Consider the following 72089-nt stretch of genomic DNA (forward strand, 5'->3'; position numbering starts at 1 on the left):
TAGCACATTTGATTGATAGGTTGGTACCAAGATCAGGTAAAGACACCGATGAATATACTGTAGCTCAAATGACAAATATAATAAAAATAGGCCAGAAAAATGTTTATTTAAAAAAAATCCCCATGTTAAACATCAAATATACAATCCTTCAGTAACCAGTTGTTCATTTACTCAACTCAACCATCCACCATGATGCTAAATAAAAAAACAAAAAACAAAAAACAAATATACAAACGAAAATCAATACCCCCTTTAATAGCTGTAATTATCCCAAATATTGCTGTTACGTTTAAGTCGAGCGATGTCAGTCATGTTTGTTTCCAGCGGTATAACAGTGTCATTGATCCCTGATGGTATTAAGAGATTAAAAGGTTCCCTGTCCTCTCCGTGTTGTTGACAAGCGTTGTGACTCATTACGGCCATTAGCATTAAGCTGGCTCATCAATAAGCATTTGGCCGATCCATCAGTCTTTCTCTGATGCAGCCCAGGGGACCCCCCGCCACAGGTTCCTGCCAGCTCCGAGAGAGAGAGGCTGCACAGGCACCCTTGATCTGTCGGTCACTACACACACACATACATATTCAGACACACACACACACACACACACACTCACCTGCCCTGACAGGAAAGATTCCCGTGTCACTGTGAGCCTCTGTTTGTTAAAGTTCTTTGTTGATGCTGCTGTTTGTATGTTGTGTCAGCATGTTAGTTTGTACTCTTGTTTGTCATTTTGGTTTGTATTGACTTGTCCATTGAGGTTTTTAATGTGTGTGTATGTGTATGTATGTGTGTGTGTGTGTGTGTGTGTGTGTGTGTGTGTGTGTGTGTGTGTGTGTGTGTGTGTGTGTGTGTGTGTGTGGGAGTTTAAATGTGTGGGAGAGACAAGGAGCAGAGATATAAACTCTCCAAGTTGTTTTTTTTTCAGTATCCGTCAACTTTAGTAATGTCTTGTACAGTATTTTCATTTATGCTTGCCATGTAGGTGTCAATGTGTGTGTGTGTGTGAGACTGTGTCAAGTATGACGGTGTCGGTGTCAGTCAGTGTGAGATGCAGTGTCAATGTACGACAGCCAGCAGTAGTCTGATGTGATAGCGTGCCACAATGAATGACAATGTCTCGCCTTAGAAACCAGTGTGTCGTCTTTGAGTGGGAGTGTATAAGCGAAAGAGACAAAAAGGACAAAGAAAAAGAAAAAAAGAGAAGAAGACAGATGTTGGTAATTTCTGGTGGTGCTACAGTTCGTCGTGCAAGGCTTCTCCCTCAGCGTGGTCCAGAGCTCCCATCAGCAGCAGGGCTCCGCTAGTGTTGTCTCTAACAAAGATAATGAAGGGGTGATCAGCGTAAAACAGCTTGGGCTTTTCTATGTGCTCCTCCTCCAGATCTGCGCTTCCTTTCCCAGCCTCGGCAGCCAGCTCTAGGGAAGCCCAGTGCAAGACGCCACCCAGGTGGAGCTTCCCTTTGCTCTTGTCCGACACCCCTGAGAAATCAGCCACCTTCTGGTCCCACGCGTCAGTCAAGCCCAGCGCAGACAACTGTTTCTGGGAAGCAGAAAACACAGAGTGATGGGGATTTATGAACTGCTTTGAATCAATTCTCCCAAAGGCTTCCTGTATAGAAACATCCTGCAAGTGTATGAGAATGAGCAGCCTGCCAGGACACTGATCAATTATGTACGCAGAAGAGACCAAAACAATGTGTGGGAGGGGAAAGCACATTTTAAAATTTCATGATGCTGTGACATTCAGAAGTGGGAGACATGCGCCGACCTTTCTGGAGCTTGCCACATGATTAACGTAAACATAAACACACCCTCCGCCTCAGTCAATCGACAACTTTTCTTTTAAAAAAAAAGGGAGTTTTTCATCGTAAGGGCTTTATTTACTTTATATTACCGAAAAATCGTGCAACGGGGGAAAGAGGCTGACAGTTGCCCTTGTTGTGAGCCGGCAGAACAAAGTGGGCGACAGGCAGAGAGGAGACGGAAGCAGGAAGCAGAGGATGAATAATTTAAGAGTGATGCCCCGTGACCTCAGCACCTCCTTTGTTTTGCCTCTGATATGAATTCCGAAGAAAGTCGTCGTCATGACAGGTAGTTTATCCTCCCATGGCAGAGGGCCACTCACAGTGACAGGCTTCTCTAGGGGCCAGATGAGAGCATGTGTGTGTGTGTGTGTGTGTGTGTGTGGATTTGTGTGTAGATGTGCATGAGTAAGGCCACGAGCTGCAGAGGAAAGACGAGTGGGTGAAGAGCGTGCTTACTAGCATTATTTAAACTTCTGCTGATTAAACTCTTTATTGGAAATATCTTTCACTGGCAGACAACAGCAGTAAATCATTTGGATGAGTTTTCTGGCAAAAAGTAGATGTTTTGTGGGTGCTGCCTCGCTGACTTTGGCTTGCTTTTCAAAACCACATTGTTACAGCGCACTCTAATACTTCTTAGCTCTCATAACGGCACACTAATAGACAATTGTAATAATCCATGTAGAATGCCCACTTTTCGACTTAAAAAGACATGTGCATGCAAGAGGAAGTTAAAAGTGGATCATGTCAGCTTATCCCTAAACATGAAATAAGTAGATGTTATATACAGTTGTAGGCATCTGTCACTCCATTTTTAGTGTTTTCATGCCAAGCCTGCCTCCACCACACACACACAGGCACACACACACACAATCTCCTGCTCTAATGCACTTCTATTGTCCTCATCCATTATTCCTCTGCTCTTCCTCTCTTCTTCCACCCGCTACCACTACATCACTGTCTTCCGCCACACGCCCGGCATCCCCATCCCTCATCTGCCCGCGTGCCTCTATTTTATCCCACTCTGTCTCTCTCCCTCCGCTCCTAACTCAGTCTTTTTCCTCTCCGCCTCATCCTTCTCTTTTCTCTGACAAGCCGGCTCGCCCCGTATATATACACGTATGGTACGTCGCTCTCTCAACTTCTCGATCTCGGCTCGGGATCGTTTGCGAGGCGTTTCGCTGCTTATCCTGCGAGTAAACAGCAACAGACTTAAGCTGCGGGGGTTCCTCAAATCATACATCTGTGAAGAAAAGCAGTCGGTTTCTGTCTTTTTCTTTCGTCTTTTATGTCCATTCTCCCTCGTTCTCGTCACCGGCATTCCTTGCAGATCCAGCTCACTGGGTCTACAGTGTTCAAGGTGATACTATGTAGCTTATAAATAGTACCGACCAACCCCTCATGACCCAGCCTTCGTCTCTGACTCTTGCTCTGCTTGTCAAGGCAAAAGCACTTAGTTAATTCTTTTTAAGCCACAGTGTTTAAAAATTAAGGGAACCTGTGGCAGCATGCTGGGAAACAGGCCAAGGGTGTCAGAGCAGCCTATGGAGGCCTCGTGCACAACAGAGGTGTGGCACTGCATTATATGGGGAGAGAAACCTCTGGGAGATGCTCTTTGGCTGCCCTTTCTCTCTCAAGCACTACATGAATCTTAGATGGAAGAGGACTGGTCAGACTGCTGATGCCTCGCGCACCGCGTCAGCGAGCCGGTTGCTTCCTCTGTGTGTGTTTGTGTAGCTCACTTGGCCTACAGCGGTGCAGTCTAGCCAGGCCTGAGGTAGCATGGCATCAACCCCGAGGCATGCGGCACTCCACATCACATTATTTCTGCTCGATGGTTGAGCCCACTAAGTAGCTTGTTGGGTGTACCTGTGGGGGTTTTAAGGGGATGGGTTGTGGCAGCCAGGACATGTTACAGCTCTATCTGCGAGGAGTGGCTGCGGTTGATGTTAAATGGCAGTGCAGCCTTAATAATTATAATGGGAAAGAAAGAAAAATCAGAGTTTAAACAGGGAGGCTATGGCTAAACAGTGCTCTTTTCATCTCAGCTGCTTGCAAACTGTGGAGCTTAAGCTGGGAAAAACCTTTAAGACACATTGTAATGAAAAATGCATTTCCCAAGTTCTAACCTTATGTCCCCGTGTCAGCTGTATCTTGTTAGATGCCAAAATCGTCCGAAAACCCCCCTGCTTTTAAGTATTTTATATCAAAATCTCTTGTGTTCACTTCTTGTTAAACATTACAATATTTCTGATGAGTCATCTTGAACTCAAGGTCACATGCATAAATGTATCCAATCAAATATGATTTGGGGCGACTAACTAAACCCTCCGTCATAAACAATGTTCTTGACAGTTGGGTTTGAGGGTTGTGGTAGGCAGCAGAGCAATGTCACAGGCCAGAAGTTAGTCGAAAAACTTTGTCCACATTTTCAAAAGACTGTGGTTGAGTTCTGATTTATTCATTTTTCCCTCGTCCTCCTCCTGATCTAACAACCAGGGTGAGAGAGATGTGGGTGGAAGATGGCACAGCTGCATGTCACACAGCCATATTTGCTAAGCCACACCTCATTTCTAAATCTAAATCAATCTAATCAAATCTGAATGACGGGATTTAAATCCCTCCGGTAACTGTGCCTGCTCACATATTTCATTTCACTCAGAAATATGATACGTCACACATCATGGAAAAAACCCTAACTTCCTTTTCACTGTGTCTGTGAGGCTACTGAACCCTACTAAAGACAAGTCATTATTTCCACTAACAAACTGATTTTTTCAAAACATCAAAACTGATTGCCTTACAGAGTAAAAAAGACTCAAATTGGATAAGAGAGATGAGGGCAGCAAGGACTATCTGCAGAAGTCTGTAGAAAGCTCCAGGTGAGTAAACTTTATGCGTGAGGTGACCTCCAGCTGACACCTGAATGTAAAAGAATCATCACAATAAACCACAAAATGGTTTGATGTTTTTCGACCATTTTTTTAAAAGACTACTTATCTGGCCATGAGATGTTAGAGGAAAATGTAGCCACTTTTAATGTGGATATCCAATCAATGTTGATGGTAAATGTGGTCAGTCGAAGCAATAAATTATTCAGTGGGTTCTATATTGACTGAGAAAGCAGTCAAGTGAAGATTTCCATGCAGAGCCATGCCGACGATGCCTACATGTACCAGGATGCATTGTGCGTGTCCTATCCAATCAGCTGCTAATGTTGTGTTTACGGACGCAGCCAGCAAGTACGCATGTTGTGTATACGGACACTTCCTACTGTATATTGTAAAGCTGGTTCATTCTTTGAGTTAGATTCAGATCTTCTGGATGTATCATGGAGAAACTCGAAGAAAAACTTAGCTTAGCTTAGCTTAGCTAATGAACCACCACTACAGAAAATAAGGACACTAGTTTGTAGTCTAAGGCAGATCTCCAGTGTCTGGTGGATGATGCGTTGTGCCAGTAAATAAGCAGGGAGCTCTGGATGCAACATGTGGGGAAGTTTAATATTATTCATTAGCATATACTACCCATATTGTATTGATACAATGCTGTTTGAAAATCAGTAAAAAAAAGTTTCACCTTCACAATTTAAATTCGGAACATGGATGTATAAAATCTTCATGAGAGCAACAAGCATGGACAATTAGGATATTTCTCTGTGCGATTTTATCACCCTGTTGTCATTGCCAGTTGGCCCAGAGAGTCACAAGCTTGGTCCAACCTGGTTCAATCAATCGTGACACCCGAATCATGACTATAATCAGCCCGACAATCGTATAAATCTCTTTGCCTGCGCTGCTCCCGTTCCCTCTGGCTTACCAATCACAAACCGCCAAATTATTCTTTTAAGCCATCGCCACCTTAAACAACTACAGACGTGTTCTGCCTTTTTCAATACTGCCCTTAATATCCTGCGTGGGTGGTTTCAAGTATGCATTATGTGGCACTGGCATCATCACAGCTCCATTTCACGGACACATTTGATACCGGCTTTTAAAGAAACCTTTCTTTCTCTCTCACACCATGAGCTCTCTTGAAGCTTCAAAGCCTCTTCATCTCTTTATTGAGTCTCATCAGCAACACTCCTTTTGCTATCTTATTTACATGGGCTTTTACCTCTTTTGAACGGACAATGCACTCTCTGTCTCTCATTCACTAGCTCACGTATACACCTGAGCGGCTTTTTATTCCACAAGGCCGTTTTTTACCACAAATGAAAAAGGAAAATGACGTCTTAGATTTCAGTGAGATATTTAACTAATGGCCGTGAAATACATCTGATTAATTCATATGACACGGGGCTGTGGTAGCTGTGTTAAAACAGCTGCCCCTCGACACTGTATACTGCGGCGTGTGCTCTTGTAAATATTTGATGGCCTTTTGACCTCATTAGCCATGACTGAGTGAGCTCTCCGGTGCACACTCATATGTCTTAGTCACCGACTGGAGATACAGCCAGAAAGGAGCTCAAGCTTGCCCATTAATGTGTATGTGCGTGTGGCCTGGTCAGCGATGGATCAGAGACAGAGGGAGAGAGCGATGAGGGTGGTTTATTCAGTGACCTCTGGGCCAGGCTTGTTAAGAGGGTTCTCCGTCTCTGGCTACAGACTCCAACACAGTCTGCCCTTCACCAGAGGAGAACACCACAAATAGGGAGACAGAAAGAAAGGAAAAGGCAGAACTCTGTAACTATTTATAGTTCTCTGTGACGCTTTCCACCTTGTCCCCAAGCAATCATTGACCCCCCTCTTCATCCTGCTCACTTGCCTGCCGAATGTCACTCCTATTTAGGTCAGAAGAGCCAAGGTGGGGAGTGAGTGATGGCGTATTAGGGGCACATGAGAGATCTACAAAAAGGAAGCAGATCCGTGGGACTGATATGACAGAGAGGACGGAGGTGAAGAAGGGAAAGGGCGCGTCTAGATGTGGCAAATCTGTACAACATGACTCGGACGTGCGTGACTTTGTTTGTTCTCACTCGCTTCACACGCAGTACACAAGTGTTAGGTTTGACATACACACACACACGCACACACTACTCTGATCCTCTGTTTGTCCAGATGCTGTCGTCCACTCTCAGGAGTCCATGACCGCCCTAAGCATTGGCAGACAGAGTGGTAAACAGCATTAACGTACAGTGATGAGCAATTATTTGCCCGACCCAATTGGAAAAAATGATCGTCAGAGAAGACATGGCAGGCTGTCACTGGCCAAAGGGGTTGGACAGACAGACGAAATGGGACTGGAGTGGGTTGAAGGTTGGTTCAGAGCTTTAGCCCTTTCATAATGATTCCTCAAATGCACTTCTTTATCTTCAGAGAGCAAATGGCAGGAGAAAACTCGTGACTAGTCAGAGAAACGGAGGCCAAAACATTCAAATGCTTATCCATAATTATGTTACAAAATGAGAACGCTGTACTTTTTTGGTTATTTACAAGGGTAAAAGTTTTTTTTTTCTCTTCTGTATAGTAAACTATCTTGCAGAGACAAAAGAAAATGTCTGCAACAGTATGTATTCTGCTCTTTCCCCGGCAAAGTCACGGCCGTGTCAAAAGGAGTTGTTTAGAGCTTTAGTTCTAGATTACAGCCTCCTCCCCAGAGAGTCCTGACAATGTTAATGTCAAAAGCTTGTTCTTTAGGGCATGGCTAGCAGACTAACATGGCAGCACAACTCTACAGAGATGTTTGTTAAACTAGAAAGAGGGCAGAGTGAATTTCATCAGTCCATGATGAGGTTACAATGTACATCTGAAGGGGACATGGTAATAGTTTCCAGTCAGTGTACCCTGGCCTGGGGAAATGGGTTTTACTGACATGCCCTCTGTATCTGTCAGGTCCAACTAACCTCTTTCTTTTACTCACCCACAACTATTGTACCACTACCTTTTGTCTCTTATTCTGAACTGACTCTCTCTGACTCAGATGGCGACCACAGAGATTCCACATGCAGACAGCATTAGCTGAGATTGTTCAGGTTGGTCTGTTTGTGTTTTTCTTTTAACAGATTTTTGATGCTGGTAGAGATTATCGCTAGTAAGGACAACGTTAGCTTCAATATAAGCTTCAAAAGGGAACTTTTCTATTGCAATAACTCACATCAGCAGGATATTGTTGAAGTTGTGGAGGCCTGTGTGATTCCAGTAACTTGTGTGCCCTTGCCCCTGCTATGTACCCTGTAGCCTGGTCAAATACGTGCTCTTCCACTATGCCGACAACTCTCTAACCTCCCAGTCAGTAGCCCGACGCAGCATCAGGTTTGGCCTTATGAACCTCAACAACCCCTTTGCACTCACATTAGCATCGGCAGCCACTAAACTGCTGCCTGTCTGCCTGGTGCTCCTTCTAGCTTTCTCTCATCTGACGCAGACCAGCCACATGCCGACTCTGGGGGTTGAAAGAGCAGAGATCCAGGCAGACTACCAGCTGGGCTGTGGCATAGCCTTTTGTGCAGCTCCAAAAGGAGGTCTGTAGGATGCTTTAGAAGCCCATAGTAGAGATACAGGTCATGGTCATCCTCAGTAGCAGCTAGGGTTTGGTTCAAAGCTGAAGGCTGTTACAGCCCAATGCTGCATGTACTGCTGGATACCCAATACCTCAAGGGAGAGAGGAGACCACATTTGAAATTACCTGTGTCTAAGTCTGCATTGAGTTTGAAGGGCCCAGTCAAGCCACTGCTTCAGTTTCAAAAATCACTGAAGAGGCAAAGGAAGAGGAAGACAGAAATGTAGGCATGAAACTGAGGTTGCAGGTGAAGAATGCATGGAGGAAGGAAAGCAAAGAAAAAATGACAAGCTTGAAAAACATGGTGCAGCATGGAGGCAGAGCAGCAAGGCACAAGGACTGAGAGAGAGGAGGCGACAGATCCAAGTAAGGAGGAAGAGGAGAGACATATGAATAGAGGAAAAATGACTCCTGAAGGCGAAGAGAAAGAGAACCAAGATAAGCAGAGTGCAAGTCATGAGGTGTAGGTGGCCAAGACAGAAGCAGAAAACAAGAAAAGAAAAGACATGGAAAACCCAAGAGGATGATGAAGAAGGCAAAGAAACAATGAGTGAGGATTTAATTGCGTGGAGTCATGAGAAACCGTATCAGCTTTAGTGAAAAATGATGCAGGAAATTAATGAAAGATAGAAACTATGAGAAGAAACTAAAACTGTGTCTGCAAGCAGGAATCCACTCTATCAAATTCCACTGCAGTGTTCAAAAGCTGAGCATTTGCCTCTCCACTGAGCATTTAAAGTGATGTATATGTGCAGTATGCTGTGCTGAGTACAAATGCAGGCGGCACAAATCAGGCCTAAAAGTAAGCAACAAAGCAGCAGTCCTTTGGGAACACCTGTAGATGCCCTAGAAAGAAAACACAACAAACCCCACTGCTAGTGAAGCCAAGGTGACTTGGGAAATGAGGCTAATTGACAATAGGCTTGGTCCAGTGGGGATAGAGCACCTGGTTGTTCACATACACAGACACACAGACACACACACACACACACAGGGTTTGCCAGAACCAGCTTATGTGGCTGCGCTCCAGCAGTATACATCCTCCTGGAGAGCAAAAAGATTAGACAACCAAGACCAGAACTAAAAAAGAAAGTTTTTTTCTTCCAAACGTGACCCTGAAATAGAACAGTGTATCACATCCTCAATGAGCTTCTTAACCAATCAGGTAAGGAATAAAACATTGGCCAAATCCTCTATCATCTATCAAAACTTCTACCCGAGCATTTCAGAGCAGTCAGCCTCAGAGATAGCTCTCTGTCTGCTGTCTCACATGCATAATGCATTAGTCTGAAATATATTAGACTCAACACTTCATAAAAACAAAAATCTAAAGCTTTGTGTGGATTTAAAAACTATATTGCAAGCGATTTCAGAACTGTCATAGTGACTTAACTACAGTATGATCACATAAAAATTTATAGCATCATTTGAGTATGCACTTTTTTTAAGCATACATACATATATTTTTATTTTAGGGTTATAGCATTTAGACGCTATAAAAAAAAGTACTAACCTTCAGACTGAGGGTGCTGGTGATATTGGCCTTGGGCAGAGAGATGGATACACTGGTGACATTGGTCTTGTCCAGCCACTTGGACAGCCTCTCAACTGTCAGCAGCTTCTCCAGCCTGGACAGATTCTCGACATGGAAGGGCATCAGGAGCACCATGCTGGCCTTGCCTCCCGACAGAGTGACCTCCAGCACCTGCACCATGTTTTCTATGTCTTCGTGAAAACGGAACAGACCTGAAGGAGGGAGCAGGAGGAGACGGATACAGAGCTGAGGAAAGATCAGGGTGTCAAAAAGAGGATGAGCTTTGCTATACTGTAACGCTTTTGCTTTTCAACAGCAGTTCTTAACAATATTGCTCCATAGCAGTTCTCTTGAGAGTGGGTTCAGCCTTGCATTTTCAGCTGTGTCACTGCAGTTATGTGGTGCCAAATGAGTTCTCACCTGCCTAAAAGAACTGAACTAAACAAGTTAACACTACTGAGCTGGAGAAAATCAATTCAAACATGATGTGAATGCAACTTCAGGATGACAAAGGATCAGTGAAACAATCTATTTCATGAATTGGAAATGACATTATAATATAACGATAAATAGAATACAATGTATTCCTCCAACATCTATTACTGCTGTCATAGCAGAAATTCACTCCGCCTTGTTGTTTTAAGACAATACATAAAATATGAAAAGAATGATAAATAAATGATAAGGTACACAGTGATAAATAAGAGGGCGGCATATTGGACTTTACAGATGTTTAAGCTATTTTAGAGCTTGATTCCTTTTCGCTGCATTTATTTGCTGGCAGCATTGAAGCGGCAACAGACTGTGTGTTGTTGTTGGGGTTTGTTTTTGTTACCTGCTCGGTGCATCATCACCACTTTGGTGTATTTTTTCCCCAAGAAGGTGCGACGGTCTGCGCCTTCCTGGTTGAACTCTCTCTCCCACAGGCCTGAACAAACAGCAAAACAAACACATGGGAAAGAAGCTTTTTGAATACAGAGAGCTTGACATGGACAGGCTGTAAGAAAACACTGAATGATTGATTCAAAGAGGTGAAAAGGCGTTAAACAATGCCATGTTCGTAAAATACATATAGACCTCATACACAGTGACACCAGCTGACACTGCCCATGAATCATAGATGTACACTGCCCATTAAAAAATGTCTAGTCTTCTCAAAGCTGCTGAGTTGGAGCTCTATACAGAGGCAGTTATGAGGCAGCATCCCATTCACCACTCACCACATCCCACTTGGCCCTGCTAACCCCCTGACAGCTGTCAGTTTAGAGAAGTGGAATTACTGTTGTAATAACCTCACAATACATTCCCAAAGCCGCTGGCCCATTCAATAAAGCAAGGGAGAGGGGATGGAGTGTGGAGGTCAGCAGATTATGACTTATACTTATGTCAGTCTTTGTGAATGACACCTGGGGACGGCTCAGGCCGCAACTAACGGTGATTTTCATTATCGATTATACCACTTGAAAAGATCACCCCACTCATGGTACAATGCTGAGGTGCAAGAAGGCCAAAAACAATTAAATGCCTCATTTGCTGTGATGAAAGTCCCCCCTCCGAAAAGTTCCCAGAGGCCAAGGTGACATCTTCAAATTGCTTGTTTTGTGTAATTAACAGCTGTAAAGCAGCAAATCCTCCCATTTGAAAGTGAATGTTTGACATTTTGTACCATGAACGATATAATATTGCCTTCCCACTTCCATTAAAACTATAAAAACGTACAAACAAAGAAAGAGATATCCAAACTTTTAGACTCTGGTATGAATTCCCATCTTGCTTAGCTTATTTCTTGATAAATACTTCTGTCTTTCAAACTCCACTCCTCATGTTTGAAATGCAGACTTTCTGTTATAAATGTGTATGAGTCATAGTTGGGGGAAAAAAACCTGATGACGTCATCAGTTATTTATCTCAGACTTTTGAAGGCTCCCTCCAGAGACACAGACAACATTATACAACTGTTTCCACAGGCTGAGCAGTCCTCCTCATGACAAGCAAACTGAGCTTGATGCGTAAATTTGCTGCTCCTTTAAACTTATTCAAATTGATTCATTTACTATTGATCAATCCACTTATTATAAAGTTACTGTTTCAGCTATAGGGGTGGCTTTTCCAAAAAAAAACACCCAGCCTCTCACAAATCACAGCACACTGGACCCCAGCCAATCACAAATCGCGGCAAAACGCCATGCGATTTCCCCTCCGAGGCATGCTAGCACAAGTCACAGACATTCGCTCCGCTTCCTGTCGCATCAGACAGAGAAATAAGATCGCACAGGAATTTGAAAACAAGCGGCTGAGCGTTACCTGAAGTGGCAGCCGTGTTGCTGCAATGATGTCATAATGATGAACAATTTCTCCACAGCTTGTATACATGTGTGTATGAAGTTGCATATGTGGAGCAGGGATTTTAATGACCTCACCAGCCTGCACAGCAGACTTTGTTGATCTCTGTGTGCGGCTGTGTGGACTTGTGTCTGGAGAAGTGGGCCTGCTTTGGATTTGTGCTGCATTATCTTCTTTTATAGGACAGCGCGGTGGCAGAGGGAACCGGAGTGGCTTGAAACCTGAATCCATTAATATCCATCAGCAATAAACAATGAGACAATTGCGCGGCTTAGAAATCCAATCGCTCGCAGACTAACCAATTCATACTGTAAACTTCAGGCGAAAAAACCCCAGAAGAATCAATGCGACCGAGTGGCTCCCTCTCCTCCCTTATTCTACTTCTGATTACAAGTAGTTGTGGTATTTCAGAAGCTATTATTAGAGGTTAAATATGTGGGGACTTGCTGTTCTCTCTCGCCTTTTCTTCCATCTCCTAGCTCCCCATGTTGTTGTGTTATCTTGTGTATAAATTTCTCTCTGTGTGTGTTTTTTTTTCTACAGTTCTTATTTTCCTTCTTCTTCCGTCTCCAGTGTTTGTTTGTCTAAAACAGGAACAAAGCCTGAATTAATTAACTAGTGTGGACTGGAACTCCCAAGGTAGGCCTTTTACATCCCTCAACTATGTCTGTCAATCTCCTTCGCTCTCTCAGCAGGCCACCCTCTCTTTCTTTACTTCCCTCAGTTTTTCCCTCTTTACTTTTTCTCCCGTCTCTTTTTGCTCTGCATCTCTCTTTGTCCCCTTTCCCGCCCAGAAATTTTCTCCTCACACTGTTCTTTCTCTGCGAGTCCTCGTGCCATTCTCTTTGCTTTTAACATCTCTTCACTATAAACATGTTCCACTACTAATTGCCCCCAACCTTCTCTTTGTGTTGAATGCTGTGTACAGCCCAGGGAAGGAAGGACAGCAAAGAGTTTTTTTCTAAATTCTCCTCTTCAATAATTAACTAAAGGGAACGAATGTGAAACAAACAAAAAAAACGGGCGAGGAAGCAGATGTCTTTTCAGCGCCGAAAGAAATTCCATCAACCAATACATTATCACACACACTATGAATTGCCTCAGGACCCTGAAATCAAAGACAAACACCAAAAAAAAAAAGTTACAACAAACCAGAAACAGCTAGTAAGAGCAAAAAGCATAACTATCGACCACTTTCAAATTATGAATCAAAACTAAAGAAATCCAATTTTCCATAATCTAATTTCTATGCCACAATCTGCTGTATAATCTAATTTGTATATTTCTTCCACAAAATTAATGAACCGACCAACGCGGGTCGGTTCACAGGAAAACTAATTTGGTAATGAAGTCAAAACATCAAACAAAGGGAAAATTAATTAAATTGCTTATCAATGTATAGTCTGTCAGGGGATGTTACTTTGTGAGGGCTGTCTATCTGTCGGCAACCTGTTTTCACTTCAGCAGCCTTGCCTTCTTTGCGCCTAATAAAAAAAAAGTTTAAAAAAAAAAGAATACCTGCAGGAGGGAACAGAAGGAATAGAGACAGATAGACACAGATAAGGATGTGAACAGGAGACATGTGGGGAAAAAGAGGAAGAGGATGCAGGGGTAGATTAGACACGCGATAAACAATGACAAAAGCACACAACACACACACACACAAAACTGAGACAAAAACGCTGCAAAAAGAACAAGCGAAATGGAAGGATATATTTAACACATCATCATCTTTTGTGAGGACGGCAAACAAAAATGAGATTGGACGTCAGCAGGCATACAAATGTTGGCCGGGCTCTGAGAAAGAGAGAGATGGTAGATTACATTCCTAAAAAGTTATCAGAAAAAATGGAAAATAAGCTATTTCTTTGGCTTGTGATGAGAAATGTGGTCGCACAAATGCTGACTCCCTTTAAAACAGCCTTGTAACATTAATTTAACTCACTCACCTTTAATGGTACGTTTTTAAAAGGGGCCCAACGGTGAACGATTAGCTTCAGATGAGGATTATATGGATATGTTTTTGGGATGCAACTGTAAAAATTGCAGATGGGCTTTTCTAAATGACTGCATTTGTTCTGAAAACACTGACTAGTCTCCACCACTGCGGCCCATCACAAAGAGCAGATCTGAGCCAAGCTGTGCTGGCGCAGACTTGGAGCGCTCCAAGCACAGATGTTAGGCATGACACCGAGGGAGAGAGTCTGGACACTTGTTACTCAATTATTTAAGATGACACATCACCCCCCAATGGAAGATGAATAAGCTCTCAGTGATAGACCCCAGAATCATCCTTTATCTGCTGTGTCCACCAGCTGGAATCCACAGCACGCGTGCACGGGAACACACACACACACACACAAACAAACACGCACAGCGCACAGGTGGGCATGCTGGCACACACACACACATGATGTAGTGGACAAACTGTGGTAAAGGCTCTCAGTGCTGTCTGAATGTGGAAAATTGTACACGTGCACGCAATATTAATATTCCAACGCTTTACATGCAATGCAGAAAATAACTCCAATAATGTGTTCTGCCCAATACAGAGACGTTGCATAATCACAAATGACTCCACAATTACAAAGCGCACAAATCAGCAGCTGTGCCTCGCTTTTTCTGTTGCAGGTCTAAAGCCAGCCAGTTGCTGGCCACTATTAAACATTTAGGCAGCTGGGCTACAGAGTTTTTAGATATAGGATCGCTGTCAACACTGTATTTGATAAAGGATGTGACATAATTAGTATGTTTAGATTGTTTTTTCTATAATCAGCTCTACATTTTGCAAGCTTTTGTGACTCCAAACCAAAGTTAGCATGTGTTAATTAGTACAGACAGGCCCACTTGTGTACTGTATAACTGACCTTTAAAGTGTAGGGCATTTGCCACAATCAGAGCTCCAGCTTTAGCCTGGATTTCAGACACTAAAGGAGCGCTCTCCAGCCCACCGAGGCCAGCCTTAGCCCAGCTATGGAGCTGCTTCAGGTCAGCCTTGGAGTCTCCTTTCCCCAGTGGCTTGTGCTGAAGACTGAATCTGGCCTTACTATCTTTCACAAAGGCCTGATTGACCGCTGGAGCTTGCTTGGAAAACACAGCTGAGGAGCTACGTAGGCGGAAGCTGGTCCCGTTAGCTTTAGTGAAGCTCTTTAGTGCTCTGGACAGAGCCTCACCAGCCTGGGCTCCAGGCTTGGTTAGTGACGGGGTCTTGAGGAGATCCTGGAGCTGGCTAGCGGTGGTGCCAGCTGAACCTCCGCTCAAAGCTCCAAGGGAGGATGCCACAAGCAGAGGGGAGAGGAGAGTGTTTACCGAGCTGGAATCAGAGCGGAGGGCCTGGTACAGACGCAGACCCAGAGCCCAGCTGGGGTCATTGGGCGGGGGTGGGCGGGGTGGAGCGGCGGCGGCAGCGGCGGGGGCAGCAGGGCTCTTCTTGGATGACTTGGCGGTGCTGCCCAGTGCCAAGAGGACTGGCAAAGAAATGAGGAAACAGACAAAAACCCTGGGCAGCATGGCAGACCTGCAGGAGACCACAGGGAGGGAGTCAGTATAAAGATTTGCTTCCACTGGATACACTATTTATGTGTGTGTGACAATGAGAACGCATTCCTCTCATTTATAATACAGCACCATTCATTAAACATCTTCTGACACATTTTTAACAGTGTAATACTCATGCTGTTAGTGCACTGTTCATATTTGAGATAAAGCAATATAAACAGCCTAAGGGTTCCCCCCTTTGCTGTAAAACTACTACATGTGCAAATAGCAGCCCCCCTGTTCCCACAGTGCCACAGCAGTAAACTTGATTTTGTAAATACCTCCCCTCTTAGCAACACGGTTATTATCTCACCCGCTGTGCAAAAACCAGAGTGTGACAATTAGATGAAGTTTCAAAGGAGTCTAGGTCTGAAAAAGTGGATAAGAAAGGAGGGAACAAAAACAACACGATTCCTATGTTGCTTCACAAAAAAAAAAAACACCCCTCGACTCATTGATTTTTGCCTGTAACCGGTGACAGCAGTGACGGGAAACATCTGTTGTCTCATATTCAGCCACGGCTGTTACGATACCCGAGTCGGAGAAAAAGGAAAGAAAAAGAAAAAAGGAAGGAGTGTTTGCTCAAATTTACCGTTAATTCATTCACGTTTATTCCTCTCCTCCGCCGCTGTCCTTTAAGCTTTTGTGGGCTCCAGAGGAAGTGATGCTGGGACCGGGCTCAGACGTGGCAGCGTGCGGAGGAAGTTTACCGTCTGTTTCCCCTCAACTTTAGCTTTTCCAGAAACTTCCAGTGTAGCTACTGTGCGCTGTAGAGGTGACGAGAAGTCGGATAAAACAATATTACGATGATTTATCATGCAAAAGCCTTACAAAATACTTCTATAACCACAATGAGGTGTAGTTCTTACCAAGTAACCCCGTTTTTACTGCGGTTACACCTTAACTACGTCATTTTTACGGCTAAATATGCTACAAAAAGTAGCTATCGGTTAAAGCAGCCTAACCACTGCTGGAAAATGTTCGGTTAGCACGCTTTATAGTCATCTGTGGTATCTGTATCCAACTGCTTTATGTAGGAATAATACATTTATGCTTTACAAAACCATCATTAAATATCACACAGTCCCTGCAGGGATATATTATAGTTGAATTTGGCTGTGCGTGTAATGTTGGTCCTGGTCTAGCTTTGAAAACGAATAAAAAAATCCAGGAGTTGAAGTAAATGAGGCGTTTCCCCATACATTCAAGAGAAACAGCTCTGTGGGTTATAGCCTGAGTCATAATAAAAAGCCCTCTTGTTCTTGGCTCAGTGGGGGTTGCAGTTCCCTAAACCATTCAAGCGGGGTCGCTAATGGTCTTCTCATCGCCTCAGCTCAGTGACCCTGTGAGCTGCTGCTGCATGTGGGCCAGGCCCTCCTAAACCCTGACAGCCAGCCCTCCCAGTAGATAGCATGATGGAGACCACAGAGCCTGCAGGCGGATGAGGTTTGGTCCAAGCGAATCCATCTGAGGAAACTTTTGTTTTAAGTTTCCTCGGATTGGATTAGGCGATTTTGGTTTTAATCTGTCAGCGCTGTGGGATGTTAATCAGGGAGGGGACAATAAAACCTATGTTCAAAAATAGTCCCTCCTCTATTTCCTTCATGTTTTACGTTTTTTGGGGGAAATTAACCCCCCCCCCCCACACTCGCTCACACAGTCCTCCCACTATTAGTAGGTGTGCTAATGTCTACTGCCGAGGAAAAGTAGGGCAGCCCATACAAGCCTGTTTTAAGTCTGACCCTTCTAAATGTCCTCATTCTGTATTCTCCTCATTTTCCTGTTTTTTTGCTTCACTAAATTGTACCTGCCCCTCTCCCCACAGCAGCGGAAGGAACGGAGAGCTGATAATTTGTAAAAATACAGCTTGGAGACAGGGATTACAGCCCAAATTGAAAGATGGAGAATGGTCGTACAGGGTCCTAATCAATAAATACAGAGATAGACTCAGAGAGGGATGTGGATGTAGATAATTAAATAATTAATATTGTGTTAATTAATGTTGTGTACTGTCCAAATATTTGGACAAATTGTATTTTGATGCATTGGCAACATTGTTCACGAAACCTCCATGCCAATAAGGCTCTTTTGAAATGAATTGAATTGAATTGATAACTGCTAGAGACCACCAATGCTCAGCAATCAGGCCGAAAATGACAGCTTGTAGACCCAACCAATTATTTACCCCAGCCAAATCAATAGAGCTCTCTCCGAAAGATAGCCATCAGCAGCACTATCTGGAACACATTCACAGCAGAGAAGCACAAACACACACAGAGCACTCTGCTCACTGCCACTCTCACTCTCTGTCTCTTTTGCAAACACATAAACACATGCACACACTCTCTCTCACACACACACACACACATTTCCTTCACTGACACTTAGTTATCAGACTTCCTTAGAAATAAGGCATGTATCATCTCATTTAGACACTTTCTACAAGGAAAAGAGGCACATAAAAGCAGCATGTCAAATTACACACCTACAGCGAACATGAATTCACATCACAGGGACACTTAAAAGAAACACACACTTGCAGACACACACACACACACACACTTAAGTTAGTGACGTTGAAGGTACACCGCCAGGCTGTGGGATACACTGCGGTGATGAGTCAATGCGTGCAACCTCAGAGGTCTTAACCCCCAGCGGAGGAGTCGCGGCCCCCTCCTGGGACCCCCCAGCGCCACATCACAGTCAGTCTCGTTGGTAATGAGCAGAAACATGCATTACAGTGCAGGTGACTCATAAAAAGCTGGGGCTTGCAGTTAAACGAGTCCTCGGGGGAATGGGTTGGGAACCTGAGAAGCCACACAGTTAGCAGATTGTGCATCCAGGGATTTATAAAGGGATGCACTTTAACCACAATGCACCTCCACATCCTTCTTTCCACCCCGCCCTCAAAGGGCTCACCCTGCACCCTTCCCTGCTTGCCCTCAGCTCTTCGCACCTTGTCCAAACCTCGAACGTCGATTCCGTTCTCTAGCTCCAGATGTCATAATTTTAGGCAGTAAATGGTGTGTTTCATTCCACGTGTTATGCGTTTATGCGGTTGTCGACCGTTGTTCTTGGCCGTTGTTCTTGGCCGTTGCCGAGGTTAAACGCCCGTGGCTCAAGGGGCTCGGCAACAGAATCAACACCTCGCAAGGAAAGCCGTTACGGTCACTGCCAACTGGCCTACAGCTATGCACTCGCCTCATGCCCTTTTGTTGCACTCATTTTCTCTCTGTTTCTCCGTAACGCACATTCACCGCTTCGCTCGTTTATTTTATTCTACCCCTCTCTTCCCCTTTGCTCTTCCTAGAATGATACATTTCACTTCTCACTACATTAGCTCAGCTCGCTTCTTTTCCCTCCATAACCTCCTTTTCCTTTTCCCCTTTCCTTTCCCATGTCACTGTGCCTGAGGTTTAAGTAGTTCTCTCTGTACTCTACCTCTGGGGGCTCTACACACACATCTAATTCTTTTTTTTCCTTTTTATGAAAGAAAAGTGATATTTCTTACATAGAACATATAGCAGACTGGACCTCTTCACCACAAAGCATACCTACAACAAAAACTTTTCTCATGAATATGTTAAAATGTCTTCCCACCTCCACCTTCTCTGCAACATTTCCCACCTCCTCTTCCTCCCTGTCAACCCGTTTCCTCTCCGCTTCTCACCTCCTCTCATTCCTTCACCCTTACTCCTACTCTTTTCCCATCTCTCCTCCGCTCCCTCTCTCTATCCGATGCTGTATAAATCTTTCCCAGTCCTTTCATTTCTCGCTGATTTTGGAGCACGTACAGAACAAACAGCGTGCAACATGTGAAGCCCCCTGTTCTCGTCAGTTCTGGGCAGCCTGTCTGTCATCAGCTCTGGCCCATTTCAAGCTGGTTCAGACCCCGTATGGGCAGGGGGTCCTGTTGGTTTCCATCAAGTTCCACTGTGGTCCTTTTAAATTAAGTCTCCCAACTTCATGTCTGGCCAAGCTGCTGAGTGGCAAGTGTGATTTTTTTTACTGGAGCGTTTCCTTAACCCTGACTCCATCCTGGCTGAAGATCTTGTGCCAAACCCTGACCATAAATAAAGGGATAACATACAATAACCTAACAGGATTATTTAAAGCCCATTATAGCCTTGACTACTCCAGTTTTTATTAGTATTTGCTTGCAATGTTGGGGTTGTAGGATTATAAGGAAATGGATTTTTAAGTCTGCTTTACCTTACATCTAAAAATACACATTTTGGATGAGATATGGGGGAGTTGGAGATGAGTGTCTCCCCAGGATCTTTTTTTTCTCCTTCTTTGAATCTAGGGCAAAACTTCATAAGGCAACAGGAGGTGGTATGGCTGGACAGATGGAAAGAGGGGACTGTGTGTATTTAATCGATGGAGGAAGGAGAGAGGGCAGCAGGGGGAAAGGTGAGGAGGGGGCAGTGGCGGTCGGGCTCGGGGTGAACATGTTGAACACGTCGTGCCAAAATCACAGACACATCTGCTGTTCATCTCGAATGTTTCCAATAAGCTTTAAATGTTTCCTGCAGCCCTGCGAAAGTGCGCAGAGCTGCCAAGACAGAAGGAGGACGGTGTTTGATATTCTTCGTGAGCGCGTTAAAGAAATAGGTGGTCTCTCACTTTTTTTTTAAAAACTTTTTTTTCTTTTTCTTTCGACATTTTTATAAACTTCTCAAACTTGAGGGAAAATGCAGAGAAGTACTGTACTAAGGCGAGGGTACACATCTCGACAGGCACACATCTACGCAGGCAAGAACAGCAAATAAGTGGCTTTTAATGCGCTCGGTGAGTCAGACAGAAAAGCAAATGCCAAGCACCCACAAGAGTACACAGCTGCTTCGAGCAAGTGTTGACAACTATCTTTATTGGAATTAAATATTGCTCTTAACCCCACCCCCGACTAAGTGCCACACCTGTGACTCAGATCACTCAGGCTCAGACTCCATGACATAAAATCAACATGTTTCCTTTTTGACACACACGCTCATATATATATTTATATATACAGTATGTGGCGCACACACAAATACTTAAACTGTCAGAAATATGGACACACATACACACCTTCAAAAGAAAGATATGCTAACACCCTCACCCACCCAACCAACCACCCACCCGCACACACACACACTCATAAATACACAGCTTATATCCTCTGGCTGTGAGTTTGCCAGCAGCCAGCTGGTACTGTCATGTCTGATAGGCTGGAACAGAGACAGAGATGGAGACGAGGCCGGGAGAGGGAAGAGAGAAGGAGGGAGGCAAGCTGGGAAAATGTCTACAGCAGAATGCATTAGTAAGACCCCTGTCTGTCTGAATGAGAGTGTTACTGATTGGGAAAACTGTATCAAACCCTGGCAAGTCATTACACTGTCTCATTTGGGTCCATAAGGAGTTCCCTCCCCCCCCTCATCCTTCATCCAAGTCCTCTAAACTACAGGACGTTTTTTGTTTTTCTTTCTTTTTTTTTTCCTTTTTTTTTGCATGAGTGACCTACCTGCCTGATGATAAATGATGCATCGACACAATGTTTTTGTACCAGTTCGTCTAATTACGTGTAAGCAATGTTATTTTTAATAAAGGGAAAATAAGACAATTTTTTTTTTTTTGCGTCCCGGCAAGACAAAACATCCGTAATTAAAATGTTGTTGATCAAGACAAATCACTCAGCAATTATTCCGCAATGTGATTTCTAGCATTCATCACACTTCAAATAACCAAAAGGGAAAAAAAGCACAAAAGACGAGTCAATGTCATTATTCCAGTGTTTTGCAATGACTGAATTTACCTCCTGACTAAACATTTCTAGCTTGGCAATGTGAAAAAGTGAATTTGTTGTTTGTGAAAATTAATGGCCGAGGAGATAGGGGCTGATAAAGGTCACGGAATTCTTATGCAATACCAATTACCCACCGAGGACAAACGATCCATGAAAGATATCAGCGTGTAACTCCCCTGGTTGACTGACAATCTATAAGACAACAGTTTTAAGTCTGTAATGTCTTTAGTTAATGCACGCTCCTTTACTTTACTAGGAATTCCTCACACATCATTAACTCATGCAGACAGATGTCAGGAGATACAATGCTGCGTGTCTGATGAAGAAAATGGAAAAAACGTCTTCATGGTCAAACAGCTCAAATGTCATTTGAATGTCTTAAAGGAGATCAGCTCCAATTTTATTCAATTTTAGTGCTAATTTTTCCAGAACAAAAAGCTTGTAGGTATTTTCATGAGGAATAAAAGAATCTTTGACCCCATTTCTTTTTGAGCAATGGGACATGCTAAGTGGTGAACAGCATGTTCCTGGAATAGGTTATTAAGTGTGATAAGTGAACAATATCTTTTGAGATTTCAGCATGTGTATTTGCTTCTTTTAAAGAAGTGTCTGTTCTATTCTGTACAGTGAAGGAGATTTTTCCTTTGGTTACCTTTTAGTCAACAGGCATTCAGTCCATACCAATCTGAAAGATGGCTCAGTATTTCAAGCCTTTTGACAAAAAACACAAAATCCACTTATAGTAATAATTACTGATACTTACTAATGGATAGATGTTTTTGTGTAAAACTATTTGCAAGGTTAACACGGATCTTTCATGCTTCAATCTCAGGTTTCACTCAGGGAAAACTTTCATGTTCATTTCCAGCGTGCAAATATCCACCTGTGAATAAACTCACATATCATATATATGTTAATCAGAATGTTCATAACTGTGAGGAGACCTTATCTGGGTTATTATAAGCTGGTTATGATACATGTGTCAACTGAAAAACACCAGTCTGTGAAAATTAATGATCCATTACGAGTAGATACATTGCGTTTCTCTGTCGTCAAGTTTTCGAGTCTTATTATAAAAAGAGAACTTATATCTGACCTTTAATTATAGTGAAACTTTATTGTAGAACTTTTCACGCTGGATGGCTAAATTAAATTGTGGTACTTTTACCATTCTCCCTCATACAGCCAGATTACTCATAAATTGAAAAGTCATTGTTATTGTAATGTACTCCCTAACAGAAAGAGCAGTCACATAGCGCGTATTCACTTTAGCCTGAATGCAGGATGCTGTGACATTTGAACAGGATTTATTGTGAAGTTCTCACAATCGCAGCCAGGTAACGGCCTCGGAGATTAACATCCATAAAGAGTATAGTGGAGCAACCGTCACCTGTTCCCATCTTTTATTCACAACCTCACCTCGTGCATTACCATACATATTTATAGAGATAACGCCATTTACATGTACGTGGACACCCTTGAGCACACACACACACACACACACACACACATGCATGCATGCACACAGAAGTTCATCCTATCCCTGAGGGTTGAAGCTGTCATTTTAGTCCTTCACAGCAGTTACTGTACTGTACGCGTGTATCCCATGAGCACACACAGAGACCTATTGTGTGTGTGTGTGATTCAGATTGACTGATAGATGATGGCTGCAGGGCAGGTGGGCGTTGAGTCATCTGCGGGTGTTGGGAGGTGGAATGGATTGAGGGGAAATAGGTGGAAATTTTTTAGGGGGGAGGGGGGGGCCGGGAGGGGTGAATAGAGACAGAGTTAGGTAGAGGTAGACTGTCGGTCAGGCCGCCACTCAACCTCGTGGGGAAACTGGTTCCACCGCTGCTTAAGGGCACATCGATGGAGGGGAGGAAACCGAAATCCTGTGGGAAAAGGGAAGCGAGCGGAAGGGGGGAAAGGGGAGAAGGTCAAAGGGTGGGGGGGCAGGCGCAGGAGGGGATTTGAGTAACTGAGAGATGCAAATGAACAGAGTTAGTGCTTTATTAATCACTCCGCCTAGGAAAGGTGGAGGGGTGGGTTACGGGAACACACGAAAAGATACAACTAAAAATAGCGGGAATTCTGGTAAACGCCGGGCGAAAAAAGCCAGGAACAAGAGGATGAGTAATGGCAAAGGAATGAAAGCCGAGGTGAGTGGCGTGCAGGGGCAAAATAGAAAATAAAAGAAAGAAAGAGTGAGATGTGCCGTATATCACCGCGCCTATGCTACCAAAAACCAACAGGTGATGTCATCTGGGTGAATGCAACACCATCATGCCGGGTTTGGGGGCGACAGGGTTGAGCTCTGGGGAAAATGCAACCTCGTAAAAAAGAGGAGGGGGGTTGTAGAAAAAAAATCTGCTCTCTCCATTATCCCATCATCTCTCTCTCTTTCTCTCTCCCACCTCCCCTAAGCTGCTCTGCTATTCGCTCCGGCGAGGCTTACGATGGAAGGGATTTTTTTTTTTGCTCTCTCCTCCCCTCTGTTTCAGTTCATTTCCAGTACAGAGTGCTATATGCAGAGCCTGCGTCTATCAGCTAGGAGATATAAGCTGCTGTGAATGTCAAGGGTCAACTTGTGATATTACTCTGCTGTTAATGGCCCACCATGTTATAGGGCCTCTAATACCTCTGGAAATGACTGCTCAGACAGCTGCATAGACTGTGAGTGTGTGTGTGAGAGTGTGTGCACTTGTGGCACATCAAGAGGCAGTCAGAACACCTTGCAGTGAGTCACGTGACAGCCACTAATAATAATGCTCTTTTGAATCAGAAGCGGGCTACAGACTCATCCACATCCAGCAGCACGCACACAAACACACACACATACACACAAACACTTTTGTCCATTTGTTTGCTCTTCAGCCAGCCTCTGTACAGTTTTGACCTTTAGTTTATAGTTCCACTGAGGCTCTTTATTTTTTTAATGTTTTTTTTGTTTTTTTTCAAAGAAATGTTTTTTGGGGCTTTTTTTTGTTGTTGCTTTCATTCGACAGCCGACATTGGAGAAGCAGACGGGAAACCAGGGGAGAGAAAAAGAGATAGACAGAGAGACAGAGAGAGAGAGAGAGAGAGAGAGAGAGAGAGAGAGAGAGAGAGAGAGAGAGAGAGAGAGAGAGAGAGAGAGAGAGAGAGAGAGAGAGAGAGAGAGAGGGGTCCCCAGGCGGATTATGTGGCAGGGATGTTGCGGTTATTGTGGCATGTGCTGTAACCATGCTGCTACCACGCCGGTTTTATTTTCTCTAGAGCTCTACAAACACAGCGATTTATTAAAAAAATAAAAATAAAAACATGGCATTTAGTCAAAGTGTGCGCGTGTTCATGAAAATTGCATTACTTTCAGCCTCGCCCAGCGTGGAGTCAAAAGATGTACACCGAGAGGCTTGTAAATATTACTCGGCTGTAATTCCAAAGTGGCCACAGGTGCAGCCCTCATGCATTTATTAAAAGGCACATTTAAATTTTTAAATTGTTGGATGGCATTGTGTTGTGATGCCGATCTGCAGATTCACTTCATGTCTTCTCCCATCCTGCTGCTGCTACTGCTGCAATGCGCATTAAAAAGGACTCTCACACAGGGTTTTAAGGGGACTTGTCCACCACACATCCAAGACTCTTAAGGATTCCCAGAGGCCGCTTTACGAGCAAACCTTCTGCTATTTCTGTAATGTTGTAACTCTCCCGACTGTCACGTATCTATAGGTCCGTCCTGTACAGTACGTTCTACCCTTCTCAGGGAAAAAAAACGAGACCGGTTGTGCAAGGTGGCGCCATGTGGAACATTTAAACATAAATCATTCAGCGTCACATTAATTCTCAGACATAAAAACACTATGCCGTAAACAAAAATGGTCAAAGCAGAGCAGAATAACAGCCTTTATTGGCCTCAGCGCCGCACAAGTACTTGATCTTTGCAAGAAAAAGTAACAGCAATTATGGGAAATGTGGATGCATGCTAACATTCTCATGGCATGAGACGGAGGGCAGCAATCTTCTCCATCATTGTCTCAATTGATTACTACTTTACTTTATGCCACAGCGCTGCATCCAGTCGTTTCATTACCACGCGCCAACGACTTCCAGGACTTTGAACGCGATCGTTTCGAAGAGAAAACTGATTTTATAGATTTTGGATGACCATACCCGACCAAGCTATAACAGATGTGACGAAGACAATCCGATCCGATCTGAAGCATTTTTTCAGCCTGAAGTGGCCCTGCATTGTTCTCCATCCAGTTCTTCTGTTTTTCATTTCATTAATAAACACAGTGGGAAAGACGAGCGGTGGGGAAAATATTCTCTTCTTTTACTTATGCAAAAGAATGAATACCACAGTGTAAAAAATGTTCTTTCTAGTTTAGTAAAAGTCGAGGATTATAGGAAAGAAATTGGAGTGATGAAGTAGCCTAAGCTGCACAAAATGGAATCACTCAAGTACAATACTGCACCGTAAGAATGTAGTTAAATACAATGAGTAAATGTTGTCTGCCTCTGTGGAAGACATATTGACAAAAAGTGTATTAAGATAAACAAAGCTCAAGCCACTTTGTAGCTTCTGGAGCTTTCAACCACATCTCTCAGTCTTCTTTAAGCATATGGAGCTGCCTCAAATTTCTTTTTTTCTTTTTCTTTTCTTTAAAAAAAACAAACAAACTCATTACTTTGGTTTTTAAACCCATAACTTCACTGTTTTGGTTCATTCTCATCACTCTCATAGCATAGTTTTCAGCATAAAACCTACTGCCTGATACACGGCCAGCATCAGGTAGTAGACTGATAAACGTAACAAGTAGCTGGTGAATATCCAGTAATGGAACATTTAGTGACAGAGCTGGAAATTTCCCTCAGGAGTAAATGAAGAGCAGAACAGAGCTGAAAGGAAAATGAATATTGGTCTTACACTCATTAGGCTCAAAATGAATGCTAGTGTTGCTTCATATCTGCTGGATGTGTGTATAGGCAACTGTTCTGTATTTATAGCTTTTTTGGCTGCTCCAAGTGGCGAAAAAAATCCCTCATCATTATAGCATGTTTAATGTGAACGTGGGTAATGTGATAACAGGTGATCATACATAAGTTGGGGGGGGGGGGGGTAACCTTCAGCTTGGTGTGAGGATGCTTTTTGCTGTTGTATGTAAATGACCTCCTTGATCTTTCAACAGCCAAACATGGTCTCCATGTCGATGAATTTGACCCCCTCAGTCGATTCTGGGGCCAGCTTCCGACTGGTATTGAACAAAAGCTGATGTTATCTGCTTCTGCTGTTTGTTTAGTCTCTTGTCTAGTGTCCAGGGTGTGATTTGATGGGGGGTGGGGGGGGGGGGGTGAGGACCCACCCCCCCCACCCCCCCCACCCCCCGGTCTATAGTGTTTATCCCTGCCTCAGTTAAGTTATTATCCCTGGTGGGGACAAAAGTGTATCCTCCTTGTAATGATTATAATAATGATAATGATGATGATGATAATAATAATAATAATGTAACATAAAATAGAAAATAAAAATAGTAATAATAGTAAAACAGCAAATAGTCAAATTAAAGCAGTTAAAACACAGAATAAACAGAATGTATAAAATCAAGTTAAATGTAAGATTTAAAAAGTGCAGTAGTGCATCATAGTGATTCACTGTAGTGATTTATGCTCCTTCACCTACAGACCATAATAAAATAATAAAAATAGCGTATTTAAAAAAAAATCTAAGTTAAAGCACTACACCATGAGAACAGTCATTACTGTAAATAACAAGAAAATCAGAAATTGACTTTCACTGTTAGTGCTCTCATGACAATAAACATGACACAGCGTCTAGACTACATGATGATGCTGTGGTAAATGGACCAGGAGTTGCCTCCTTCCCTGCTCACAGGTTTGCAGAGATGTAGGTAAAAGACAGGTGACAAGTAAGCCCCCAGGCCATTTTGACATAGCTTCCAACTGTGGAATTACAACTTTCAGCCGGTCGACATCTCTGGTATACAGTATGCATTCATCCAGGTCATTTCTTTACAGCGGGAAGTGGCTTTTTTGGCTTCATGTGCCACTTAGCAACTTTCACGGGAATGAACAGGGCCTTGCCTCCAACTCTGTATCCAGTTCTCTTTATCTCTTTATACATCCATGGCAACATGCCATAGATGACTCCTCCACAGGAAAATATAAAAAGAAGACAGACGTCCTTCATCAGAGCACACAAGTAGACATGTTATGTTGCCTATTTATTTTTTTATCATGACAGCATGTTGTGCTTTGGCACGTTGTTATTATTTTCTATTCAACATTGAAGTTTGCTTCATGCTGCACATGGAGCTGAATTAAAGAGTGACTTGCAAGAATGACACTAAGAGTATTGGCACGTCTGGCCAAGTGATGCTATCCACAGTACTGAAAGAAGCATTGGGGGATTTAATGCTGGTATGTTAAATTAGCATTAAACCTTCTGTTTTGTTGTATATAGTCACATCTATGTGTTCGGATGAGGTAAGAATAAAACATGAGCAAGACATCACATCCCTGAGAATGAAAAATATTGTGCTACTTGATGAAACAAACAGAAAAAAGGAGTAAAATATTCCTTCAAATGCAGTGGTTAAGTTCAAGTATCATAATTGTTTAATTACAGTTCATAATTGTTTAATAAGTGTTACTGTCATAGCATTCTGATTCTTTTTCATGAATAAAAATGTCTTTGCTGTTTCACTGATGTAGTATTTCTCAAAGCTGTTGCAAGTGAAGTTATACAGTACTGTCTTCCTCTGCAGGGGTTCTTTGTTTAAGGTGTACCAGCAGAGATCTTAAAGTGTTGAATGGATTAATGCTCGATGCTAACTCTTGTAAAATATTCCAGATACAACAAGCTACAGGGTTTGAACAGTGTGAGTCTGCTGTATTCTTGTGTGGCTATACTAAGCCTGATTTCCACAGACCTGTAAGCATCTCTCAGACCACCTTACAGGGCATTACACCAAACCCTCTGATAATAAAGCAACTTTTTTTTTTTTTTTTTTTTTAAATGACACCAATTCTAGCTTTTCTTTGCCCTCAATAACCCTCATCCTGTTGCACTATCTGGCTTGATTTATGGTCGCCACGGTAACCACTCCATTATGAGTCTAATAGCTGGCGCAGAACAATGCACATCATAATTCTGACAAATTTCTGTATGGCTCACAGGAAAATCATTGTCAGCATAACTGCGATTACATGTGTCTGCCACAGCATGAGCGCATACAGGTACCTGGTGTATATTTTATTTTAAAGGGTCTGGCTATGAAGAGGGCACAATGGGTGCCATACTGGAATCTGTTCTATGCAGCTTTTTTTTCCTTCAGTCTCCTACTGTTTGCTGTTTTCTTTTTTGAAGGCAATTTACATTTTTTTTCCTCCCTTAACAATTTCTTATTCAGGCAGCGGGAGGCTGACACAGAGTCACAAGAGAAATGTTCTGCACGGTCAGGACTCTATGAGCTACGATGATACAGGCCGGTAAAATTAAAAAAAAAAAAAAAAAAGGAGCAGCTTCTTTTCGGCGGGATCATATTCCTACTTTGTAGAAGTGATGAGAGCAGCAGCGCCGAGACATGGTAATAAACCAGGAGGCTGTAGTCTTTGGTATGCCGAGGCCTTTCTGCATAATGAACAGTATAATTATTTTCTGCTCCTGTACTGTATTGTGTTGGGTGTTAATCCTAACAGATGAGAGCTCAGGTGGACAGAAGGCGGTAAAGAGTGGAGGGGTTGGTGCGGGGTTTAGTGTGCTGTGGCCTCAGCTGTAATGAAGCGGATGCGGCAGAGTTAGAGGAGGAGAGCTGTAATCTGGGAGGCTGTCTGCTTTATTACCCCACTGTCTTGTCATGAGGGCACCACGCACACGCACACACACACACACGCACACACACACGTAGGAGGAAAAGAGTGGAAGATAGAAGGGGAAAGAAAAGGAGAGAGCGAGCACAAATATGAATGTGTGAAGTGGAGAACCGGGGGGGGGGGGGGGAGCAATCAGCCGCCTGGTCCTAATCATGCTCCTCTCTCTTTCCTTTTCACTGAAGCCCTGCTCCCAGCTCCGCATTTGGACGCATTAAGTTGCCTAAATTATTTCATAAGCATCTCGGCCTTCACCACCAGCGAAGGAAGAATGCAAGGGAATGATGTACAAGGCACTGATTAGACCTAATTATGAATCCTGATTAAGGCTTTTAATTAGTCGAGCCAGCACTTCAGCTGGAGAGGGCGGCAGAGATGGAGAAGACAGTGGGAGAGAAGGGGGGGTGGAGGGGGATTTGAGGGAAAGTGGAAAAGGAGGTGTTTGCGTGAGGCTGAGGCATAAAGCGAGAGAACGTTTTTTTTTAAAAGCATAGAGAGATGGAATATTGAGAATGATTGTATATTGAGGGTCAAATCTTATCTAAATCTAATATTAAATGACAGACGGGGCAGAAAAGATAGGACTAAAGCTCGACTAGGCTTCATCTGATGTCTGTGCACAAAATATTCAGCCTGAGTCAAAACTAATTCAGCAGGTCACAATTTTCTGTGAGCTTCCACTCTCTTAAAACAGCTGACATTGACTCATGATCTTTTTTTTTAAATAATGCTCTGCAAACAATTCATGGATGAGGATACACAAGAGGTGGCTAAATTCAATGTCAGTCCAAATTATGCTAAATATGATATCATGGTGCAGCTGACTTTATTAAATAGATGTGGAAACTGTTAGGAACAGTGTGAGAGCAGTGGAGGCTAAACTGAAAATGTAGCTAACGCAGCTAAAGTAGTTTAGCGGTAGCAAAGCTGCAACTCAGATAGTTTGTTAAACTATTGGGTTAAAACTATTCCAGATTAGTAGCTAACTACATTGAAGCTAACGGTTTATTCTTGATGTTGGAATTCAACTCAAAGCCTGCTAGCTCGTTTCTGAGCTTTCAATCAAATCTTCTGTCTTCTTCAGGAGTCGCACAAAAGTTACAAAAGTTCATATGAATTTTAACTAATATACAATGCATTGAAATTAATTTAAATGCAACAATTTAGCCAGTTCTGAAAATTTTAATGGGGATCCGTTCATTCACAATACTGCTGCTTTGTCATTGAGTGACAAGCTAACGTTACTGTACGGCACTTGCTTGTTTTACATTGACAAGCTGCCTTATGACCTTTATCCATGAGTTTTCCATCTATGGTGTTGAGTCCATAAAACATCCAGACATGACTTCATCACACCATGAGCGTGGTGTCATGATTATTTGTTCAGCACAGCTCGCTACTAAAGTTTAGACAACAGTAGCCTACTGTGGTTACGGACAGGGCAATGTGACATGCATTGGACAGTGCACAGTGCACAGTACTTGTGTTGCACTTAAACACTTACATTTGGAATTCATACTGGGGATTACGGATTGTTTATTTGTTCAAACATTGTGACAGCCCAATTTGTCAAACTAGCCAGAGCATGAATAATACAGAGTTTGAATGCCTGTAGTTATATGATAACTGAGCAAACTCAATCTGCTGATGAAGACCATGCGATACAGTCAAAAGGTCAGTAACAAGGGAGTAAGCAGACCTTGAGTTAAAGCAGTATTTTTATACTATATTCAAGCAACTTTATAAAGAAACAATGATTGCAAGAATGTGTTATTCCAGGAGAACTCGTCAATAAATCTGAATAAAATTTAAGCAATCAAATAAACAAAACAAATACTTTGCATATTTTAAGACTTTTTTGTTATAAATCACAGACTGAAGACCACTTTCTAAAGTTAATCTTTAGTTTTTTTTTAATTTTCATAAATTTTTCTTGTGAAAGTGATTAGTTGAAAACAGTTAATGAACATGAAAACCATCTTGCTGCTGTGGGGCTGTGTAAATTAATGAATAGCTTCAATAGTTAAACTACCACATGCTATTACAAATTGTAGCTAAGCTACTAGATATAAATATATTTCTTTTGTAAAAGACTATTTCAGTCTTTGTTTTGGAATATATGTCCTTAAGTTTTTAATCAGCATCAGCACTTTTCAACCTGACTCTCACCAGTCCATTAGATCTAGAAGTCCCACAGGACTGCGTGTGTGGAGTACAGGGACATATGTTAAGCATGAGAAACACATCTTTGCCTTTCACCAGAGAAAAGCAGGGGATGCAGATAATTCCCTTTGACTTTTCCACCGGTGTTTGCATCCGTGGTTGTGATCTTCCTCTGTAGGAGAGCCCTGATTTGCCTCCGCACTGTTGATCTCCACGTTCTGACAGATCCTCGTTACAAACATAACCTCTCAGTTGTTACGTTATTTGCCTCTCATCTTCCTCCTTCCCTCATTTCCTTGTGCTTTTCCTTTGTTCTGCTTCCCATCTGCCTTTTTTTCCTCCTCTCAAAGTATTTCATACATCCTCTTTCTCTTTCCTTTTCTCGCTCTCTCTACTGTAGACCATTTGGCACAGGCCTCATCTCTCCTCCTCTCATCCCTCGCTCTCACCTCAATTTTCGGCTGTTGCATAATTAATTAGCAGCACTGTTCACTATCAATGCAATTACTCCAGAGAATGGAGAAAGAGAGAAAGGGAGAGAGAGAGGAGGAGGGGGGGTAAAATAGGAGAACAGGGCCAAAATGGAGATGCCATGAAAAACATGGAATCAAAAAAAGGAGGAGAGAGGTAGGGAGAGTGATTTTAGTCCTTATAGGGATGAGATGCAGTGAGTATGGGCTAAAATCAAAGTGGTAATTTTGACAATGTAAAATCCATTTGGAGGCTTAGGTCCAAATGGAAACAACACAGGTATGGTTCAAAATGGAGCAGTATACTGAACCATCTCGTGTTTTTGAGCATGTCAGACTTACATGTGTTCTTCTGTATCACATTCGAGATTTTTGACTTGCAAAATAACGCACCTCACTGGAGGCCCGATGTTTAAAACGCCATGTACTGTCGACAGACGAAAAACATCTGTGTGTGCACGAAAGCTGAAATATCTACATTCAGTCTTTGTGGCAGATTTATAGTCATCTGACTCATTGTTAAAGCGTTTGCATGTGTGCGAGCATAACACCCATTCTCAAAATTATTCATAAATTAATGCTAACACACCCCTTATTTAATCTTGTTTGGACAAATCCCAGACTCATTCCATCCTTGATCTGGCACTGCTTGTGTCCTATGACAGTGCCAAAGCAGCCTTTTGTGGTGTTACGCAGAGCAGCACATTATGTATCAGAATACAGACTACTGTGACCTCTAACTCCACTAATAAGAATAATGATACATAAGTAGGTCAAATTTGTGATTATCCTTATTCCCACATTGTGTTTTGGGTAATTTGGGTGGTTATATAAAACAATTTTCACAAGCTGGAGTAAAAGTGTAGAAAGATATATTTATTCACACAGCTATAAATGTTACCCAAGCTGCTGTTGAGCTCTATGATGTCATGAAAAGATTGCAGTTTCAAATGAAGTGTCACACATGGTGCAAAGCCTGCATGGAGGTATGCACATTTTTGAACAATAAGTACCAGATTCTTTATGGCAAAGTGTTTTTCTTGTGTCAAGATACTGTACATCATTCCTACATCTGGCCCCTGCTTTTTTTTTTAAACATATATATATATATGACCGGCCCAAGGGGAGATGCTACAATTACAGGTCAAAACAAGGTGACATATTTGTAAGTGATTGACCCAGATACAAACCGCAGCATTTACTGGAAATGACATTTTTTTTGGCTGGTGTCTGGTTTATAACAGGCCTATCAGATCAGCTGGTATACCGTTACAACGGAGAAGGCTTTTCAATTTACTCGCTGTACAACCTAAAGTATCACCGCCTGAAGATGACAAATTATTTATTGTGTCGACAGCGACGTTTTCACTCCACTCCCATTCGCTAAAGCGCCGTGTGAAAAAAAAGACTGAAAGTGGAAGAAAAAAAAAACTTCTGTAGCCCCTCATTTCATTTTCCATGTGGGAACTTTGATCAGTTACGTGCAAACGACCTTTAGCAGAGATTTAGCCAAGACCTATTACTTACTCCGCGGCAATTAACACAAAGCCAGTGCATTCAAGGATCAATGCCTTTTGCCTGTCTTTAATTTGTAAGCCAGACATTACGATGTTGGGATGCAGGAGTCCAGTATTTCATCCGTGACTGAGGGATCTGGGGAGTGCGATGCATATGGAGAGGCTCACCATCCCAAATTGTCAACAGAGATAAAGATGTTCTCTGGAGTCTGACAACCCGTAAATGACAGATGGACTAATACAACTTAATTCCTTCCGCATGTAATTCTTTGTCCCGTTCTTAACTATGTAATTGCAATTGTAATTACAATGCTGGATGTGTTTTCATATACAATGCAACTGGTGTCTTTGTGTGCTATTCTTGGCAGCCTGCCACATTTCATTCCTGCTCATGCACTGTCAAGTCTATTTGATTCAAAGCAGATACTATACATTATGAGACTTCTTTACATCGGAGACGGTGAACAGGTTGCGTTAAAAACACGTCAAGGAAAGAGGGAGTGAGTGAAAGAGAGAGAGACATTCATTTCAAGCTATTTCTTTGTATACTGTTTCCCAGCTCATTTGCAGCCCATTCAGTCTCATGTGATTGTAGTTTCTATGGCTTTACTTTCAGACATCCATTACTGCAATAGCTATTCTATAAGCTTTAATGAGTGAGTCACACAAAAGACCAGCAAAGTGGAAAGCAAAACAGTTTTAAAGGAATTTATTAGGACAACACACAAACACACACACAAACCCACACACACACACAAATAACCTGGAAGGTATTCCTAATTACAGGCAAATGTATTCATTGATATTGTTGCAGCACTTTATCATGGCAGGATGTGATTTGCATTGAAATGTTTTTTTGCTGTTGTGTTAATTGTTTACTGTGGGCTAATTAAAGCCCGCCTGTCATTAATGATGATCACTGCTCCTCTGCAGATGGAGGCAATGGTGACAGACCCCAACAGAGGGGGCGACGGGAACAAAGGAGGCAGACACAGAGAAAAAGAAAGAGAGACACAGAGCACACTGTGGCAAGAGCTATATGTAGATTCTTCATTTGAAAATTAGATCACTACTAAAAACTACTTAAAATGAGCTGCCTTTTCATACAACTTTTAAACATATAAATACATTATATAAAATATACTGGTGAATGTGATCATTATTTGAAGATATTTGATTACAAAGATGCTTAGAATTTTAGATAAAAAGTCAATACTTAAGTTGTGATTTTTTTGAATATATGTGAAGTAATACATATAGAGGACATATTATGCACATTTCAAGGTTTATATTTTTTATTTGGACTACTAGAATATCTTGCATGATTTGTATTTGAAAAAACTCCTTATTTATCTTATACTGATCCTTTATGCAGCCCCTTAGTTCAGCCTCTTTCTAAAATAGGTCAGTATAGCTTCTCTCTTTAAGCCCCCCCCTCTTCCCCTCCCCTCCTGGGTGCTGGATTTTGTCTTGCAGGGAGCATTTCTACATATGTTACCCTCAAGTTTTGGAACTATGACCATGTTTAACATAGATAGATACAACATTACAACAGTATCAGTGGCAGCTGGTAGAGCAGCTAGTAGGTTGAGCGGGGCGTTAACCAAAGGGAGTGTGAGAGTGTGTGTGTGAAGGAGCATGAGAATTCCTGATGAGCAGGTTGGCACCTTGCGTGGCAGCCTCTGCCATCACTGTATGAATGGGTGAATGTTGGCATGTAGTGTAAAGCACTTGGAGTGGTTGGAAGCTACAAATTCAGCCCATTGAAATAAATAACAGAAATCACAAAAAGCATATGAACATTGATCCTATTCATTTTAGGAATACAATGCTAACACATCTCCACAATGAAGAGCTAAAGATTTGATACAATTCTACAGTGCATAGAGAGGGAAAAGAGGGTGTGTGAGTGTGTGTGCATCAATTAATGATAGCATGTGTATGTGGCGTGTCATGAAATCATAGTTACATTCTGTCTTGCCAAAGAGTAATTCAGCAATAAACATCAGAGATTTGGCAGGAGTAGAAAAAGAAAAAAAAACTATGTATTTGGTTTGTATCTTTTTAACGAGTTTGCAGCTGGAATAATAGGATGCAGGCATTGTGTATGTATGTGTGTGTGTGTGTGTCTGTGTGTTCTCGTGCTTGCGTATTTCTGTATTTCGGCCCGTTTGTGACTGCGTGAAAAAGATACAGACAGCGCTGCTGTGCAGGCTTGTGTCAATCACTGTTAGCCCAAGTGGATGTGTTTGTTAGTGCATGTCTTTCTCCATCACTGAGTGTCCATCCACATTAGGTCCTATAGCAGGATTAAGTGGCACTGCTGAAGGTACATGGCGGCCAGGAGTGGTTATATCTTCATTTACAACTGGCAGCTGGTGATTTGTTCCTGTGCACATCTCGCAGGTCTGTGTGTGTGTGTGTGTGTGTGTGTGTGTGTGTGTGTGTGTGTGTGTGTGTGTGTGTGTGTGTGTGTGTGTGTGTGTGTGTGTGTGTGTGTGTGTGTGTGTGTGTGTGTGTGTCTGTATGCATGCATAAACACAGAGTCAGGAGTAAATGGGGAGTGAAGAGATTTCAACTCGAGCTGATCGACTGTGTATATCACATGTAGCATTAGGTGTGTGTGTGTGTGTGTGTGTGTGTGTGTGTGTGTGTGTGTGTGTGTGTGTGTGTGTGTGTGTGTATGAGGGAGTCAGAGAATAGATGGAGTGATAGCTGTGGATGTGAGAAGAAGGCTAATCTCTATTGACAATAGAGGAAAGATCACAGGTGAAGGTTGCTGATGGAGAATCGATCAGTAAGCTGCGGACCGGGCTGCTTTTCTTAAAACAATCTCGGCAGCAGACACTTGGGAATGCAACTTACAAATGAAAGCAGATAAAATGAACTGCACAGCTGGGCCAAGCACTGGCATCACACATGTCAAAAACATTAAGACCAAACTTCACTTAAACCAGATCTTGGATGCAGGCTTTATCGGGGCACCACCAAAATGCTACCTCTTCCTCTTCAAACATCATGTTGTTTCGATGTACAAAATCAATTAACCACTGCTTCTTTTAGACTCAGCTCCCACTTTCATTATATACACTATAGATTATTGATGTAGGAGTCTGCTTATAATGAGAGTCAGAATTGTTTCCACTCAGTCTTGAGACCACTGTTTTCTCCCACATTTGTCAGGGACATCATTTCAAAACCACAAACATAGTGATTCTACTCCATGTTGTATTCATGCAGACGGTACAATCATTAACAAGTGTTTTGCTTTCAAAACAACATAACAGGCAGCTCATATGCACCTGCATGAAGCAATTATTATAGAATTGTATTTATTTTTTAAGTTTCCTGGTGTGGCTTTTAAAATGTGAAACATATCATCCATACACAGCTTCCCCAAACACAAAGATGTGCTTTGATCTGTTAGCAGGAAAGCATGTGAGAGTCTGCCTCAAGACAAACAGTATGTAGATTCAGATTGTTCATGTTAAAGTCATTACTGATAAAAAAAAAAAAATAACTTCCATAGTTGAGCTTGATCATAAATCTGTTCAGTCTTCAAAAAAAACAAAACAGCATTTCTGTCTCAGTCTGGGATTTTCCGCTTAAGTTTTACTGCCCTTTCTGTGACGTTTCAGGTGGTTGTACTAATTTGTGGTGTTGTGTAGGTGTGAGCAGTCAACACTACTTTTTTTTTTAATCAGAACTGGGGGTGGAAACATATGTTTGTTCTTCCTTACCGCTGCTGGGTTTCCGAAACTTCACAAAAAGCTCTTCTTTCACTGAATTTTACTTTGCTGTTTCCCACGTAGATTTATTTACGCCAACGTCCTGCCCCTGGTCCTCCTGTATGCAGTCTTCATACGGAGCATCACACACTCACGCAGATTAAGAAGTAGTTAGGTGCTTTTGTTTTTATGTAATGGATCTCCGTGGTAATACAAATGCTGCAGGAAAGTTGCCACGTAAGAAACGAGAAAGCGTAAAAGGCCTAAATCGAGACCCTGATCATACTGAGGTGAATGGTGCAGCCTTAACTGTGGATTCTTTTCCAGTCTGGGGGGCTTTTCTGTTTTCCAAAGACCGCTAGAACAAGCAGGAGTGGTTAGACTGGTCTCAATGTTGTGTTATTGGAGAACACATCTGGTTTTTACGGGTTGCTCATGTTGTTTCTTGAAAGATTTGAGGTGTGATGTGCCCAACAAGACCCGGCAGGCACCCAAGACTGCTCCTGTACTCTTCTCTGTGTGTGTGTGTGTGTGTGTGTGTGTGTGTGTGTGTGTGTGTGTGTGTGTGTGTGTGTGTGTGTGTGTGTGTGTGTGTGTGTGTGTGTGTGTGTGTGTGTGTGTGTGCGCGTGTGTGCATTTGCATCTACTGTATAACTAAGAAACCCTGAGCGGAAAAACAAGCGCAGATTTATTTCCAGCCATCTGCCAATTTTCCCGCCCCACAGCAACAAACAAAATGACTATACATAAAATAAGTACAAAGGAATTAGACGCACTGATGTGGGATATAAATTACACAGTTTGCAGCAGGTGAGCCAAGCCGTGTTCATTTGCACCCGGCCATGCCTACCCATGTATGTCCTTCCTCGTCCAAGCTTACGATGCCAACTAAAGCCGGCACCTGCTTCCTCCCAGCTCCGGCCTGACCAAACAAAACACTTTCATATCGGCGTCAGGTTATGCTTGACTTTTTCTTTTGAAAAGGGGGGGAACAATAATGGTACGTAGCAAACAGGAGGCTAATGGCAATTGCAAAGAAGAAAAAGGGGAAAAAAAACAATTTGCTGGATGACAGAAAAAAGAAAAAAGAAAAAAAGATGTGTAAACTTCATTTCCCGACTTAAAAGCTGGGTAAACTGTGAGTGTTTATCCTCCAGCAGTGCCAATCAGCTCTTTGTCTATCTCGCTGCCCCCAGGGTCCTGGCCCATATGCCTGCCTGGTCTGCAAGCCTGCTCGCTCAGGTCAGGACCCTGCCAGCCTCACTGGGACACGACACTGTGCATGTATGTGTGCATGTGTGTAAGAGAGAGAGAGAGTGTGTGTGTGCGTGTCCATCTGTTACAATCGAGGTGCATCGTGTGACAGATCACCCCTGACCCCCACCCCTCTGGGAGAAATATATGTGTTGTGTGTGTGTGTGTGTGTGTGTGTGTGTGTGTGTGTGTGTGTGTGTGTGTGTGTGTGTGTGTGTGTGTGTGTGTGTGTGTGTGTGTGTGTGTGTGTGTGTGTGTGGACTGCTCTGGTTACACACTACAGATGTAGCGTGTGTTTAAATGCGTCTTGCTATGACCGTGTTCGCGTTAGTGTGCTTGCGTGAGACCCCATATGTCTGTATCTATCTTTGTAAGCCTTAAGCATGCCTGACCCCCCTCAACCGCCGACATCGCCCCCCACCCCCTGCCCCCCGCCCCCCTCCTCTACCCTATCAGTGTGTTCCGAACCAGATGGGGTGCCAGGGTCACCTCTGACCCCCTACTGCACTGTGACTGATGGGACAGCCCAGCCCTGTCACCCCCCCACCCCCCCCATTGTACCCTGATGGGCATCTGACAACACTCAGACCCATTCATTAATAACACGACCAACATGCACCTGAGCTTCTTAATAACTCTGCCAATCAGTGTTATTCTACCGGCGACACGTTTCAATAAGTCTTTGTTGTTTCAAATCTATCAGAAGAGAATAATCAGTCATTGGGGATGTGACACCTGAGCTTTATAATAATGCTGACAATCAATGCATTACACTTTAGAAAGCCACTGACCTGTAGTTAAAGGGTTAGTTTACCCAAATGATGACAAATACCTACTCACTAATCTCTTTTGGTATCTATCCAAGTGGATACTTTTGGTCTATTTCGCCCAGGCTTTCAGATATCTGCCTTTGAGATTCCTGCTTCCATCCCAACACAATAAGGGTGAATAATTGATCGTGTGTGGCATTGAAAAAAAGTCATTACAATTTTTTATTCACATAACAACTTCATTTCTCTGGTATAAAGTAGTTCCAATAAAAAGAATGGGATCTGCTCATGATCTAGAGTTACCAGGACTCTGAAATTGGAAAAAGATGTTGCTGCTTAATTGTGTGTGTGTGTGTGTGTGTGTGTGTGTGTGTGTGTGTGTGTGTGTGTGTGTGTGTGTGTGTGTGTGTGTGTGTGTGTGTGTGTGTGTGTGTGTGTGTGTGTGTGTAATTTTTCATGATGTCTGTGAGCACTGCAAGTAACATTCCTTTCACCTCCAATGTACTGTGTTGGATGGAGGCAGAAATCTCTGTGGTGAACATCTCAAAACCTTACAATAAATTATAACATCGATTATCTGGATGGCTGTAAACCACCAGGGCAAAGATGTGTTATTTCTGTGAACTGACCCTTTAATCCCATCCTACATTCTCCATGGCTGAGGTGTAACCCAAAAAAATATCTTCCAACATTTTATACTGCTTTGTATAAAACAGTTTCTACCAAACATAAATATATTTTAATTATGGCTGAAAAATTAATTGAAATTTGATTGAAATTTCCAAATAAAAGCAGAAGCAATATTTGTTAAAGGTTGATACATTTAATTTAGAGAAAGGAACTTCAGCCTATGTTTGATAATTCCCCATGAGACTGTTCTTTTTTTTCACTCTCTCTCTCTTTTTTTTTGTTTTATCACTTCACGTGTCCTTCATGTGTCCGTGTTATGAACTCTTGCTGGGATGTGAAGGCTTGCTATTTTTGCAGTGTAAAGTGTAAAGAGTACATCAAGGCCATCAGGCGTAGGTGGATGTTTGTCTCCCAGAATCTGAGGGAATGCCTTGTGCTAACACTCTGCGACAAATTAGCATACAGATTCAACAGTGGCTGTTGTAAATCCATTTTTCTCCTTGCAGATCTGTAATAAACACCTTCTTTGGTTATGAAAACTAGTTTTTCTCTCCCCCCCCCCTTTGTGATGATTGCTTTCTTCCCTGTGTTAGGAAATACATCTTACAGTATTATGCGATTGCCGCAGCATGCAGCAATATTAAGTGTAATGTAGTCTTTTCGGGATGATAGCTATCAGTGTATCGCTGAGATTGAAATCATATGGTTGCATTGGCCTCGGTGGTTTGCACATCTCTTTAGGGCCAGAGGTGATAAACCAAAAAAAGTTATTTCCTCCAAAAAGCTAGGGAGGGTTGAACGGGTCAACCTGCCTCCCTGACCGAAAAAAAAAAGATTATCTCTGACTTTTTTTGAGAAAGAGATTACTACAGTTTCCATCCATTACTCCAGTGCAATCTGTGTGTTAGTCTCTGTGTGGCTGTATCCAGTACAGTGTGTGCTTTTGTTTCTTATTATCTTAAACAGTTGCAATGATGTTACAGAGAACAAACAGAGAGAATAACACGAACAGTGTTACCAGATAAGATAAATGCGTGGTCACATACTCCTATGTGAAGAAAAGCATGTGGAGCTGTGCTTTTTTTCAGAACGACCGGCAGGACCGACAGCAAAGAAAACACGCTCAGAGTTTGAACTGTTTCTTAAGTCGGAAAAGTCTGCTTTTCATTCACATTATTTTGAAAACAGTAGGTTACAAATCAAGTTTTTGAACTGGACTGAGAGCTCTGAGGAAAATCTAAATGAAAACAACCCAAAAAGAGCTATTTGCCATCTGCAATCCATATCCTTTGGGAAAATGTGCATATGCAACAGTGAAATAACAGGAAAAACCATTTGGGGCTTTAAAAGGTCAAATGTTGACTGTGAAGCGCTGTCCATACTCAAATGAGGCCCCTGGGGCCATGTTTTGAAGTGAGCGTTTAAAATGAGTACAGTGAATAGCACAACCACTCACCTCTCACATTCTGAAGGTTACATTATTTAAAAAGGGCACCCTGTCTGAGAATGAAGGGCTTTCAGGACTGCATGCCACATACAGTACAGTAGTTCTGCATTTAGCAAAAGTGCAAGGCTGTGACTAGGTGCTCTGACTGGACCCCGAGGTGTCATTTCAGGATGCTTCTTCAGTCTGACATTCCTAAGGTACACTTTGCTCCTGACCTTTATATAGTAATGTTGGTAAGTATGTCAGCACATATGTATGTTTCACTCGTTAGAAGTCAGCAGAATGCTCAAAACGTGAAATGCAAATGTAAGCTGTACAGTAATGTAAGAAACAGACGTTCCTCTCTACTCTGACTGTAACATGCTACTTGAAGGATGTAATCAGAGCAGCAGGAATCCTTTCACGATATAATCCATCACAGATTACTGATTTCATGCCAAGTATGTTAATAGGCATCCTTTGGACAATTTCTCTGATCTCAGTAACAACTGCTGTACTTTGCTGTATTACTTTTGCCTCAGAGATAAATTCACATTGACAGCATGATGTGATTATTTTCCATATGTTAGCCCTGTTTGCACTGCTGGACCTGGGGACCACACGTGATTCAGGAATCTAATCTATGTCCGTGTTTCATCCGTTGCATTTCCACCAGATAAACAAAGTCTGTGTTTCACTCTAATTTAATCCCGAGGATTATCTCTGGAGACGACAGAAACATAATGGGTCTTCATGTGGAGTGCTGAGATGAGCCTTCCGAATTTGCACCCAAATTACGATCGAGCTTTCATGATTAATTTCCACTGCAGCCTCCATAATTTACCAAACCAAGGAGAGACAGAATATTCAAGGAGATCTTTCTGGGAGACAAAATGCCCCCAAAATTAATGAGATGCTGATTTACACGAGGCAAATATCACTTCACCGGTTTTGGCAAACTATTGGATAATATGGTGGATTTTTCAGATTATAAACGGCAGATTCATTCAGGATTACGAACACAGAAAACTTGTGCAATTATTACAAACACCGGGGGGTCTGAGGTGATACAAATCCTGTGCAAAAAGGAAATTATTATGATGCTAAATATTCCAAACAGATTAGTGTGAATGCTATGATAATTCTTATCTACAGCCATAATTAACCTGTATTCAGGTTGTGCTAAATGACTGCAACTCCAATCTTACGATCAAGCGCCTTGGGCAGCATAAGAAGATTGTTGCCTCGGCGACAATCAACATCATTGTTTCTTGTGGCCTGATCTGGATCTAAAGACTTGACTTTGAGAAAACTTCTAAATGACAAAAAGGTTAGATGGCAGGAGGGAGCGAGAAATGGCGACTTGAAAGGCAGTTTTCGGTTGATAATTTGACAGTAATACAACTAAATGTGACACCAGCTGCCTTTAAAAGCAAACCTGAAGCACTAAAAGCTCTTCCACACCTGTTTTATTACTTCTTCCTTAGCTGTTTTCTGCCTCTGATTTGGAAATGTTTGCTCGGTGCGATGGGGACACACAATTACATCAGGCATTGGCTAATTTCCACTACTCCCACTGTACAACTCTGGCTGACCTAGACGACATGTGTCTCATTCAATATTCCAGTGGCTGTAAGCATAGTTAGATAGCGTTGCATTGATTTGTAAGTGTTTGTAAGCACAGAAAGCTTTTACAAATGGTGCCAGATAGGAAGGGCTGACTGCCTCTGGCCAATTAATTACTTGTTGTCACAGATGTCATCAATCCTGACGTGCAAAGCGCGTTACAAACTCTGTTTCACAAGCGCCTGAGATTCGTGTAGTGCAGAGTATTTGCATGATGAAATATTGAGTGTGACATTGTCTGCCTGTCAATTTGGTGCATGCAGAAGGGCATTAGCTGGTTTTACCCTTTGTTATATGGGTCCTATGTGGTAAATGAGCTAGTAAGCATGGTGTACTGGATTGAACAAGCCTGAAGCAGTTAGGTTTATTGCTTTGGCCTAGTTTGTTTGGTCTACAATGCAATGCAATTTAAAACTTGGTGGCATTTACACTTGTCATGAAGTGCCTCATATCCAGATTTAACATATGTAATTTACAGGTAATTACATTATGGGATTTGGTGCTGATTGGCACTAAAGTTGACAATCGTGACATAAATCTTTAGTCATCAATCAAGAAATCGATTTGAAACTTTGGTGACCATTCAGGACCCTGAAATATGACTACTGGTATACGACCAACATTAACAAACCAACCAGAATACCACATGAAATGACACAGAATACACTGGCAGGAAATACATTTAGTATTGTAAGTGCCATTTTTGACTATAGTCTAAAATCACACAAAACATATGGTATGGGCTATGAGCTAGAAAACAATCGTCGCCTCGTCCCTCACCCTAACAGATCAATACTCTCTCACCTGCACTGATTCAATGGTCGAACTGATTATGGAACAGATAAATGATACAACATTATGTGATTATGCTGGAGCTGCCTCTCTATCTGTGTCGCTTGAAACAAGGTGAATGGTGGCTAATTTCAACATAATTGCAGTTACAGTGGGCAGACTGGAGGCTACTTCCACAGAACACTTACTGCCACAGTACACAGTGCAGTGCAGTCCAATCAAGTCAAGTCACATTGTATTTGTAGTGTATTTAAAGGAATAATAAGGATAAATGAAAATAATAAATATAATTATAGTAAAAGAATTGCGGCACAATAGAAGACAAAGTCAAGGTTTAACTCGAATTGAATGCCAACGAGAAGAGGTTGACCTTCTGAAGGGACTGAAGGGTCTGAGCAGTTCTTATATGAATGGGTAAGCTGTTCCAAACATTTAAGGCAGTCACCACAAAGGTTCGGTCGCCTTTCGTTTTGTGCCTCAATCTCAGAGCATCCAACAGCATCTGGTTGGTCAACCTTAGTGCTGTAACTGGCATATGAAGATGTGGGAACTCTGCTAGATAAGGTGGCGCCAGCATATTTGAAACCTTAAAAGCCAGCAATAAAATCTTATACATCAATCCTAGAACAGACAGGAAGCCAGTGGAGAGAGTCCAATACTGGTGTTATATGATCACGCCATGTTTACCAGTCACCAGTTGGGGGCTTTGGAGAGAAAGATATTTGTTCAACATCTGGCAGGAGAACATCAGGAATCTTCTTCGGGGAGTAGGCGTAAATGATGTCAAAGATACCAAAATACAAGACCTGTTCCATGTGAACGTTGATATATGTTGTGGTTTTCAATGCACACACACTGATCCCTAGGCTAAGCTTTTATAACATGAGGAGACAAACTGGAAACTGCAGTCTTGACTCTTGTATCAAGTCGCTTCCTCATATTTTCAAAACTCGGTGTCGCTGCCAAAGGTGAACACTTTGGCATCATGCACAGACAGGTCCATCAACACGAGCCAAAACCCCTGATTTATTGGGGATGACAGATTACTACACGCTTAATCACTGTGCTGCACCTTGGCAAAATGTACTGCGTCGTGTAGGTCTACTTGAGAGAAAAGGGATAATGGTTTAAAAAGATAAAGGGTGTGCAGTGTGTGTATTCAAGCCCGTTCCTTACTGGTGTGTTCCACCTAGACCAAACAAATCTAACAAAAGCAAACTTCTCTGCTCTTGTTTGGACAGCAGAGAGTAAACTGTAGAAGTGGTATCGGCCGTTACTGTTATATTCCAAAGTGAACAAAAAATCCAACATGCGGTGTGGCAAACATTTCTTTTCTTACCGCTCTCCTCTCTGAATACAATGAAAGAAATGTTTATTCTTATAGCCCATGCCAATTTCCAAGTGTGGGATGGCCTGTAACTCAAGAGCAATAACTGCCTCGGCTGATGATACAGCCTGTAGTCAATGAGATGGAGAAGTAGCAGCCCTGGACAATGATTTGCCTCATTGTTTGTATTCCACAGACTTAGCTATGGGAAATGTCCACTCTCTGCTTCTCCTCATTCTGTGGCCTTAAAATCATTATTTGTCAGCGTTAGTCATCCTTCTTCCCCCCCCCCCCTCTCAAACTCCTTTCCTTGTCTCACTATCTCGCCGTGTCTCGCTTTCTCCCAGGTAACCCCCCGAAGTCCTTTTGATTCCAAACAAAAAAGGTAGAGCTCTTGAATTAGCTTTAGGAGGAAAGGGAGGGGGGGGGGGGGTGGACTAAGAGAATGTAATGTATCTGTTTCTATCCAGGCAGCCAGTGGGAACAAATATTGACATGCAATTCTTTTTCTCTCCCCTCTCTCTGTCTGTGGCCAAACCTTCACTTCCATTACAGCTGTGAGGGAGAGTGGGAGGGAGGGAGAGAGAGAGAGAGAGAGTGAGTCGGTGTCACCCGGGAGACCGACGTGAATGATATATTTCTCGCTCTTTTCTCCCCGATTCTGCCCGCTCCTACTCTCCTCTTCTTCTTTTTTTTTTTTGTTGGCGAGGCGGCTGGGCTTTTTTGCTCACGTCCCGTTCTTGTTGTCGATCTCTCCGGTGAGAAAGCGAAGCCCTTTCCAACAAGGTAAATAACCATTAGCGGGTGAGTGAGTGGGAAAAGAAGAAGAAGATGGCAAGGCGGAGGTAGAGAATGTGGGGGTGGGGGGGGTGGAGAAGAGATGAAACTTGGAGAGAAGGTCATTTGTTGCTTTTTCAATATCCTCGACCCCCCCACCCGCCCCCCTTCACCCACCCACCCATCCTGTCCCACCTTTTATTTTATCCAAGTGCCTATTTGTCTTTGCCTGAATTGTGTCTTGACTGGTGCAAAGACAGCGAGGGTCCTTTTACTATTCACCACTTGTAATATACCAACACAATGGCTGCTTCTCACAAGGTTGTAAGATTTCTCATTACGTCTCTTTATTTATCTTGCCGGTGCCCAGACGCATAGCGAGGGACGAGGAAACAAAAAGACTGATGTGACGAGCTAGGGGAAAAGAAGTGATTTCTTTAAGCACAATATCCTGTTCTGTAGTATCTGTCTGTGGGCGGCGGTTGATGTAACATATCCAAGGCCTGGGCCCGGCTGGTGCTCTGTTCTGCCTATCACGCGTTGGACACATATTATTGATCACAGATGCTGCTGGTTGCCTTGGTTGCTTTAACTCAGTTTGCCCTCTGTCTTGCCGTCTGCCTTTCTTCCTCTTTGTGTCTGCCGCTTCCTCCTTCTCCCCTCCGTTCCTTCTGCCTTTCCCCAAGCGCCCCTTGCTCCTCCTCATCTCCCTCCATCTGCCACCCCCTTTTTTCCCACATCCCCTTCTGCTTCTTCCACCGTCCCTCCAACTCCATCTCTCTCTTTGTCTACCGCCCCACCTCCTCCGTCTCTTAGAGTATCCTTAGGAGACACTTGTAGACGAGGAGGGGAAGGGTGGGGAAGGGTGGGGGGGGGGCTCGTATATATTGGAAGGTTATGAAGGAGGAACAGTGAATCAAGTTCGGGGGGCTGTCCAAGTGTTTGCTCAGCATCCGAGCACCCCTTGCTCATTTGTGGCTCTCATGAATAATTGATTAAATAATGGAAAATGTAATGAGGGAGATGTTTTAAAATTCTAATTCTAATCAAACAACTAGCCGTGGCATTTGCCCGCTCCTTCAATAAGCTGATCTCTGCGGTGATTGGCTAGAGGACAGAGTAAAGGGTGGCGGTGGGGGGTGCAACTACAGTGTTCATCGGGGCATGGAGGGAGGAGATTAATTTGGAGGGTATTTTTGGGGGAACACACACACACACACACACACACACACACACACACAGGTGAGTTTGGGCTTGCTTCCCCCCCCCCCCCCCAAGTTCAGACGAGTCAAACCGTGACATTCGGTCTCCTAGCCGCTTTATCTTCAAGAGTAATATCCGATGACACCGCTACCTCTTCCCGCCACGGTGATGCATGTGTTTATATCCGGCTTGTCATGTGGGTAAGCATGTGAGGAAGAACCTGTCCTACCCCCCCCCTGCCTAAAAAAAATGGATTTGCATGTCCGTTGGTGCTCCTGACTTGCTTGCGTGAACTGTGAGTTGTGAGTATCTCTCACTCTGCGCCGCGCGTGTCCGTAAATGTCACGCTCCGGCGGCGGCGGCTGCGTGACATGACAAATCAAACGGCGGGGGTGTTGGCACGGCAGAGAGGAAAAAGAAGTGGCGTTGGGACGTTAGGAAGCGGCGGCGCACCATATGGAAAATGCGTGTCGTATTCGTGTTCGTTCACTCCCACCTACAGCGCCATCCTTCACTCTGCCGCACCGCTTCTTTCATTCATCGTCCCTCCTCTTGCACACACTTACTTTTCCCCTACTACTTCCTTTTTTTTTTTTTTTTTTACCCTCTCCTTGTCTCCCCTTGTTCCTTTCCCTCTCCATCACTCACTCCATAATTTCACCTCTGCTCTGCATCACTCCCTGTCACTCTCTCTCTCTCTCTCTCTATCGCTGCCATGGCACAATGCGGGGATCATTAGTGACTTAATGGAGGTAGCCATTTTCTGCATGGGGGGGGGGGTAACACTGGCAATGAGCAGTATCCACCATTCCCTCTGCCCTCCACCGTCCTCTCTTCCTCTTTTTTTTTCTTCCCTTTTTCCTATCTTGTTGACTCTCCTGCCTCACCCTCCCTCTTCCTGCGGTGACAGTGACATTGAGTGCTGTGTGCACCCGGTGTAAGAGTGGTCCTCCTGTCTCATTTACACTGATATTGGACTGGGTATCAGGTATATATATATGTGTGTGTGTGTGTGCGTGTGTGTGCGTGTGTGTGTTGACATGGGAGCGACCATCACTGCCAAATAACTGCATAAGCGTACCGTGGTGTGACACATCGGCAAGAACAAACGCAGGTGGGATGCTTGCACGCCCACACACACACACACACACACACACATAAACACAAACACAAACACACACTCATGCACAACATTTTCAGTTCATATTTCTTCATCTAAGCAAATCTCTGACAGTTTATTTTGGGTGATATTGTTGCACGGAGAAAGGGAAGCGAGAGAGTGAAAGAGAGAGAGAGAGAGAGAGAGAGAGAGAGAGAGAGAGAGAGAGAGAGGTGGTGATTCAGTGACACACAGTCGAGGCCTCGCAGGATGGAGAACAGGAGAATGTAATAAAATCCCACGCACACACACACACGTACAAACAGACGCACTTCCAAAATAGAGACTCACAGGTTAAGGCTGCTTGACGTCAGCATTTTTCCCCCTCATCGTGATCGTCACTCTGCCAAAAATCGTGATTGCGCTGTTTGATGGAGGGGGGGCCTGAAAGAGATGAATGTGAAACTTTTAAAAAGACACATACAAATAGTGACACTGATTTTGTGGTAGCACTTGTAGCAGAGAAGACAGGCCGGTCAGTGCAATTAGCCTCTGTCATGGCCATTTTTTATTTCTCTCCATTTTTCACACGATCCTCTGACTTCCTCGTTGATAATTTTTAATGAATCCTGAGTAATTGATTCTCAAGGGAAAATACAGAGTGTCTTCTAAACACGAGAAGTGGAACAGGTTTATTGATGTGTCTGGTGTGTGTGACATTTAAGTTCCCCCTCTACTCAAATATGTTTTTCTTCTTGTTCCTACACAGTTGGATGTTTGAGCTTCATTGTGTCGGATGATGTGTGCGTGTGCGTGTGCGTGTGCGTGTGTGTGTGTGTGTGTGTGTGTGTGTGTGTGCAGAGTTAGAAACTGGAAGGCTGTTTTTTCACATGCATCGGCTGAGAGTGGAAAGTTAGTCCAAGTTAGTCAATCCCAATCCAAGCGTGCAACTCACACCAGTGTGATGTGGAAACTTGAATCCTTCTGTCTGACTGTTAAACTTCAATGAAAATTATGTGCATGTGTTTTTTAATGAGGAGCATGAGTAGATGTAATTTTAATGATTTTAACAAGGTAATTTAACTTCTTTCTTTCTTTCTTTTTTTAAGGACACACAAATTAAGTATTTTTGTATAAATCTCAAAACCTATCTGGAGGGAATCTTTAAAGAAATAATGACTAATTTAGTTTAAAAAAGCCTTTCTCATCATGATGTTAACAATTTAATCAAAACTATTGTTCGGCCTTAACACGCAAAAAAGAGAAAGACTGTACATACGTGGATGCTTATCTTCTAATAGGACTCTCTCGGTGGGGTTGTGGGGAGATTTTGAGCTTCAAATACAGATTGAAAGAAATAAGCTGGACAAATGAATGAAAGAGCATAACAAACACAGATGTTCCCATGAAGGGCACAAGGTGTCAGTGAATGATTTGATGAGTGTGAGCGTGATGTGAGTCATATGCTACGGCCTTCGCATCTCAACCCGGCTCGACACCTGGGAGATTTCGGTGCGACCTCCACGACCAGCTGAGCTCCACTTAAGACTCAGAGCACCGAAATGCCAAGAGTTTTCCATCTGTCTTCACACACACACACTGACTCTAATTGTGCACATTGATATACACAGGACACCGAGTTGCAAATTGTTGGCATTAAATTTTCATTGTATAGATTTGACTCGTTAATATTAACGAGGTCTGCTGTGTTTGCGGCGGTCCATCTGTGAGAAGATTCACCAACAAGCAGATTTACTGACGTAGAGCGGCTCTGTGCACACATACACACCCATGTGTACAGAGCCAGGCATGAACACACGTACACACACACACACACACTGGCGCAGAGTGCCTGGCCTGACAAACTGCTACTACCCAATTCACATCCCTTTATTTACCCAGCGATGTGCCCCTGTGTCCCCTCCACGCCTCTCTCCCTCTCTCTTCATCCCTTCTTTTTCTTCTCCCTCCTTTAATACAAGTCTAGCCTGCAGTTACCTCCTCCCCTATCACTGCCCGCTGCCACAAATCAAAGCGGCAGAAAGACTGAAAGGACAGAAGAAGAGAAAAGACAGCGGGGAAAAAATAGAGAAACAGAAAATGTTTTTTAAAAAAAGAAAGGAGGGGGGGGGGGGAAGGCATTAGTGGGGGTCGCTCTTTCTTTCTATCCAACAAAAGAGCAGTGGGCATCCATCTCGGGCCTATCTGTTGACACAGGGCCGCAGAATGAGCAGCCAGCTGGCTGGATCAACATAGATGTAAAATAGTAAGTCCGCAGCAGTGACAACTATGACAACAGTTGCTCAAATGAAAACAACAAATATAAACAATCCAGATATCTGCAAAAAGCACCGACGACTGTGTGCAGCATCACGGGCCGCAATCACCACAAGCAACAACACCTCCGCCTCTGAGACATCCACAGTAATAACCACCTGCACAACAGCAATAGTAGCAGCAGAAACACCAACTAAACTGCTGCAACCACCACCATAGCAACAACAGCAGCATGGAAAAAAACCTCCATGACCACCTCTAACAATTGTAGTGTGTCTGCTACAACTATTATTATTTTGCTACCACTTTGCTTTTTATGTCATTTTGTTCTTTTTTTTTTATTCCCTTCTGCCCCCCCCCCCCCCCCCCCCCCCCCATATTCTACTCGTCCATTTCTTATCCACGTCTCTGTCTTTCGTCTAAAAAACACCTAAATCCGAAATTTGTGCGAGAGAGAGAGAGAGAGAGGAAACCCGCTCATCTTCCTCCCTCTCCATCCTCGCCTCTTCCCTTCTCTCCTCGCAGCCATCAACCGCAGCAATCAACCGAGATCTTCGCCGAGAGCTGGGAGGGAGGGTGCCGAGCATGATGAAGGAGGAGGAGGAGGAGGAGGAGGAGGAGGAGGAGGAGGAGGAGGAGGAGAGAGGGAGGGAGGGAGGGAGGGAGGGAGGAAGATTAAGGAAATAGATGGTAGAGTAGTGCAGCTGCTTGACATTTAAGGCTGGCACCGGATGGACTTCATGAGTAGCGACGGCAGTGGCGCCGGTTTGATCCGAGCTTATTTTACATTTACAGGTCGCACTCGAGCCCGCCGACATTGTCAATCCAATAATCTGGAACATTTTTAAAAGATCAATATTCCGTGTTTAATCGCAAGTTTTCAATTTCGTGTTCAAAACATCAAAAGGTGACAGAAAAAATGAGACTCGCCAGTGAAGGTGTGAAGTGTGTACTGGAGCTTAGATTGGTTTCATTAGAATAAACAGTGACCGCAGCAGTTGGACTCATATCATCAGAGGAGATGCGTGAAGTATTTTGATTCCAAAGTGCGCCGAATCGAGAAATGCAATCAGAATTATTCATGACAGAAAATATGCTCATCACTTCATTCGGTTGTGATAAGATTTTACAATATTTACCAGCTTCGTTGCTGAGAAATGAGTCATATCCATATGAAAAGAACAGTAAATGATCATTGTTACTGAATAAATACTTTAGGTCGAACATCAAAACAGACAATGTGTGACACAGTATATAAGTGATTCTTATAATGCGCCTGTTTAAACTTCAAACTAAAATATGCATATTCCTTAGATTCCAAAGTACTTCAGGTGAAAGCTAAAACACAGTTGTAATAATGACATGTTTCTTAACATAATGGACCTGTTTAAAACCTTTGTGAAACTGCATTCTTTGCTTTCATTAAAGGTGCATTTATTGATTTTTTTTTTGTGCCACCTGTTGACACCAGAGCAAGCTAATAACAAACCATTGTCATATAATCAGCTGTCTTTGAAAATATTAGCTAGCAATCCATCAGCAACAGAGCACACACAGCTGTGTTTTACTAGGCAGGTTCCACAGTGTTGGACAAGGTTGATAAAAGTAGAACTGCTGGTCGTTAAACCAAAACAATGAGCTCAAAGACACTACAACACCTTATAGAAGTGAGGGGGAAGTGCAAAACTGGGTTGTAATACTCTGTGGGTTCACCACTCCAAACATCTCACTTCACATTACACTCAGTCATTTGATCCATTGTTAAAATAAAAATATCGATGAGTGCAGCTTTAAAATCTACATTCCCTGTTTCTTTTAAAAGGATTAATAGTGTCCTCCAAACTCACCGTTGATGATGAGCTTCTAGCTCTCACGCTAATTAATGAGCGCGGCTGCCGAGGCATCTATCTGAGAGACGGGGAAAGTATTGAACCATTTAAATAGAACCGTCAGAGAATGGACAGAGGAAGGAGAGAACGAGAAAACAAAACGGTCTTTTGTGAGCAATAACAGCAAGGCGCCACTCCACTTCAAATGTTTTCAGAATTTCAGCTGTAATACAGTTTTTGAAGGCCAATATCATTATTAGCAGATATGTTGTTCCATGCTGTTCTATACGAACACACACACACACACACACACACACACACACACACACACACACACACACACACACACACACACACACACACACACACACACACACACACACACACACACACACACACACACAAACACACACACATCACAAGCAGCAGGAACTTGAATGGACCAGACTTTTACTAACTTTATATTTAAATAATATATATTTAATGTAAACGTTTAAAGCCAACCTGAACAGGAAGTGCTTAAAATGGGTACATTTATCTGTTGAGAAAGATCATGTGACATACAAACTATTCAATAACAACACTAATATGAGCCATACTGCTTAAATAATGAGTGCTACATAAGTACACATTACTATTAGTACATATACTTAGTGCTTTATCAGTCATTCATTGTTTCCAGCTTGTCCAATAGAAGGATTTATATTGTTTTCCACTGTTGTATCTGTTTTAAACCCGGTAAATTGAATTTTCTTTGGGTTATAAAATATTAACAGAGCCTTGAAAAACATCCACTTTGATTCTGAGAACCTGTGACGTGCTATTTTTTTGTCCGGTGAAGTGGAGCAGGTGGACCCAAACACAGGAGACTGCAGGATGAGCGAGGCTGAAGAAAACATCTTTATTAGAGACCCGTGCAGCCAAAAACAAAGCTGGCAGGTCAAAGCAAAACTGAAACAGAACACAGCGCGAAAAAAGAGCAGACTGAACAAAGGATCCAACTAAATAGAAGTGAAAAGCAGGACTTACATACAAACTGAACTAATGGAACAACAAAGAACATGTGGCGAGACAGAAGGGCAGGCTGGGAGCTGACTGGCTGGGGGGGGAGAAGAGATGGCGAGCGAGTCGGGCTAAGGAGACTGAATGAAGGGCAGGTGTGAAGGGAGAAATAAGGCCAAGGAGGAGGACGTGACAAAGCACAGAACACACAGAAACACAATGAGTACAGTCAAACTTTAAGATATACTACTTTTACTTTTTTATTAGTTGCTATAATTATTCCCCCTGTCTTTAATAGCCCTCAAATGAAAATGATACTCTCTTAAAGCAATGTTAGTGCTAGCGACAGGTGACAAAATCCACAATCCTCTTTTAGTGCACAGCTACATTCATTCATACAGCTTAGAGACGTTACTAAACGGGTCTCAGTGCTCCCATCACTAACCACATAACTGAACTCAATATGAACAATCTGCCATATCAAGCGGCTCCCTTCCAAAGTTATTATTAATATTCACTTATTCTTATTACTATCGCTCTGCTGTGGGATTGTGAATTTTAGAGGATAACCTGCTTGAATGAGGACTGCAGATTTAGTCCCTTTATGCTCAGTGTAGACTAAAGGAGCTATTATATAGTGATCAGTAACTCTTATTGTACCATAAGAGCATGTGAGTATTGTTTTAACATAGATTTGAAAAAATGCGGACTTATCCTTTAAGGAAAGGAGACTGAACACTTGCTCCATACTGGAGAAAACAGCATTAAACGTGTACAATAAAGATGTATCCTAGCAATAGACGACAAACTAACCACAAGGCCAAATATAATTAACACGGTATCAAGAGCAGTTAAACTCAGTGGACAGAGTGGTGTTAGTGCCAGCAACATGTGCTGCATTAGCTCCGTCTCCATGTTTATGGGTTTCTCTCATCAGTTTCCCCGCAATAAAACCTGGTGAACATAGTCCACTCCACATCCAGCCATTACATCAATGAGTGCAGCATCTGAATGCTCTGAATAGTCAATAGGATACAGCAGATAATATGGCAGAGGGAAGGGAAACAGGGTATAATGCATGTTCACTTCAAATCGGCTTTCTTTCCCTTTCAGCATCCACCCCTCCGCCCCCACCCCTCCTTACCTCCTCTTCCTCCTCCTTCCCCACACACCCTCCGCTTCATATCTTCCTTTCATTACCTGGAGAGGAAGCGGTGGGTGAGGGGGGGTGGGGAGGGAGGGATTGAGATTGAAGGTAGTTAGTGGTTGCTGGAGTTAGAGAGCTGTGTGTGTGTGTGTGTGTGTGTGTGTGTGTGTGTGTGTGTGTGTGTGTGTGTGTGTGTGTGTGTGTGTGTGTGTGTGTGTGTGAAGAGGAGGGTGGGGGGTGGTGGTGGGGTGTAGTGAGGAGAGCGGGAAAGAAAGAATGAGCGAAGGTTGGCGAGGCGTTGCCGTGGCAACGGGGAGCGGGGGCCCTCGTTAGCCCAGCAGGTGCTAATAGAGATAACGAGGGGGTGTCGGGGGGGAGGGGGGGAAAGGGGGGGGGGGGGGGGTGTGAGGTGGGGTAGGACGTAGACGTAGACCAGAAACCCCATTTATGCCACTTTACCTCTCCCAGCATCCTTTGCTCCACTACTCCTTCACTCCAGACCTCATCTCCCCTTCCCCTTTTTTCTCCCCTCTGTGTCCATCTCGTGCCCCCCCACCCCCCCACCCCTTATTTCTTATTCTTCTCCCTCTCTTTTCCCCAGCTATTCCACTTTAACCATCTTTTTCCATTTCAGCTGCACCGGTTGCACTCATTTCAACAACTGCCGGCCCCATTCGCACCCCCCCCTCCTCTCCTCTCCCTCTCCTTCTCTCTCTTTCTTTTTCCATTTCCAGTTCTCTCCTCCAAATCCATTTTTGCCTCCCTCTTTAAGCCTCGTCTTCTTTTTCCAGCCCTCCATCCTGTCCTCCATCCATCCTTACACTACTTCAAGATGGATAGAAAATAAAGTCCTCCAGCAGCTCTCTAGATGAAAAAAAAAATGAAAAAAAAGGGGAGAGACAAGGAAATAAAAGCTGAGGGGATGGCGAGGGCAAGGGAGAGCAGGAGAGGGGCGAGAGAGAGAGAGAGAAAAGAGAGACAGAGGGAGGACATTCAAATCAATACTTGTGTTTGTCAGGTTGTATTTTTCTGCTGCTTCGTGTTTAGTCTCCACCCCCCCACCCCCCTACACACACACACACACACACTCTATCCCCTCTATTCTTTCTCTGCGTCTCTCTAGCTAAACACACACACTCATGCTCTGGCCGTGAACCCGGCAGCCACCACCATTTTCAGGTTGTTTTCTCTCGTCCTCTCTTCAGCCGCCCTGGCCATTTTGCCATCTCGGACAAAGCCTATTCACGACGGCATTCAGCGTTGGAAAAAAAGGACAGATCTTACATCGCCCCTCCGCCCCCCCCATTTTTATGCGTAAGTTCATACAACCTGATGCTAATTAAAATACAAGTGCCCAAGGCCTTAGCCACTTATCGGGCACAAAGAAAAACACGGAAGACTCTGCTCGGCCACTCTAACGTCAGCAGTAGCCAGACGGAAGCTGCTTAGTACAGGTACACTACATCCTGCAGCGCTGGATGCTAGATGTTATGTATCTTTTTTTTTTTAAACACACATTCCCCCCGCAAGGTCACAATTTTTTCTGTTAAGAGGTGAATGCGTAAACACCAAACTCATTTATGTGTCACCACTAAATCACTCGCTCTGGTGCAATCTCATAACACTTTAGAATACATTAGCTCTGCATAAAACAGGCTGATAGAAAGAGAGTGAGAATTGACCTTTTGCTTGTTTAGGATATCTGCATACACATGCAGCATAGCTCAAAGTAGACCCACACCTTTAACCCATATGTAAATCTGATCCCCCTGCTATTTTACCTAATGCAAATCTAATGGAAGAAACTCCCTCTATGTGCATAAAAGTGCGGCCTGGCTGCAAATTTGCTTCCACATCAGCCTCCAGAAAAAGCTTCCCCCCTTCAGCCCCCCATCTGTTAACACACCTTGTCAAGTCTCCGTTTTTTACCCGTGAAACGTACGTTTTAGTGTCTTAGGCGGGATCTCGTGTGGCCATGAAATGAAAATCTCATGGATCGTCACACCACCAAACAGAATAATAAAAAAAAAAAAGAAAAAAAAGAAAAAGAAGTGTATGTTGTAATACTGGTTCAGCGAGCATCCCGGCTCACGGGAGAAGTGGCAATCGGCACCTGGAAGCGGCGCGGGGCGAGGTAATTTCCATTGTCTGCAGTGTGTTTCGTTGGCGTTGTAGTGCAGGGCTGACCTCAAAAAAAAAAAAAAAAAAAAGAGGGGAGCTGAGAGCGCCGTGTTAGTGCTCTCTCTTTAGCGCTTCAAGGACTGAGAAGTCTGATCACAGGTTACACCGATTCCTACAGGTTTTACATCACCCTGCTCGCTATTTCCACTGGGGCTCTGTTGACAGGTGTGTGTTAAGCTGTGGTTAAAATGTTGAACGAGACGTTAAAGAAGAAGAAAAAAAAAAAGGGGAAGTGAAGGCGACTGATGGCTGCCTCTGATTGCCAGCAGACTTATTTGGCTTGATGTTGGGAAAACAGATCGGCTTTGTCCACAGTCACCTAGGCTGCTCCCATAACATAACAACTCTGTATAGGAGTCCGTGTGTCTTTTTGTTCTGCTTGTTTAAATTCCAGCTTTGTTTGGTAGTGAGACTGTTTAACGACCAACAAAACACAGAGACAGGGTGGTCATGGGAAACTGATGAATAAATGGGGATATATCTTTCAGGAGTTGTCGTAAAATGAAAAACAACTATGTTCACCTTTTAGTGGAGATGTTTGAGAGCTGCTCTTTCTGGGTGAAGACGGAGCCAACGCGCTGGAAGCAGACTACACAATCCTCGTCTCACATGTCAGAATCAAAACCAGAAACCGCCTCGGTGATAGACTTTTCTGCAAGCTGGCGCTTTTTTTCCCTTCTTCACGAGGTTAGTCAAACTTACAGTGTCTCACAACAACTCGGCCGTCTTGGCTGTGGTTTTGGACACACTTTTAAAAAAGAATCTCGCCAACTGGAGAGGACAACATGAACATTTTCAAATTGAAGGAGTGTTCTTGAAGTCTTTTCCTGCACTGCTAATAGGAGAAGCAAGGGGGCAAGTAAAGCCTTCAGTTTACAGCAGATAGGCTTTATAAAACTATACAAGTCCCGATTGTGGAATTGTAAAATAACCGTTTGCCATTTAAATTGGCCCTACCTCCACCTGTGGAGTCTGATTGGTCATAGTAAAATAGTCCCGTCGTCATTTATTTTTATCAATTGGAAATAAACTCCAGTCCAATCTCCCAACAAAACTTTTATGCATGTTTTTTAAAAGCTTCTACTTAAATCTTTGTGAAATTGTATGCAGTCATTCTACTGCAAACCACTGTGGAGGAAATTGTGCCACCAAATGGTCGATTATGCATATATTGCGTATGCATGCACGATAGAGGACACTTAAGTAAGTGCAGTGATGCACAAACCAGCAAGGACACTGAAGCGTGCACACGCACACACACACACAAGCACACACACACGCACACACGCACGCAGCAGATCCTGAATGAATAAACCACTGATGCAAAGGACTAACTCAAGGACTATCTCTCTTTTCTCTCTTTCTGTCTGTCTTTTCCCCCCTCTCTCTCTCTCTTTCTTCACAAAAATAAACCAGGTGTGCATCTGGCGCTCCCTCCTTCCTTCTACCTGTCACCTCGAGGGATGAAGGAATGAGTGAAAGAGAGAGAAAGAGGGGAAGGAAGAGAAGGGGGTTAGAGGAAAGGAAATTCCCTGAAGAGGAGCCAGGAGAACAGACATTCCTGGGGTGTGAATTGTAACAACCCCCTCCCTTTCATCCCGCCCTAGTAGAATCAGGTCCAAAACGCCTGGAGGAAGATATGACCCTGAAATTTACACACACACACACACACACACACATGTATACACACAAAGAGAGCGCAAAGTCTACTGAAACAGCTGGATGAAGACATCATCTGTCATGGTTGTCAAGCTTACGCCCCTCGCTTCTGAACAGCACCACCAAAACATACGTGTACACCGAGCGCGTGCACGGGGAAAACCAAAACACACATCTCGTGCGGCTGAATCTGAAATATATGTGTGTGTGTGTGTGTGTGTGTGTGTGTGTGTGTGTGTGTGTGTGTGTGTGTGTGTGTGTGTGTGTGTATGTGTGTGTGTGTGTGTGTGTGTGTGCGTGTGTGCGTGTGTGTGTGTGCGCGTGTGTGTGTGTGTGTGTGTGTGTGTGTGATGGTTGAAAGCCGCCCTCGCACCTCCCACCCTTCACTAAATCACATGATTAAACACACTTTCGTCCTTCATTCTCATCTCTCTATAATGCTAGGATAGAGATGTCATCTGTCACACTCAACTGTCAACTGTCCAAACACAGCCGCCTACCTGTCCGCACGCACACACACATATATACACATTTTCACACACACACACACACACACACCACCACCACCACCACAACATTTCTGTCTGTAAACACTCCAATTACCTGAGAGCAGCATGGGGTCCGGGGGGAAATTGCTGCTTCATTATCATAGCAGTTATTATGTTAACCCACGTGTCAGTGTCACGGCCGCACACACATAGGTAATGACAGGGTCACACTATAGGGCTGACAGCACTTCCATAGGTGGATGGAAGAGGTCACTGCGGCAAAATACATGCATTTAGTATGAGAGGAGACCCAGTGTGTGCAGTATAGCAGCTATTTTACCTCAACAACTAAACTAGTGTGAGTGGATTTGCTATAACACAAGTACAGAAAAGGATAAAAAAAAATCTATATGGAGTCATAGAGGACAAGCTGCTACCCTTTTGAACATTCCCAGACTAACACAATCACAGCTGCTCATGCAACAGCAGCCCTTCTATATAATGTATTGTCCAATATTCTGTAACTATGTTAAAGACCCGCTCTACAGCGGCTAAGCTATTACTGCTAAGTGGCTAAGTGCTTCCTAATACACTTCATCCGGTGTGCTGGTTGTTTAGAAAGAAAAAAAAAATCAAGGGAGGCAGCTTCAAAAAAGCCGAAGAAGAAAAAAAAAAGAAAAGAAAACTGCTTGTGTGTGTGGAATCATTGCAGCAAACAGCTGGTGGACTGTCATCTGTTACTGTTGGATGCTAGATGTTGTTTTTTTAGGCCAAACCTTGTTCACTTACTGACAAATGCTGGAGCTCTTACTCTCTTCCTTGTATTTTCTGTCTACACACACACACACACACACACACACACACACACACACATCCACATCAACAGCCACAGCCTCTTCATTAAATCCTAGCCACCTGTTGCCTGGACAGCACAGGTTCAACAGAGGATAGCTTCCCACAGACTGTGCTCATAAAGCAGGCTGTTTCGGACACCTCCCTGCACTGCGATTGGTGGCAGAAATACGCTCCTTTTTATTCCCACTTGACAATGACTTCTCACTTGTGCTGGCGCGGCTCGAAAATGAAGTGAAATTGAGTGGAGAGAGAGAGAGAGAGAGAGAGAGAGAGAGAGAGAGAGAGAGAGAGAGAGAGAGAGAGAGAGAGAGAGAGAGAGAGAGAGAGAGAGAGAGAGAGAGAGAGAGAGAGAGAGAGAGAGAGAGAGAGAGAGAGAGAGCTTCGGCTCAGCAAGATCTACTTTTTGAACGGTGTTTAGCCCTCTCTGACGGTGTTGGCTCTGTCATCCAGTCAACCGATTTAGCGGGGCCAGACACACATTCAATAACATCCTGATGACCGTCCAACCTTAATACGGGCTCCATAAAATGCTCCGCTGCGAGCCCAGCTCATAACGTTCAACATGGCCACCGGGAGGACCGAGGAGCGCGAGGGATCACATATTTCATAGTCCCCTGACCTTGACGACTGAAAGTTATTTATTTTAGGATAATTCTCGAGTGTATTAACAGGCGCAGTGTTTCACGAGGCTGGTGGTATAAACACAAGCTGTGTTTAGGTTTTGAATGGGCCCGAGCATTCCTGAATGACAGGGAAAGGCAAATAGCGTGGTCAAAGCTGCTGGCAAGCCACACAGCAGAATAGAATATTGAATCTGCCCAAATATGGAAACAGCCATAAAACAATCACATCAACAGCGGGACTCTTTCAGGACAAGCGTTTTTTTTTTTTTTTTTTTGTGGGCGTCCAAGTGAGGGGATTGAAATGGCACACGTTCTCACACTCTCTCACGCGCTCATTTGTACACGCACGCACGCACACAGCATTGGACGGCATCTCCATTTAAACAGGGGAGTAGAGGGAGAAAGCACATAATGGCAAAACAAAAATCACCAGAGAGACAATTAGTTCTTGCATATAAAGTCACAATGGAGTGTTTGTGTGTATGTGTGTGTGTGTGTGTGTGTTTGTGTGTGTGTGTGTGTGCCATTTGATTACTTGGTTTTATCGCATGGCATTTGCACTTGTTTCAATTTGCCTTTTTCTATTTATTCTCTTGTTTCTTAATTTTATTCTAAAGCACTTTGAGCTTCACTCACTGTGTGAAAGGTGCTATATAAATAATTTGCTATTATTAATAATATGTGCATTTGTGTGTGTGTGTGTGTGTGTGTATGTGTATGTTCATGTCTGTGTTTGTATAAGCGTGCATACATGTGCCAAACTGTGTGTGTGTGTGTGTACGTGCATTGCAACCGGCTGTATGTATGCATGCCAGTCTACTTGTTTGCTCACCAATCAAACACACGCCACTCGTGTGTGCATTGTAGCCGTCAGTCTTCTCCTGCCCGGAACACACACACAAATACACACACACACACACACACATACACACTGGTTGGCATCTGGGTTGGCATTTGCATTGGCAGCATGGCAACCCGTGTCTGGTATCCACACAAAGAGGCAGAGAGCTGTAATCCAGACCCAACCCTTGGTGAGTTTGTGGGTTTGTGTGTAGTGTGTGTCATCAAGAGACTCGGCCGTCGTCCTTAGAGGGTTGCGTAACAGCACGCTTCAGCCCCACTTTCCTCTTTCTCTGGCACAACATGCCACAGTGACAGCCAGACAACTAGTGCTTAGGCCCTGGAGAGGTGCGCCTGGCCTGGACTGTGTATGTGTGTGTGTGTGTGTGTGTGTGTGTGTGTGTGTGTCTGCATAGTAACAGTATGTGTATGTCTGCTTTTTATGTGATTGGCTGCGTAGCAATGTGGCATGACTATATGAGTCTGAATTCCTCCCAGGTGTGTATAATGTGTTCCAGCTCAGACTGTGTGATATCACACACAGATACACACAGCAGCCACTGTTACACAGGTGTTGCATTGCTGATCTGCCTTTGTGTTCTCACACGAGGAAAGATTACATATCTTTTGCACCTTAAACCACTGTGTGTGTGTGTGTGTGTGTGTGTGTGTGTGTGTGTGTGTGTGTGTGTGTGTGTGTGTGTGTGTGTGTGTGTGTCTGTGTGTGTGCGTGTGTGTGTGGGGTGGGGGCGGAGGCTCAGGTGTGGATTAGCAGGCTGGGGCTGAGGGAGCTGCTCAGCACATAGCCGCTCCTGGGGGGCTTGGGTGGGGTGAGTGGGGTTAATTAACAATGGCTCCACACATACACAACCGCACCCACGCACATCTACACACCATTGAAACCTGTACGTTGCTCCGTCCGCCTGCAATGCAATCGGTGTAGGTTTAAGAGAGGCATGTGTGACTGTGAAGGCGTGTGATTGGACGCTACGGATATAGAAAGTAAATTGGAGTGGGACAGACAGGAGGCGGAGGCAAGGAGACAAAAAATGGAAGACAGATGAGCAGACAGACAGCAAAGGTCAATAAACGGAGGGTAAGAACGGCACAACGCAAACACATGGAGACAAACAGGCAGAGGAGCAAATATGCCAAACTAGATTGAAACTAGTGGAAAAAACAGATTGAAACTCGGCCGTTCAAGATGTGATGAGATAGCAATTAACAAGGGTATTCAGTAAGAGACGAGTCCACTGTGCACAGGCTCAGACTGAGGATATAACAGACCTTTCATGAAGTGACATCTTTATCTCAATCTCATGCAGTTTGAATCATCACATATTGAAATTATTTGTATTGATTGAGTCAGGTTCCTTCTGATTCAGTGTCTTAATGGGCTTTGCAGGCACAGGAAGCTCTTTCATACAGCACAGGTAGTATGACCTACTTCTGTTCAATGTATAGAATAGAGAGAAAAAAAGCACAAATGAGCAACAGTACACATAAGGCAACTCCATTTTCCCCTTAGTCATTTCTTCTATATGTCCGTTCTCCTCCAGAGGAAAACAAATGCGTGCGCTGTGGAAAAATAAACACTGCAATTTGTCAAATAATAAACAGACGCCGTTGCCAAAAGTGAATAAGAGGTCAAGACAAACATCTGCGGGCCTGTAATACGCAACGCGCTCGTTACATGTCTACATTGGTCATTGTCCAGTGAAAACCTGCATCTCTAAATGTGGTGTTGAATGTTTTAAGACAAACTAAAGGATTGAGTTTTCCCTAATGGGCTGAGAAAATGATCCCGTTTCTTCAGCTAAACAAGCCGTCCGATACCAGTCGGATTATGAAAAATGCATAGCCAATGAGCTGACAAAAACAAACTTGAATTAATTGGCTGATGAAAAGTTGATGTTTGGGGAGAGAGGACAGGACGGTGATATAATAGCTAAAGTTGTGGTTGAGCCGGAGGGAGTTTTGGAGAGCTTTAACTATAAACAGCTGTTATATCGGGATTATTAGCACTAAAAGTACATTACCTAGTATTGAGTCATGAACCGAAGCAGTGGACGAAATGACGACCTGATGACGGTGCTGGATGAGAAGCCGGAGGGGTGGATACCAACGTTGTTACAAATCATCCCGAGGGGGGTGTGAATGAAATTTCATGGCAGTCCATCCAAATAGGTGTTGAGACATTGCACTCGAGGAAAAAGTCAGAGGCTCACCAAAGTCATTACGATCCATAAATGTCTGTCTGTGGACACACTTGAGTCTGGACCAAAGCAGACACACTGATTGACAAATAGAACCATGCCACTAGCATACTAAAGTACACCATGGCAACATCTGTATATATAATACAAGCATAACTACTATACATAAAGATGTATTATCATATATACACAATCAAAAACATTAAAGATATACAGACCTATACCATTCAAGCAATCTGTTCAATACATTTGATTGATAAACCATAGAATTCCTAATACTACATGATATATGGACCATTCTACTAAATTAGAGACAGGATTGTGGAGCCAAGCCATGATTTAAACCCATTCTAATTAACTTCCAACACAAGTCTGAAAGGCATATATGAAGACCTGGAAAATCTTTGAGTTAAATAAAAAATAAAAAAAGAGAGAGAAAGAGAGATATAAACCTCTGGAGAGGAAACTTAAATAGAGGCCCCCATTCATTCGATTGAGCTGTAATGTAACATTTTAATCAGATATTCTTCAAGTGAGCATGAATTAATTATTATTATGATTATGATTCTCTGTGTCAGTGGATTTAGTGCAGTAGGTTTCAGTGGACCATGCCTAATGCTGCTCCAGAGGCATTTCCAGCACCACACACTTCTGAAGGGAAACTCAGGGATTTAAAGATCCTGAGCCTCCAGAAATATCAGCTATCGGTGGCTTTTGTATTGGCTGGCAAAGACTGCAGTTGAACCCTGCTCTTAGTGCTTTTTTTTCATATTCAATCATTAGTGGAGAACTATTGATTCTACTCCACGCAGTGACGCCAGACTAACAGTCTGTAAAGGTCAGCAAAAGTAATAAATTGATCAGGGCTCATTATCAGAGAGACAGAGAAGAGACGGAGAGAGACGGGCGAGACGGCCGGCCCGACTGACGGGCGGATGGATTTACTGTACGAACAGGAAGAGCGGTGTTCATGCGGGCGGCAGAAATGGGAGCGGGTGGACAAACTATATTGAGGTCATGCCGACAAAATGGAGGTGATTGAGGCATACCGTCTCATATAGGAGAGCAGAGATAGAGGGAGAGAGAGCGGAGGAAGGCACAGACAGGTAGATAGCAGACGACGGTCAGCGGGGAAATTACTGAGGGGTGCGGAGCGAGGGATGCCGGCCCCGCGCTGAGAGAACAGTAAAATGTCAACTCAACACACGCATTATGAAACCGCACGGATAGAGGGAGGCGGAGTGAGAGGCGGTAGAGGCGGGGGAATGAGAAAGTGTGGAGTGTGTGAGTGTCTGTGGGTACGTATGCAAATGTTAGCGAGTGTACAGGTGGCTGCGGCTGTACTCTGTGTACCATGTATAGGTGAGAAGCAGCAACAGTGAGAGAGAAATACATGACACTTTTAATATGATTCTAATAGATGTGAGCACATTCACATAAGAGCAATGATTGAAGCCCTATCTCCTATAATATACATTTCAAAACAACCAATGTTTACTATTTATACATTAGCATTCCTACAGGACTTCTAACACCTGTTGATTAAAAGGCATTAAGGCATTAAGTTTCATTTAAAATGTATGTGCTGTTGCAAAGTAATTGTATATGAATGTTATTTTTAGCTGACAGGGTTGAAAACACACATTTACTTAAGAAACACACAAACTTGCTGTTTCTCACTGAGGCTGAAGTGTGTCAACTGGGGTTTGTGTCATGTTGTTTTGGAGGAAGAGAAAAGGTGTGTGTGTGTTTGTGTGTGTGTGTGGTGGGGTGGGTGCTCCATATGGGACACATGTCATCATTAAATATTAATGCACTGGATTTGTCTCGTTAACAGCTGAACAGGTTTGCGTACACATGAGTGTGAATACACACACACACACACACACACACACACACACACACACACACACACACACACACACACACACACACACACACACACACACACACACACACACACACACACACACACACACACACACACACACACACACACACACATCACAGCCATCCTAAATGTAAGCAGAAGCCTTATATTTAAGTTGTGGGTTTGTGGATAATGTGACATGTCAGTCAAGATGCATAACACACACAGACACACACACACACACACACACACACACACACACACACATGCTGTAGGTATTCACACACTCATGGTCACAAACAGGCATTGTAATGGCATCTCCAGGAGCAGCAAATGACAACGTCAAGAGCGCCAATTACCACGACGACTGATCTGACTTCCATTTTGCCTGCCTCTGTCAAATGCGCTCTGTCACACAGCCACCTCCCCCAACTTCAAACACACAAACACACACACACACAGAAAATACACATACACTCAGAGATGCAGAATGCATAATGAAAAAGACATGCAAAGATACACCCATATGCAGCAGCTCACTCCTTCCCCCTTCTCTCTCTCTCTCTCTCTTTTCCTGGCCCACACACGCACACACACACCCACACACACACAGAGGAAACCCTTCTCCCTCTTTCCGCCCACCGCAGCCGCCTTGGCATGCCATAGAGAGAGGCAGGAGGCCACATTTAGAAAACAGAAGGGGGCTGTTGCTCTGCTTCGGTGGAGAGCTCACACCAGGAGACGCCTGCAGCTTCAGTGCAAAAAAGCCAGGATGAAAGAAGAAGCAGAAACTCTCCCACACTCCTCAGCACACATTAGCCAAAATTCCACTTCTCCTCTCTCTTCTTCTCCATCCCATATCACAGCGCGCTGCTTAGGGGGCTTTCTGTTGTAAACAGGGCTAAGGAGCGCCGTGTTACACAGAGCGGCATCGTTTGGCTAGCAGCTCTTGTCCTGATTAGATGGTAATAACGTGATATCTTTGTTTTGTTTTTTCAGCATTTTCTCCATCTTTTGCACCAAAATAAACAACGCCGTGCGGTTTCGGCGGTACATTTCCTTTCTCCTCGTTCCGACAGCGTTGGCAGCCGCCCTCCCGCAGTGTCTTTTTTCGATGGGGTTTCTGTTTAGGAAATGTGAGTTTCCACGGAGGAAGTTCTCTCTCCTTGTTTGCCGCTCAGCCGTGGCATCTATCACCGCTCATGCTTACACTCCGGTTTTTGTTGTTTGTTCCCCCCGCTAACCACTGCTGTTTCCATCAAAACTTAACACGAGAATAAGCTGCTATACACAGGAAGTGTAAAAGCTTTAGGAAACATAATGTGGTGAATGTGATACTACCAGAGAGTATTGTGGATTTTTATGACCTAAAGGCTGATTTTTGGTGTGGAGATTCCTGCCAACACCACGACACAATGGTGGTGATATAGAAGTTGCATTCACACTACAGGCCTTAATACTCAAATCCAATGTTTAATCAGATCTTATCTTTTTATGTTGACGGTTTACATTCATGTCAGTAAGTGATCTGTATCAGACTCTGGTATGAACACGGCTGAGGTCTTAAACTGCCACGCAGGTGCAGACTTAACTGCAATGTGAGCAACAAGAATGATATTAATATGCAACAGTGAAAATGAACATAAACAGAGCATAAATAGAATGAAAAAAAAAGAAGAAGCTTATCCCCAAAACGTCCAACATATTTGAGATTTCCTTGTCTCTCCATCGAACCCTGTCGCTGCTGTTGCTCTCCTCTGTGTTTATTTTTACTGGGCTGGGAGGTGGCGACACTGAATGATGACAACAGTCAATACACGCAGAGAAGGGAGACATTAAAAAAAACAAAACACACAAATATTCCTATCTGGCAGCTGCTGCAGTAGCCAGACATCACATCTGAATCAGAAAGGACCACACATGCTAGTCCTCCAACCTGAAATCTGATTATATCGGTTTATACTTCTAAATCTGATCTGACTCACTCAGATGCAAAAATATATATATATCAGATTTGGGCCACTTTAGCATGTAGGCCTATATTCATTGCAAAACTGCATAAAAAATTCATCTAGTATCTCTTTCCAGGAAGACTGTCCCTGTTACTGAGCAGTCAACAGTTCTCATTGCAGCAGTTTCAAACTTTAAACGTCGTTTGTGAACGCTGCGAGCATCACAAAGGAGAAAAAAATCCATTCACCTCCGTCGTCCTCGGGTGGAGGCATAAATCTTAAAGACGTACTGCATCAAAAAAGCAGGAGAAATAAAACCGATTCTGCATGGCTAAATACCGCTCATGGTTGGTGAGAAAAGACTAAAGATATATATATTGTGGTTTGTTCATAATCAAAACAGAAGCTTTTCCAGGTTATTGTGAGTGGGATTTGATTCATACGTGAGCCAACTTCTTAACATAGACGCTACTTGGAGATTTCTTGAATATTAATAAGATGTTGGTGTGTGTGTGTGTTTGTTATGGAACTGGGTTCAGGAGATAAAAAATGTGAACATATGGAGAGAAGAGAACATGCCAGAGACCAGAGAATAAAGTGGACTTAATAATGGCCAGAGGTGTCATATGAGACATGCTCAACCCACCAACCCCACCTCCCCACATGCCCACACACACACAAACAAATGTGATCGCTGATTCACACACAAACATTTAGGCTGGCCTCATTTCAGTTCAGTTACTCGGCCCTTTCTCTTTTTTCCCCTCCCTCTCTCTCTCTCCCACACACACGCATACCACACATCTCTTCTCTCTGGCCAGGCAGTCGAAGCGGGGTCGGAGTTCAACTCGGTAATGGAGTCTCTCCCACCTGGCGGTGTCAGGTAATACACAGAGGGGGGAGGTGTGTGATAGTGTGCGGTAGCGTGTGTGTGCGCGCTTGTGTCTGTGCAGGGTGGCTGAAATGGGGCCGAGCTGAATGACCCAAATTGTGGCGACAACCTTGAAGAGCTCAGGTGGTACACGATGAAAAATAAAAAATAAAAAGGAGCTGGAGTTAGAGAGAGAGAGAGGGAGAAAGAGAAAGGGAGGGGGGGGGGGGGGGGGGGGCAGAAGGAGTGCTGTGGTAAAGCGTGTCCTTAAACTGATTTCAGTTGTTTTCAGAACGAGGTGTGGTCCTCTCATCCCTGCATGGCACTGCTGCTGATTGGAGGCTGTTAGAGGTCTGTGTGTGTGTGTGTGTGTGTGTGCGTGTGCGTGTGTTTGTGAGTGTGCGTGTGTTTGTGTGCAAGAGAGACACACAAAGAAAAAAAAGGGCATATGTGAATACCTTTTATGTGAGCACAAACACATACATCATAAGCATTATACTTACTTCCTCACCTAGATGCAATCACAATTTGTAGCTCTCTGGTGTATTCTGCTCCACTCTGTGTATATGTTTGTGTGTGTGTGTGTGTGTGTGTGTGTGTGTGTGTGTGTGTGTGTGTGTGTGTGTGTGTGTGTGTGTGTGTGTGTGTGTGTGTGTGTAGGCTGAGCAGCTGGCTGTTTCTCACTTTCTCTGATTAGTAATCAGTCAGCATTGTGTCTGAATGCAGATTGTTAACAAGGCTGGATGGCGCGCTGGCCTTAACACTATGGACCTCATCAGAGCCCCAATCTAGCTTTTATTTGTCCTTATAAATTTCTGCTTTAGTATATTCAAATCGACTCTAATGGCAGGTCACACGGCTGGTCAACTGACAGGAAAATCATCCGTGTGTCTCCCTGGTATACATCAAAGCATCCGTGCCTAACACTTAAGCGCACATTTTAATGAGATATTGTACAGCTGTCGAGTAGAAAAAATTAAAATATAATATTTAAAAGGATTTTGATATATAAAATCAAGTTAGGTGGTGGAAAACAAACAGAAAAAATGACACAATGTGGTTTCTAGACATGACTAAACATTTTCTGATCTATATATTCTTCCTATATGTTCAAATCAACAGTCAACAGTCATCAAACAGTGCTATAATTCAGCTGAGCAGGTTTATATAGTAGTTGCAGCACTATTTACCCAGCTTCATCACCTGCATTGAGCTACTACTGTGTGATTTTGTACTATGTCTCCTATTGTTTTTTGCTTAGTCCTGTTCTGTTACAGTGCACACACTATGTTTCCATTGTGACCTGCTAAGGGGACGACACATTAGCTTTAGAATTAGCTTTAAGTAAATGTATGTTTAATATTGTACATGTTCCCTTATCAACATAAATACAATTTAAAACATAGGAGGTAAAGATACTACAGATATTATTGCTTGATATTCCTCAAAATACTCTTCCACATGGCTGCTAGTGATAATATTGTACTAAAGCCCGACTCATACTGGATTTTTGGGGCCAATGCCAATACCAATATTAGGGAGTTTTAAAAATTCTGATATCTTTTATTGGCTGATAATCTTATATATACAGAATATGGACAAGAAACACAAGCAGACAGACAATCAAACAGGTTGGAAACAAGCAGTTTAGTCAGATTATCTTCAGTTTGATTTGGAGGAAAAACTAAAGTAAACTCATGAAACGCATGAAGAGTCCTGTAAGACTGTGCACTGTGTGAGTGGTTAGTGAGGAAGGATTTAACATTAACATTTTACTTTTGTTTTACCATCCAAATAACTTTTTCTAACCTGGAGGTTTTGTAATTGTCTCGTGTTTCCTGCCCCGTCACACTTTAGTTTAATGACGTATCTGCTTTCCCAGCTCCCGAGCAATTAAACCCGCCGAACACAACGTCTGCCACGGGAAGAAAAATAAGACCCCTCTTTTTCTCTGATTCTTTAAAGCGTATCCTCCTCAAACCTTGTATTGTCTAGAAGAAAAAAAAAGAGAGATTTAAATAATGTGAGGCAGCTCTCTGCATCTGTCATTACTCACTGCAACTGTGGGTGCAAGTAAGCTTTTTATTGGAGTGTACACAGCCTAGAACACAACTATATGAAATACAACATTTTATAGCCTTCCCGCTGCCAAAAACAGTCAGCTTCAATTTGAGGCTTTGATGAAGTTTCTCAAACATTTGTCATGCATATTTTGTTTTTTGAATAGGTTTCGCTCCATTATTTCGCCATTTTTCACTGTTGAAAAACATATGGCCCGTATTGATGAATAGGACCTATTGTTGGAGGTATTATTTGTCACTCTGACTCGCTCTCGATGATGGATGTGCGTGCGTGTGCGTGAACGTGATTTATGGCGTCGGTAGGTAGCGTGCGGCTGCGGCGAGCGAGTGCTAAAGTGTGTGAAAGCAAAAGTCTATTAAGACGACCTTGAGAGGAACTCCTGGCACCGCTTGTACATAAACTCACGATGAAAACTGAAAGTGACGAGCTGACTGCGTGCTTGTGTTTGGGTGAAATATCAGGTAATATACTCTGAGTGGGATGATTATAACCTATTTCCACCACTTTCTCCTTCATTCCCTTTCTGTCATTTACACCTTTAATTCTCTGACTCTTCCTCACTCTTCCCTTACATCAGTCTTCCCTCCTACCGCTTCCTGTCTTGTCTGAGGTAATGTCCTCTTAGTATATTGCCAGGGGAGGTCTGTCCGTTAACCGCTGATCACTCTGTAATAAACACACTTCATTAAACCGCAGACGCGCATTCATCAGTAGCCCCGCTTACCTCCTCTATAGGAGCCCTGGCTTAGACACACACCCATCACTTACCCACCAGATATGTGTGTGTGGCTTCCATCCTGGTGGGACGTCTGCTCCTAACTTGATGATTTATTTACGATTCTGACCGTGTGCTTCTCTTGGTGAACGCTCGACTTTGAAAAGGGAAGGATCACTTTGTAAAGCAAGGGCACCGAGCAACGAGCCTGGCTGTGACTTAGCAAATGTTACAAAAGTCATTGTGGAGAGCATAACAGATGAAGAAACAATTTAGAATTGTTCTTGTTTATTACCAATTAGTTTGACAAACGGCCAGTAGTTAAGTCCAGCTTACAGCCTACAAAATATAAATCATGTTCCCAGATGCTGGATTCATAAATTTACTGTTAGAAGTTTAGCTTTTTTTTGGCATGTTTAGTTTTTTTGGGCCAGACACAGTTTATATAAGTACACATTTATAGGCTACAGTTTATATAAAAACACACTAAATACATCCAAAACCAGTGTCTGCTTCCCACTGAGGCCGCTGCAATAAACACCAGTGCAAAACTCTCACTGAGTGACGAAAATGAATCACCTTAAAGGAACAGGGGGAACTTTTTTCCATGAATAATATAGAAGCCATTCAGAGTGCACAGATGGATTATGGGTTGGAGATTGACAAGGACGCCTTTCGGGAGGGGTTATTAGCTTAAAAAGACTAGACTGGCAGTTTTTGCACATTTTAGTCCGTTAACTACAAATCACATATACTTCACATCAGTGCTGACCATTTTCCAGTGCGCGCACCAGCTTTGGAGATTGATTTCCATCCTCTCTACTAATGCAGCTGAGAGCGGGGAGTCTGCTTTTAAAATTCTGCCATGTAGGTGAGTTCAGGGAAAGTGAGCGCCGGCTGCCAAACAGGAGGAAATTTTATACCCTCATTCAAATATTTTCCCCCTGTTGTTGTGGTTTACTTATTGTTCGTCAGCTATGTTTCTGATTTAGCTCGACAGCTCAGTCTCGACTTGCAAAAAAAAAAAAAAAAAAGACTTTAGTTCAGACGTGCGTAGTCTCCAGAGGATGCAGCCTGATATCTCCAGCAGCAGGAGGTTTTACAGTTGTGCTTGGGAGTGATATATCTCATCACCTCTTGAGACTGAGAGCCGTGTAATTTGGTACAAACATTATTGTCCCCCTCAGGATGAAGTGTAATCAGCTTGATGATCCCCTGACTTTCATCTAGCATGATCATGAAGTTAAAAATGAAAAATGTTCAATAGTTTGCTGGATGGTTTGTGGCTGAATACATGCAAATTGAATGAGATTTTCAAGCTCA

At 43.2% G+C, this 72089-nt stretch overlaps 1 protein-coding gene across 1 annotated transcript; it reads right to left on the bottom strand.

Annotated features, from left to right (window-relative positions):
- Nucleotides 1-1143: 1143 nt before the first annotated feature.
- serpinh2 (serine (or cysteine) peptidase inhibitor, clade H, member 2) lies at nucleotides 1144-16361 on the bottom strand. Its single transcript, XM_062445096.1, has 5 exons — nucleotides 16313-16361; nucleotides 15051-15700; nucleotides 10676-10768; nucleotides 9820-10052; nucleotides 1144-1540 (listed from the first exon to the last, which is right to left on the bottom strand). The coding sequence occupies exons 2-5, from the start codon at nucleotides 15691-15693 to the stop codon at nucleotides 1235-1237; spliced, it is 1275 nt and encodes a 424-aa protein (XP_062301080.1). The 5' UTR covers nucleotides 15694-15700; nucleotides 16313-16361; the 3' UTR covers nucleotides 1144-1234.
- Nucleotides 16362-72089: the final 55728 nt, after the last annotated feature.

Source organism: Scomber scombrus, chromosome 23 (assembly GCF_963691925.1).
Source record: "Scomber scombrus chromosome 23, fScoSco1.1, whole genome shotgun sequence".
NCBI classification, from domain to species: Eukaryota; Metazoa; Chordata; class Actinopteri; order Scombriformes; family Scombridae; genus Scomber; species Scomber scombrus.

What these genes read in the sequence shown, in the direction of transcription:
- serpinh2 (XM_062445096.1), bottom strand. Translation starts at nt 15,693, where the DNA reads ATGCTGCCCAGGGTTTTTGTCTGTTTCCTCATTTCTTTGCCAGTCCTC. An exon ending in AAATGCCCTACACTTTAAAG is followed by an intron (nt 10,769 to 15,050) that starts GTCAGTTATACA and finishes CTGTTTGTTCAG; the next exon opens with GCCTGTGGGAGAGAGAGTTC. An exon ending in CCAGCACCCTCAGTCTGAAG is followed by an intron (nt 1,541 to 9,819) that starts GTTAGTACTTTT and finishes TCTGCTTCCCAG; the next exon opens with AAACAGTTGTCTGCGCTGGG.